We start from the raw sequence: 53,642 nt of genomic DNA on the forward strand, positions 1-53,642 counted from the left end.
GTTCTCTGTGGTGAAAACACGAAAATAAAACACTGGATTCTGACGTGACAAATCGATTCACTTTTTTTTTTTTCCTTTAATAGTTTTACTTTTCTCTTTGGTTTCTGAGGAACTGGCGGTGAGGACTCCTGTGCCTCCCGGAGGATAGTCCTTCATAGAATTATATTAATCTAATTTATTCTTGCCACGGAGTCTGGATTTGTCTTTTTTGGACTGCAGCAAGAAAGCACTGGGGCCGGAAGGAAAAAAAAAAGGCGATGGGGCGGGCACGACAACACCGCAGAACACAGTTCTGGGCTTCGTACTTTCCCAAACACCGCGAGATCTGCCCGCTGAGAAACGAGACTGCCCCCACCCCCCAAAGGACTTCCGCGCATGCGCTGCGCCTTTAGCGCGCAAAAATTTCAAAATATTCCTCCGGGTGTTGAGAGGCGGCCAAGTGTGGTCCTCAGGAAGTGTCCATTACGTTGATCCGATGTATTCGAGTACATAACCCCACATTCTTCGAGCCTTTGCCGTCGAATCTCCACATGCCTGTGTGGTGCGTCTTCCTTTCTTTCCGCTTTCGTACCTGAAGTCTGAGGCTTCAGCGAACCGAGCAAAGGAACAGCCGTGGGAGAGCCAGTCACGGTTTAAAAATCAGTGATGTGGTTTTCGTTGTTTGGAGAAATCACTCTGGGAGCGACATAAAAAGAGAAATGAGAGGGGCCAAGGAATTTTTTTTTTTCTCTTCAGGAGACAAGGAGATGTGACCTGAGGTAACTAACAGTGGGAAGAAGATAGGAAAATTTGAGGTAAATCAAAGTTGACCTTGTATATGAAAATACTTCCAAAACGGAAAATGGAAGTTTAAAGATAAATTTATTGTGGTAGCAAAAAGTTGAAATTCATGCGTATGTGGGCCCTCCAAGAAGTTTGTGGAAAATATCTATTAAAAATTATGCATGGCTTTAAAATTTTTCCCCTTGTTTTGCACAATAAGCTTTCCTTTTAGTTCTGTTTTGCATGAATTTGTCGAGGTACTGTGGTAGCTGAGAGAACTGTTGATAGTTCTTTGCGTATTTAAGAAATGTTACATTTAGCCTATGGTATATGGTATCTAGGTAGAACTGGGGAAATGAGCAAAACAAGGAAGATTCCAAAGCCATAGTCCCAAGGAAAGGCTGCTGTGGGCAGGGGAAGGCTAGACAAAACAGCAGAAGTCAGGAATTTGAGATGAGTCTTGAGGGAATCTGACTAACTTGACATCTTTTTCTCCCAGGACCCATAGGACGCCTGTGCAAGCACTGGATTTTGCTCTGCAACGTCATTAAGGTACCATTTAGCACCAGAAATGTCCTCCTTGCAATGGACTCTGTCGGGCCTCTACTACTGCTAATGTACCTCAGCCAGTGGGAAATGTGGATTTCATGGAATAAGATATGACATTTTAGCTACTAAGACTCAGATGTATTCCTGTCACATTATAAAAACAGCTACTTCCATGGATGGGAGACGTGGAGCAGGTAAAGCCACTGCTTAGGATGCCTCTGTGGCATCGTGGAGTATTGGTTCAGGTTCTGGCCTCTCCACTTCTTCTTTTTACAGATTTACTTATTTGTACTTGACAGAGTTACAGAGAGAGGGGATAGGGAGAGAGAGAGAGATCTTGCATCTGCTGGTTCACTCCCCAAAATGGCTGCAATGGCCAGAGCTGAGCCAATCCAAAGCTAGGATCCAGGAACTTATTCCGGGTCACCCAGGTGGATACAGGGGCCCAAGGCTTTGGGTCATCCTCTGCTGCTTTCGCAGGCTATAAGCAGGGAGCTGGATTGGGAAGTGCAGCGGCCCGGACTAGAACCGGCACCCATAGGGGTTGTTGGTGCCACAGGCAGAGGGTTAACTTGTTATACTACTGCATGGGCTCCACAGCCTTTCCACTTGGAATTCGTGTTCCTGCTAATGCATCTGGGAAGCAGGGGTGATGGATCACATGACTCATGTGAGTCTCTGTTACTCACTTGGAAGACTTGCATGGAGTTCCTGACTTGATTTCAGCCTGTCCCCAGTCCCAGCTGTTAGGGGCATGGAGAATCAGAGAGTGCGTTGGGGTGGAAGCTCCCTCTCTGCTTTTTCTGTCACTCTGCCTTTAAATTAAATCTTTTCTTTAAAGTACATAATTCTAGACTCTAGCTTTCTAGTTCATTAGCTGTTAGAATCTATCTTGACACTGGCAGCAATCCTTTGCAAATTAGTCAGTATAATTTGATTCTTTGCATGCTCTCTGGAGTATAAAGCAGAGGAATGCTGATGGTATGTAATTTTAGTAAGCCCAGCAAAGGAATGGCCAATAGGTAAGCAATATAGTTGTGTTTGTAATAAAAACTAAATATGGAAAGGCGCAGGGTTGATGTTAGCAGTGACGGAGAAGGATCCAGGTATTAGTATATAGAAAAGAAGTACTTTGGCAAGGAGCCAGACATGACAGATACCCTATCAAGTTCTCCCTATACAACTTGACATCTTTTTGGCAGCCTAGAGTATATCCTGTCAGATGGACTACATGTGTGGAATTCAAGAGAAAATGCTTTAGGGAAAATCCATGAATGCAATAGAATAGGATTTCTGGGTTGAAACTTGGGTGTCTTGTAGGGGGTGAGATCATCATCCAACTGTATGAGGCGTGACAGCTCAAAATGAGGCCATAGAAAGTGTGCAGAACTGGAACTGGGACGCAGCGTCTGGCTCTGGGTTTGCTAGTCACTCTGTGTAACTGCTGAGAACCTCTCTTTCCCAACTCTACATAAATATAATAGTGTCTATTTTGTACGATTATTTTAACGACAACGTGATGTACATGTTGAAAAGAGCATGTGAGTTGCCAGCGTAGAATTTGGTATACAGAACATGAGCAATCAGCTTTTTGCTTGAGCCTCCCACTGCATTTATGCTTGTCACCTAGCAGCTGGATTGTGGGTGCTCCTGAAGCAGAGGTCCATCTGTGTATACAGAACCTTAAGATAGATTCTCTACCTTAGAACCACCTGGGCAGCCTTTAAAAATGCTAATGGTCAAACTTCAGTCTAGACCCATTAAATCAGAATCTCTGGAATTAGGACCCAGAACTCAATATTTTTTAAAGCTCTCCATTGAACCCTGCTAAGATGGGTAGTTGTGTACCTGAAAATGTTTTAAAGGGATAAAGGCTGGAGTTTGACATGAACAAAGGGCATCATAAGCTTTACTCAGGAGGGAGGCCACTGTGACGTGAAGTAAACGCATTGGTTTGAGAAAAATCAGTGTGAAATCACTAATTTGGATGCCAGAAATAAACAGAATTTGCTAGAGTTGGCAGACAACCTCCCAGGTTGTTCCTTTGATATAGCACAGACAGCACACAGATGATGGTGTCTGTCGATTTTCCATTTGGTGAATCGTGGACCATCAGCAGGTGTGATGGTGGTAGTGGAATGGGATGAACTTTTGCCACTGCTGTGCTGTATCGGTTGGAGAAAGGCATCAAGACATGCCTTTTAAGGGTATGCGTGTGGGTGTTTTCCTCCAGCAGGTCAGTACTTCTTCCCATAGCCTGTCAGGGTTGATGTGGCTACTTTGACCACATACATGGTTTTTTGGTACTGACAGATAAAATGGTGTCAAATCCTATCATTATTGCCTTTTGGTGACTAAACAATTCCTTAGAATAGGAGAGTTATCATATCTGGGTCAGAAACACACGCTTCTAAGAAATAAGGTGCTTTCTAGTAAGACAACTGTGGTTCCTTTTTTAAAATTTAATTTTAGTTTAAATGTTGTTTACATAGTTAAGAATGTGCACCCATATGGGCTACCGATTAGGGTGGGACGGGTCGAGAAATGGGAAGATGGGACAAATGTTTCCATTTTTTTCCTTTTTCTTCTGTATCTACAGTACTGGGGGAAGGTTAGGGGACTGCTCTTTTGCTGCCAAACTGGATCAGCATCCAGGGTAATTTGATGAAATTATAAAGACCCTGATGTGGGGAAGAATGTTCCAGGGGTGTTATTTGAGTGGTTTTGGAGGTTCTGATACATTGTTGATTTCATCGCTCCTGGGTGGAGAAAAAATTTTTTTTTTTAAGATTTATTTATTTTTATTGGAAAGGCAGATATACATAGAGGAGGAGAAACAGAGAGGATGATGTTCCATCTGATGGTTCACTCCCAATCAGCCACAGTGGCTGGAGCTGAGTCAATCCGAAGCCAGGAGCCAGGAGCTTCTTTCAGGTCTCCAACGTGGGTGCAGAGTCCCAAAGCTTTGGACCGTCCTTGACTGCATTCCCAGGCCACAGGCAGGGAGCTGGATGGGAAGCAGGGCTGCTAGGGTTAGAACCGGTGACCATATGGGATTCCATGCATTCAAGGCGAGGCCTTTAACCACTAGGCTATCGCGCCAGGCCCGAGAAAACCTTTCTAAGGTCTGTTGGTTGACACAGTCCACCTTAGTGCATCCGTTTACCCATATACTTGCTGCCAAAACTTTCCCAAAGAGTTGTTCAACTTGTTCTGTTTTCCTTCATCTGTTGCAGCACTCGAATTCCTCTGCTGGCCTAGATGATCTGGTTGTCATGTCCCCTGTGTGCATCTGGAAATGCTGTCCACTACACAGGCATCAGCAGCTGAGGAGGCTCAGTCCCAGTACGTACAGTTCAAGGTTGGATCACATTTCCTGTGATTCTTCCTGTGGCCAGAGTTTGAGTCCAGCAGTCTGGTTGGGGTGTTCCCTAAGAAACCCCACCTGGGTGAGCCCATACCTGACTCTGTGTGCACAGGCCAGTTCAGTGTCCAGTTCAGTCCATCACCAGCATCAGCCCATGCACATACTGGTGAGTGCAGTAGCCTGGTCAGTTAGTTTTCCTTTCTTTCTCCCTTCCTCCTTCCCTCTCTCCCTCCCTCCCTCCCTTCCTTCCTTTCTTCCTTTCTTTCTTTTAAGATGTATTTATTATTTTTATTGGAAAGTCAGATTTACAGAGAGAAGAGACTGAGAGAAAGATCTTCTGTCTGCTGGTTCACTCTCCAAATAGCTACAGCGGAGTTGAGCTGATCTGAAACCAGGAACCAGGAGCTTCTTCAGAGTCTCTCATGCGGGTGCAGAATCCCAAGGATTTGGGCCATCCTCAGCTGCTTTCCCGGATCACAAGCAGAGAGCTGGAAGAGATGTGGAGCAGCTGGGATACGAACCAGCACCCATATGGGATCCTGGAACATGCAAGGTGAGGACTTAAGTCACTAGGCTACTGTGCTGGGCACATGCTTGGTCAGTTTCAACCCCAGCTCCATCTCCCATGCAAAACAAGAATACTGCAGACTACCTCAGTCCAGTCTGTCACAAATCTAGCCCTTACTCATTCCATTAGGAACTGCAGCCTAGTTGGGGCAACGCCCAATAACTTCCACCAGACTCGTCCTCAGCCACGGTTCCTGTACGTGATGGCATGTGCAGCATCTAGTCCAGCTTGTCCCACTTCCCATCTAGTCCTCATACATACCCATGAGTGCTGTGACTTAGCTTAGCTCAACCCACCTGCAGACCCAGTTCACACGTATGCCAACAGGTGCTGTTGCCTTATCCAGCCTTGCCTAAGGCCTGGTTCTCATGTTCACCAGTGGGAGCTGCAGCCTAGCAGAGGAGTGGCCACAGTTCGTCTACAAAGCCCACTCCTAGCCCCAGATCCTTTGCTTGCTGTGATATACTGTTGTCCAGCTTGACATGATTTGCACCCAGTTCTGGCATTTGCCAGCGGATGCTGGAGCAAAGCCTATCTGACCTGCACTTACTCTAGCTCTTGCATGTGCCAATGGATGTGGTGACCTAGCCCAACTTGGCATTGTCCCCTAACCAACTTACATGCAGAACGGCCCAGCCTGGTCCATCTCCTGTCTTGGCTCTCATGCTCACTAGTGGGAACAGATCCTAGCAGGGAAGTTCCTGAAGTTCCTCTTCCAAATTCATCTCCAGTCCTAGGTTTTGTGCATGCTGGTGTGTGTTGCAGCCTAGTCTAGCATGTCTCACCTCACCTTGGCTTTTGCTGGTGGTTGCTGCAGCCCGGCAATGCTCAGCCTGCCACCAATCCCAGCTTATGCCGGGGTGCACAGGACCCAGTGGAAGTATAAACAAAGTGATGGCAGCTCAGGATACCGCCAGCAATGATGTGTTGTTATGCTACTCTGTAACCCTGAAGAGGTCAGAAACAGGAATAGGCAAAGAGGTTTACAAATAGGTCAGGGAAAGGGAAAAGTAACCACATCCCAAATCCGAGCTTCCCTGTCTCTACAGCAGGCACAAACTGGGAGAAGGAAGAGAGCAGAATGCCTTTTTAGAGAGTTCTGAGAGGTTATGTAGGACTTGTCTGTGTCCCAGTGCCTGCTGCTGGCTGGTCCTGGCTCTGAATCTGACTTAGGCCCAGCTGGACAGACTGTGCCTCCAAAGAATTTAGTTAGTTATGAAATATTTGCATAAGAAAGAGCGAACTCCAAACTGCTGGTCCACTCTCCAAACACCTGCAGCAGTGGGAGGTGGGTGTGAAACTGAGGGCTGGGAACTCAGTCAAGGTATCCCGAGTCAGTGTCAGGAACCCAGTTACTTGAGCATCACCACTGCCTCCCAGAATCTGCATTAGCAGGAAGCTGAAGTCAGAAATAGGGTCCAGGAATTGAATCCAGGTAAACTGATGTTGGGATGCAGGTGCCTTAACCAGAAACTTTAATTTTTTTTTTTAAGATTGATTTTTTTTTTTTTTTAAGATTTATTCATTTTATTACAGCCAGATATATACAGAGGAGAGACAGAGAGGAAGATCTTCCGTCCGATGATTCACTCCCCAAGTGAGCCGCAACGGGCCGATGCGCGCCGATCCGATGCCGGGAACCTGGAACCTCTTCCGGGTCTCCCACGCGGGTGCAGTGTCCCAATGTATTGGGCCGTCCTCAACTGCTTTCCCAGGCCACAAGCAGGGAGCTGGATGGGAAGTGGAGCTGCCGGGACTAGAACCGGCGCCCATATGGGATCCCGGGGCTTTCAAGGCGAGGACTTTAGCCGCTAGGCCACGCCGCCGGGCCCAAGATTGATTTATTTTTATTAGAAAGGCAGATCAGATTTATGGAGAGGAGTGAGAGATCTTCCATTCATTGGTTTACTCTTCAAGTGGCTGCAACGGCTGGAGCTGAGCTGATGCAAAGCCAGGATCCAGGATCCTCCTATCTAGGCCTTCCATGCAGGTGCAGGATCCCAAAGCTTTAGGCCATCCTTGACTGCTTTCCCAGGCCACAACCAGGGAGCTGGATGGGAGGTGGAGCAGCCAGGACACGAACTAGTACTTGCTAGGTGAGGATTTAGCCATTGAGCCATAGGGCTGGGCCCAGCAACTTTAACGTTTAGGATAAATGCCTCCTCTTTTCTAAGAATTTATAACAAGAACATTTAGAGACTGGGTCATCTTGGTAGAACCCTTGGGTTTATAAGGACCTGGTAAACTTCAGACCCAAGATTGTCACTTGGGGCAGCCAAATAGGTTGCCAGTTTTTGCTCTCAGGTTCCCTGAGGATCCTCTGGCTCCATCTGATCTATCCATTTCCGCTTATGTGGCTTTCTTTTCTTTTTTCTCTTAGACAACTCTCTTAATGTAATGTGTCTAATGGTGTTCCCTTAATGTTCTTGTCCTATTAAAGCCACATGCCTTCTCCATCAGGGACACACAGATAACCAGGACACTTATTTAACTCATGGAAAGAATATAGTTCTGTTCTTTTGGGCGGCCAGTGCTAAAGTATAGTGGGTAAAGGTGCCACGCGCATAGCATGTGGCACCAGCATCCCATATGGGTACTGGTTTGAGTTCCTGCTGCTCCACTCCCAATCCAGGGCCTTGCTAGTTTGCCTGGGAAGGCAGTGGAGGATAACTCATATACATGAGGTCTGCACGAAAGTGGGAGGTCCAGAACAAGCTCCTGATTCCTGGCTTTGGACTGCCTAGCAGCAGCCATTATAGTCATTCGAGGAATAAGCCAGCGAATGGAGAATCCATCTCGGCACCCCACCAACTCTGCCTTTCAAACAAACAAGTAAATCTCTCTCTCTCTCTCTCTCTCTATATATATATATATATGTATATGTTTGTTCAGTTCTTTTAGGTATCACATGGCTTTTACTATGCCAGCCCCACTGACTGTTAATTCAGTATCTGTGCTCCAGGAGAATCAGAAAGGTTTGGGGCAATTGCTCTGTTTTTAACCATGCTTTTGTGGACTTGCAGTTGGTCCACACAGCCATAGAAAATATAGAGCCTTAGTTTCCTTAGTCTAACAGAAATGGCAATACCAACACTTGTCTCATCGGGTTGAAACTCGGATTAAATAGCCCTGTAGCAGAACAGTTTATCCAAAGCCAGTTTGAAGTGTTGCTATGGAATCCACAAACCTGGGTCCACTTGTGTGTCACAGTGAAAGCCAATCAGTGACGCTGAGGTGATGGTAGAAAGTAGATATTTGCAAAGTGCAGAGCAACAAGCTTGGCAGCTGTTGCTTAATTCCTGGGCTCCCAGAAGCATTTAGAGGATTGGTTCTTGCTCATCGAAGTTGGAACTGAGAGGTGGACGTTCAGTTTGTGTTCAAGTTCCAGGTTGGTCATTGCTGCTTGTGATGTTCTCTTGATGGATCAGTGATGCTGTGCTCTTTAGGAAATTTTGTGTTGGCCAGGTAGAGTTCAGCAAGCCCAGGGTGCCAGTTGTATCACTCTTTCAATTCATTGAATTCCTTTTATTTATTTATTTTGAATATTTATTTATTTTTGTTTGAAAAGCGGATTTTGCGAAGAGTAGAAACTAAGAGAGCACTTCCATCCTCTGTTTTATTTCCCAGGTGTCCTCAGTGACTGGAGCTGAGCACATCCAAAGCAGGAGCTTCCAGTCTCCCACGTGAGCTCACGGGCCCAAGGACTTGGGCCATCCTCCTTTGCTTCCCCAGGCCGTAAGCAGGGAACTGGATTGAAATGGAGACGCCAACACTTGAACTGGCACCCATATGGGATTGCAGGCAGATTAACCTGCTTTGCCAGTCAGCCCTGCGTTGGTCCTTAAGGATAGGCAAGGACCGCTGGGGCTAAAGCTGAGACCCAGTGATGTCATCTGCCTGTGTTTTTAGAGCTATTTGCGTAAGGTTCAATATCATGTATGTACATACTTGGTATGAATTAAATATCACTTGTTCTTGTTAGTAGTACTAATGGTAGTAGCAGTAGCAGTAATATTGACTTAGATGAGAAATCAAAGCCAAGTCTTTACCTGATGATTTTCTAAGAGTTTCTTCAAACACCTGTTCAGCTTTCTTGATCAATGGATTTGCTGCAGGTGCAAATGTTAGAATTAAGAATTGAATTTCTCTTTTTCTCATATGGAAAAATGGAATGAATCTGACTCTTCTCCTACAGTACTAATAAGAAATGGAAGAAGTCAAAGCTGTGGCCGTTAAGCCAGAAAGGAACTTTAGTTTTGGAAATTACACTTCTACATCCTTGTGCTACCTCTTCTTTTACAAATAATGTGTTTCTGCACATTGAAAGTCAGTATTTTTCCTCCAAAAAGTATTTATTCAGAATTGCCTTGAAGCTGGCATTATCAGGTGGGCTAGGCCATGTTCTGTGATACCGGCATCCCATGTGGACTGCTCTACTTCTAATCCAGCTCCCTGCTAGTGTACCTGAGAAAGCAGCAGAAGATGGCCCAAGTACTTGGGCCCTGCTACCACTGTGAAAAATCCAGACGGAGGTTCAAGCTCCTGGATTCAGCCTGGCTTAGCCCCAGCCGTTGCAGCCGTTTGGGGAATGAACGAGTGAATACAAAATCTGTCTTTCTCTCTCTTTCTCTCTCTTTAGCTCAGCCTTTCAAAGAGATCTTTTTAAATAAAAGAATAGCCTTGCTTAGGATTCTAAGAAATAATTACATGTTAGTCTTATTAGACAAGTAGCTAAGTTTAAATTCCTGATTTGGAGTAATCCAAATGCCATCCAAGTATGTATTTAGCAATTTAAATTCAAAAATTTTGATCTTTTCTCCCATACAATTGTAAAATGTGTTCACAAACTGTTGCTTGTGTTCACCCTAAGGCTGTAATGCATTTTCCAGTTAAGGGCTTCCCAAAAGTCAGAAGTCCTACCCCCAGGAGAGGTAGCGTTCTCTTGTTCTCCCTGTCCGGCTGTGAACTCGTTACAGGATCCTTGGAGTGGTTGACCTGATGGTGGAAGGAGAGGGAGTCACTGGTCTAGCCTGATTCCTAGAACCATTTCAGCATTTAAGATCAGCCATAATTCTGGGAAAAAAGAAAAGTCTATTAGGTGAATTCACCTCGGAGAAATGCTGATTCTCAGCGGCTCTCAGCAGTTCAGACCTTATCCCCCTGCCTTTCTTTAGTCAGCAGGGTCCCATGGCGACCGGTTTTGAAAGAAATCATCCCCTTCAGCGGTTACCCAGCACCATGGCAACCAGAACGTCAGCAGGCAGGATACAGACCCGTGCTAAACAGCTCCTCCCAGGGCCAGCCTCGCCTCTCTCAACCCTGCCTGAGGCCTGGTATTGGAACTGATAACCTCTGGATTTGTTCTCCCAAGAATTCCTGTGCATTTCTGTGGTTTTTTTTTTCCTACAAATATAGAAATGAGCATATAGTAAACTGTTATGAAAACCTTGTCCCACCACTCCCAAAACGTAGAGTTTATTTAAGCTTTGAGATGGGTGGTTAGGTGGAGACAGTGAGATAGATACAAGAGAGACTTTGGATGAATAAAAATAAAAATTTTATCATGTTTCTATATTTATTTATTTATTTATTTATTTTTATTGGAGAGTCAGATATACAGAGAGGAAGAACTTCCATCCATTGATTCATTCCCTAAGCGGCTGCAATAGCCAGTGCTGCACCAATCTGAAGCCAGGAGCTGGGAGCCTCTTCCAAGTCTCCCACGTGGGTGCAGGGTCCCAAGGCCTTGGACCGTCCACTGCTTTCCCAGGCTACAAGCAGGGAGCTGGATGGGAAGTGGGGCCACCAGGATTAGAACTGGCACCCAAATGGGATCCTGGCGCGTGCTAGGTAAGGACTTTAGCCACTAGGCTACCGCGCAGAGCCCTGTGTCTATATTTATAAGATAACGGCTTATAGTACAGAAAATTTAAGCCTTAAGAATATGGTGTTATTTCTAATTGCACACAATGCTTTAGGAAGATATCTTTAAGATACTTTATTTACCCGAGAGTGAAATAGACAAATGGCTCTAAGGAACCTTGCTGGGGGTGCAATGCTGTCCGTGGTGCTGAACATGCGATTGTCCCAGATGCACTGAGGGGGCTCTGCAGCAAGGCTGGGCAACACCATGCTGTGTCAGGATGTCGGTGGTGAGAAAGCAAGAGAAGGCTTAGACAGAAGATTTTTCTCTAAAGGTTTTTCTCATTTTCCTTCCTTACCGAGCCACTCTAAGAGCTCAGGATAAAATCTTCAGATTGAAGTGGGGGGTGGGCAGGGAGAAAGTGGAGGAGGCTGGAGGTTGGAGCCTTGAATCTTCCCCTTTTCATATGGAGATTTTTGGTCAGAGCCAATCAGGTCAGAGATTTCTGCAGCTTTGCTCCTGAAAGGGAAAGTGGGGGAAGGGAGAGAGAGAACATGGCCACATTCTCCCCTTGAGCCACATGATCCATTTCCCATGTGACACATTCCAAAGCCTTGAAGAGGAGAAGGGAGGGGCACCCAGCATGGGGCTGGGGGCGGGAAGATGCTTTAGCAGTCAACCCTGTACAGCGTCATCTTGTCTCCCTACCAGGAAGCCGGTTGTGAGCCAAGGGGAAGGCAGAAAGCAGCTGTGAATATGTTTCCAAGCTTTCGTGGCGGTTTATGGCATTCTCCAAACTCCTATGCAAGGACTGTGGCTCATCGAGAAGACCCAAGAAGGCTGTTCGTGAGATCAAGTCTGGATGAAGGTATGTGATGGAGATCCCCGGGTACTGCCGCTGAATATTGGCTCAGATGACAGAATACCTTCTTTCCCTTCCCCAGGCAGTTTGGAGATTTTTGCCCTGGCTTAAATGCTTGGTAGGTGCTTTGGATCTGTTTCAAAAGAAAAGATATCTAGGTAGATCTGTAAAATAAATAATTGGCCAGAGTAAGTGCCTGCTGAAGAGAAATTAGATGGAAACCGTATATAATGAGAAGAGGATAAAACACCATTGATGAAAAGGCTTTTTTTCCCTCTGAATCCTGCAAAGGGAGGAATGACATTACTGAAACCAACTAGATTTCATTGTCACTGTCATAAAATCCAGTTTCATTCCTTTTCAGCTGCTTCTTCTATGCCCACGTTCTCAGAGGTCATTGGCAGTGGCTTAGGGAGCTTGAGTGGACAGCGGGTTGTTCCTTTGATGGTACCAGGAACACTTGTGATTGTCCACTGTTCTGGTTTAAGACAGCAGACTGCCGTAGGTTTCAACATCTTTAGAGCATTACTGCTGGGAAGTTCTCAAAGGAATGTTCTGAAGTTATAGCCTAGACTAGCCTGTCGTGCACCTAAATGTTGGCATCTCTCGCTATCTCTACCCAGCACAAAGACAAGTTCACAAATTAAATTTTTGTTTTCTCTTTCTTTAACAAATACTTAAAAATTCTGCTATTTATGAGTCACCGTTCTAAGCACAAATAATTAGACACTTAATCCTTAACACCACACTTTGAAGGGATTATCATTACTCATTCTTTAGAAATGAAGAAACTGAGGCCCAGAGAAGTTAGGAAACTTTAAACAGCTAGCAAATAGTAGAACCAGAATTTGAACCAAGAAACTTGACCCAAAGCCAGTGCTGGTAACCCCAGAGCTGTGCTGCTCACCTGCTTCTGTTACTCCAAATGATGTCAACAATCATTTTGGCTACAAATTCTGTCCAACTGACTAGAAGATTTAATCAGCTTGCCTGGCTAAATCGGAACCTCAGTGAAATCTGTATTAATCTTAAATTGGCCCAGTCATTATGTTCTGTACCCCCAAATAACCCAGTAAGTAATTGCTTGTTCTTTTTCCTTCTGCTGTATAGATATCTGGTAGTAAAACAGTAGGTTTCTATGGTGACCAAATGATGTCTAAAGGAAATCTAAAATTACATCATGGTTGGATTTTTTTTTTAATGCAACCTAGAAATACTCTTCTGTTCTCAGAACCCAGTATGAAGAGCAGCCTAAATGTATTATCTTTTAAAATATCTTACCTGGTTCTCAAAATAAATAAATAAAAATCTAAAAAAAATTTTTTTTTACACAAACTGTATTTTACACAACTGGATTTGTTAATTTAAAATAATATTGCCATACCTTATACTAAAAGACTAGATTTCCCTTTGCAGGTAATTTACTGATCTTGTTCTTACAAGATGTGAATAAACTAAGAGAAATTGCCAAGTCCAAGATATAAAGAGAAAGAAAAGGGACAGGAATCTCAAATTCGTGAAGTTCTTTGCTAAGTGAGGGTTTCATTACAGGATATTTTGAAGAGTCATTGTACCCCTGTGATATTGAACCTCAGTCATGTAACTTCAGTCTTTGATCCCTGCTGAAATCTGCATTTCCCTGGAAAGAGTAATGCTTTATTCTGTGACAGTCACCTGAAGGAAGCTGCTTGTGAGAGGGGTGGCACTTCCTTCTGTCTCCGGATGTCTAGTGCTCAGCTCCAGGCTTGGCATGCGGTGAGCGGGCTGTGTGCATTTGTAAATACAGAACTGGAAGACTTAAGACTGACAACACTCTACTGGCACCAGTTTGGGGCCTGTGTCTGTCTTGTTTTGTGTTTGCTTAATGGAGCGCATTGAAGAGGAAAATGTATGGTAAGAGTGAATTTGGTTGAAATAAGTCAAAATTATACTTAAAGTTTATAAATGTAGTTAGGCTGGCCCCGGAGCAGTAGCAAACTAGAGTTGAGGGTGCATCCATAAACTCTTTCCTGGGGATCGGTAATCCCTCTGACATTTATATTTAGAAGTCCCCCTGATATTTTTTTATTTTTATATAAATGTAATCTGCCAAAATGTCTTGCCTAGTATCATTTCCCAACATCGTAGCTGTTCACCTCTGGTTAAGGATGAATTTTTATTTTTTTAAAAAAAAGATTTATTTGCTTTTATTGGAAAGGTAGATTTACAGAGAAGAGACAGAGAGAAAGATCTTACATCCATTGGTTTACTCCCCAAGTGGCTGCAACAGCTGGAGCTGAGTTGAGCTGATTGGAAGCCAGGAGCCAGAAGCTTCTTCATGGTCTCCCACATGGGTGCAGGGTCCCAAGGCTTTCAGCCATCCTCAACTGTTTTCCCAGGCCACAGGCAGGGAGCTGCAGGATGAATGTTTTGAGAAGACCAGTCTCGTCCTATCCATCTGGCTCTTAATCCCCAGAATTCTGCACAGGAGACCCAGCACTACAGGACTCCTCCCTAGGGAATTTTAGAGCAACAGCTTGTGAGAGAGAAAGTAAGAGATCTCCCATATGCTGGTTTATTTCCCAAATGCCCATAGCAACCAGATCTGGGCCAGGATGAATCTCAGAGCCAGGAATTCAACCTGGATGCTCAGTGTAAGTGGCAGCATCCATTACCACTGCCTCTTAGGGTCTCCATTAACAGGAAAATGATATTAGGAGTAGAACTGGGTACTATCCCAAGTGCTCAAACATGGGATGCAGGCATCTTCACCTCTGGACCAGAAGTCTGCCCCAGACCTTGGATAGTAACTATCAGACTGCCTTACCCAAACCTTGGCAAGTTAGGATCTGAATGTAAAAGATTCTTTCAGGACGTTTTGAAAAGTTGCTTACGATTTGAATTCAAATTAGCAGGCCAACTAGGCTTATAATAGCCCTTTTGATCATATATTCAAACAAAATCCACTCTGCTGTTTTTCAACCTAATTAAATCATTAAAGAAGAAAATTGGGGGTTGTAGATGAATTGTGAGTCCTAAGATCGTACCACTCATCATTCTTACCTCCAGTGTGACCTGTGAATGTGGCTGCACAAGAGAAACAGCAGCTCTGCTCGAAGTGCAGACTGGCCAGGCAGGTGCCACACGCCTGCCGTGCACTCAGGACTGCGTGGACAGGCGGGGCCAGGGTACAGGGCGGCCTGGAAGCCTGCTTGGGCTTTGGACTCAAAACCTCTGCAGTCTAAAAAGGGACAATGTACCCAGCTGCTTCACTTCTGATCCGCTAATGTGACTAGGAAAGTGGTGAAAAATGACCCAGCTCTGTGGACCCTTGCTGCCACGTAGGAATGCAGATGAAGGTCCACTCTTCAGGCTTCAGTCTGGCCCAGCTCTTGCACTGCAGCCATTGGAGGAGTAAGATGGCACTCTCTCTCTCTCTTTTGCTCTCTCCTTCACTCTGTGTGTATGTATGTGTATGTCGCCTTCTCTGTAACTGCATTTCAAACACACACACACACAAATGTTTAATAAAAAAAGTTAAAGGAGATTATATATTCAGCTAGCTACATAGGAGACCTTAGAACACAGAGAGAAAGTAGAGTACCCGCGTGGGAGACCCAGAAGAGCTCCTGGCTCCTGGGTTTGGATTGGCGCAGTACCAGCCATTGCGGTCACTTGGGGAGTGAATCATTGGACAGAAGATCTTTCTCTCTGTCTCTCCTCCTCTCTGTACATCTGACTTTGTAATAAAAATAAATCTGGGCCTGGTGTGGTGGCCTAGCGGCTAATGTCCTCGCCTTGAATGCGCCCGGGATCCCATATGGGTGCCGGTTCTGATCCTGGCAGCCCCGCTTCCCATCCAGCTCCCTGCTTGTGGCTTGGAGAGGCAGTTGAGGACAGCCCAGGCCCTGGGACCCTGCACCCACGTGGGAGACCTGGAGGAGGTTCCTGACTCCTGGCTTCGGATTGGTGCAGCACTGGCTGTTGCGGTCACTTGGGGAGTGAATCATCGGATGGAAGATCTTCCTCTCTGTTTCTCTTCCTCTCTGTATATCTGACTTTGCAATAAAAATAAATAAATCTTTAAAATAAATAAATGAATATTTAAAAAAATACAGAATGCTTAATGCTTGTTAGTAGACTCAGAGAGCTGGTGTATGTCACTCCAGAATTGCCTGGGGAGAGAGTAACTGGGCACTTGCCTCTTACCATTGTTTCCAGATTCTCTGCTGCAAGCACACTAGCCTTCAAGAATTCCAGTTTTAGGTGTACAATTTGATATAGCATGGCGGTGCTTACCAGCCAATTTTTCAAAATACATTATTAGTCCCAGACAGAGAATATCTATTGCCAAATATTTGCTTGCTAATAAATGGAATGCTAGATTCACTGGTTATGGTGCTGCTGGCCATGCCTGCATCTCATGTTGATGTTCTGAGGTTTGAGACCCTGCTCCACTCTCAATTTCAACTTGCTACTATACTCCTGATAATGTAGAAAATGATGCTCAAATAGCTGGCTGCTTGCCAGGCCAGGGAGATCTGGAGTGAGTTCCAAGATGCTGGCTCCTCTCCTAGCTCCAGTCATTGCTTTCATTTGAGGGCTAGACTAGCAGGTGGAAGATTTCTTTCTCTATCTCGTTCTGCCTTTCAAATAAATAAAATTTTGAAGACTTGAAATCAAGCTTCTAGAGTTACAAATAATTTTGGAGTTAGAAAGGTACTTCACAAAGTTTGTGGGGAATGGAATTAAAATATAGTGTACATTTTTCATGAATTTTTCCAAGATTCCTGTTATCTGGAGTATGGCACACATAGTGGGGTATTTTGAGAAGTTAAAAATGGTATATATTTTTCACAAACTTTGAAGTACCCTGTGGATACATTTGTCACGTGTGGCTCTGAAGAGGGCAAGTTGAAAATAGCTGATGTAGGTGATTCGGGTCAATTATTGCCAATATGCAGAGAGGATCTAAATAAGAAATGATGACAGTAACATATTAATTTCCAAAATATGTGCAAATGAATAGCACTAAAATACATAGTGATTTCATAAACCAGATGAATACACACCCAGTGGTATTTTTCTTTTTCTAATTTTGCATTTGTCATTTAAGAAAGAGACATACAAAGAACAACAGTCATCTGGTTCATTCTCCACTGCCCAGAACAGCTGGGAGCTGGAAGCACAGCCGAGGACTCGCACGTGGGTGGCAGGGATCTACTTCATTTGAACCGACTGTCTCTGGGGATGTGCATTAGCAGGAAACTGGAAGTAAGAGTGGAGCTGGGGCTTGAACCCAAGAATTCAATATAAGATATGCGTATCCCAAGTACCATCTTAACTGCCATGCCAAATACCCATGCCCCATCATATTTTCAGTGATATCTGATTACCTAATAGTATAATTTGTTGAAGAAGAACACATGTTAGTGCAAAATGAAATCCAACTTCTGCTTTATCCATCCTTTGGACACCTGAACTGCTGATTCTGGATGCCAAAGCTTCCATTGCTGGGTCCCACAGTCCTAGATAAATTCAGAGTGTACCCTCAGGGTGAGCTGTCTGCTAAATCAGAGTGGTGACCAAAGGAGTGACTATACATTGTGGATTCCAGGTCACAAGGTCCACCTCTCAGTTTCAGTTTGTGGAGCTAAAACGAGTTCAGAAATCTAGGCTGACTCATGCATAATGCAGGCATGAAAATGGATTCAGGAGAGACTGATTTATTTAGGGTCTTTATGCTGATACAAAAATAAGACCAGAGTCTCTCAACTTGGGTAGTATATATCATGAGAGCTGGATTCTAGGTTTCTTTCTTTCTTTCTCTTTTATTTTTTTTTTTAACACTTACTTGGCAGGTGCCTTTTTAAAATTTTTTTTTTTTATTTTTTAATTGGAAAGTCAGATTTACAGAGAAAAGGAAAGAGAACGATCTTTCATCCACTGGGTCATTCCCAAAGTAGCCACAACAGCTGGAGCTGAGCTGATCCGAAGCCCAGGAGCTTCTCGGTCTCCCACGCAGGTGCAGGGTCCCAAGGCTTTGAGCCATACTCTACTGCTTTTCCAAGGCACAAGCAGGGAGTTGGATGGGAAGTGGGATAACCAGGACATAAACCGGCACTCTTACAGGATCCCGGCGCGTACAAGGCAAGAACTTTAGCTGCTAGGTTAAAGTGCCAGGCCCCAGATTCTAGGTTCTTATCCCCGAATCAACATATAAGGTGATTCACAAAGCATTATATCCTATATTAAACCTTCTAGGGCTTCTAATTCCATCCCAGATGCTAGTAGGAGAGTGATAGAATGGCTATTATGAATTTTAGTCTTTACACTCAAGTGTAGAAGAAGCGCTCTGTTTAATCTGTTTTTGTTTTCTGCTATAATGAATTGAATACACATCTAGTGGCTTAAGATAGCACTGATCTCACAGCTGTGTAGGCAGAAGTCTGGGTGGGCTTGGCTGGATTCTCTGCTGAGTACGTCGTGGTGCTCAAGATGTTGACAAGCACTGTGATCTTCTTCAAGGATCCAGGGATGAGCTCCCCTTCCAGGCAGAACCCAGTGCCTTGCAGTTTTAAGATGATGGTCCTATTTCTTTGAGGACTGTAAGTCTGGAGCTGCCCGGAGCTTTCTTTGCTCCTGGAGGCCTCTCCCTTGTCTTTATGTAGGGGCCCCAACATCTCAGAGCCAGCACAGCCTGTCAGCTCCTCCTCGTGCCTTCTGCTGCTGTACCCCCTCTGCCTCTAGTCAAAGATGTTCTCTGCATTTAGGTCTGATGTGATTACATTAGGCCTGCCTGCATAATCCAGAATAATCTCCCCATTTTTAAGTTCATAGCCTTAATTATATACACAGAGCTTCTTTTGCTCTATGATGTATCAGATTTGTAGATCCAGGGATTAGGCTATGGATTTCTTGGGAGCCATTCTATCCATTGCTTGCAATATTTCCTTTAAATAAGGGTAAAACTTGACCCTACCCAGCTAATGGTGCTGTCGGTGGCAAAAATTCCTGGGACTCCCTTCCTCTTCCTTGGTCCTGGGATTCTTAATACAGAATAAAATATACTGGGCAATCGCTTTGGTCCCTTCTAATTATAACAGAGAAGACTGTGATGTGAGCTAGGGCAGGTCCTCGCAGGCCGGAAGATCTGCAGCTGCTTGACTTCCCTGGCAGCAGTGGAACCCTCCTCAGGTGGAGGCACATATGTGTATATATAATCAGCCTCTGAGCTCCCTCATTTTGTCTTCATCACCTCCTGTCACCAGCCTGGAGCATAGCAAAGGTGAGGACAAGATCCCAGGCTTCCTTGTTTATTTATTCTTTTTTTTTTTTTTTTTTTTAAAGATTTATTCATTTTATTACAGCCAGATATACAGAGAGGAGGAGAGACAGAGAGGAAGATCTTCCATCCGATGATTCACTCCCCAAGTGAGCCGCAACGGACCGATGCGCGCCGATCCGAAGCCGGGAACCTGGAACCTCTTCCGGGTCTCCCACGTGGGTGCAGTGACCCAATGCAATGGGCCGTCCTCAACTGCTTTCCCAGGCCACAAGCAGGGAGCTGGATGGGAAGTGGAGCTGCCGGGATTAGAACCGGCACCCATATGGGATCCCGGGGCTTTCAAGGCGAGGACTTTAGCCGCTAGGCCACGCCGCCGGGCCCTATTTATTCATTTTTTAATGGAGGTATTATCTATAGGCCGTAAATGTTACGCCAGTGATTTTTATGAACCACCCAGAAATACATCACGGTCATCCACTTCCAGAGCATTTTCATCACCCCCCCTAGGATCCATTGTGTTTGTCTGGGTCTACCTTGTGCATTGGCCAAGGGCACAGCCACCATCCTGGTTCAGAGGTCCTCATTTCATTCTGTACCCCTCTAGAAAGCCCTTCAGACAACTCAACTTCCAGAAAACAAGGCAGGGAAACAGGTTTGTCTCAGGCTCAGTGAGGCAACTCTCCTCTAAGGCGAGTCAGCACTAAAGTCTCAGTGTATTCTCAGAAAGGGACAGGAAAAAAAAAAAAAAATAGCAAGGAGGACAGCTCCTGTCAGTATCACGGTGAGGGAGTGGAGTCCTCAGATGGCACCTGGTTGGCATTGAGCAAGGCTCTATAAGTGAGGGAATTAGACTTTTCCCCTTCCCCTGTGGCTTAACTCCTCTAAGCAAAAACTAGGGTATTGTTTCCTCCTACTGCAAGGGCCTAGGGGGAACATAATGTGACATGGGATGGGATATTGGGCCAGCAGTTAGAGTGTGGAGTGAGAGTCCTATCTTTTCCCTGCTGTCCATGTGATATTTAGGTTCTTTTGCTGCAAAAAAGTTTTGAGTTGTCTCAAGGACAAAAAAGCTTGAGGCCAGGGCTCAACGATCTGGAAACATTGAGGGTATGGATGGTGGCGAGGGGGTCGCTGCAGCCTGCAGCTGGATTATGTTGTCATCTGTCATCCACAGGAGTCCTGGGAAAATCTACCAGAGATGAATATGTCCTGCTTGCTTGCTTCTACTGCTTTCCTTGCTTCTTTGACCACCAGCCTAGTGGAAGGACCCCCTACCATGCCTTCTTATATATAATAGCTCATTCTTTTCATAGAACTTTTTTTTTTAAAGATTTATTCATTTTTATTGGAAAGCCGGATATAGAGAGAGGAGGAGAGACAGAGAGGAAGATCTTCCATCCGATGATTCACTCCCCAAGTGAGCTGCAACAGCCGGTGCTGCGCACCGATCTGAAACCGGGAACCAGGAACCTCTTCCGGGTCTCCCACGCAGGTGCAGGGTCCCAAGGCTTTGGGCCGTCCTTGACTGCTTTCCCAGGCCATAAGCGTGGAGCTGCCAGGATCAGAACCGGCGTCCATATGGGATCCCGGCACGTTGAAGGTGAGGACTTTAGCCGCTAGGCCACGTCGCCGGGCCCTTTTCATAGAACCTATTACAATTTACTGTATCACTGTTCTGTGTGTTCTTTATTTCTGTTTTCTCCACCTCACCACAACTAAGTAGGTGGTTTTGCTTGCCATCGTGGATCTGATTGTTAATACAGTGCATTATACCCTGTAATACAACTTTAGGTGTGTATGGGATGATGAATGATGATGATGATGAATGTGGGGAAAGGCTCTGAAGAGATAGTTTCCAGAACTCAATATCCAGTAGCCAACTAGTGTCTGTGCTTGGGTATCAGGAGTTTAATTTGTCTAAAATAAGAGTTACTGATATCCAGCTCCTCAAGCTTCTTCTTTTCTGCTCTTAGGCTCTCACACCTAGGACTCATCCTTTTCTAACTCCATCAAACATCCACAGTCTTGTTGGCTCCATCTTCAGAATATTTCCAGTGTCTCTCTACTTTGCTCTATCTATATACTGTTAGTACCCTAGTCTAACCCACTGTCAGTGCTTAACTTAGATTATTATAGTAGCCTCTTAATTAGTCTTCAGCTACTTGCGTGGAACCTAAAGTTGATTTAATTTGTTTGTTTTATTGGAGAGCAGGAGATTGAGAGAGTGCTCCCCTATTCACTGGTCTACTTCCCCACAATAGGTGCATGCCTGCAATGGCTGTACCTGGGTCTGGGCCATAGCAGGGAGTCAGGACTGCCATCCCGGTCTCCCGTGGAGGTGGCAGCAGGGTGGGAGAGGGGCCAGACCAGGCACTGCCATGTCAGATGTGGGCATCTTAGCCAGCGTGCTAAGTTAAATATCTACCCCTAAAACTGTGGTTTTTTAAACATAATTCATTTTCATTTTGCCCCTATGCTTAAACCTGTGGTGGATTTCACTTCTATAAAGATAAAATCTGTGCTATTTTATGTGAACTTTTCACTGCCTGCTTTACTATATCAGGCACAGTGTTCATCCCCATTTATCTGTCTTTAATTTTAAATTTATTTTCATTTGCACTTGAAAGGCAGAGAGATAGAATGGGTGTGAAACCCCAAGCATCAGGGCAGAGGAGAGAGAGAGAGTAGTCTTCCTTCAGGTGACTCATTTCCCCCAATTGCCTGCAACAGCCAGATGAGGGCCAGGTCAAAACTGGGAGTCGGGAACTCCATCAGGGTCTGCTTGGGTGACAAGGGCCAAGTCCTTGGGCCTTTGCAGATATATTAATAAGGAACCGGATTAGAAGTGGAGTACTTGGGACTCAAGCCAGCACTTGGATAAGGAATGCTAGCATCATAAGGGATGGCTTACCAGTGCTGGCCTGGGCACAGTGACTGTACAACTTGTACAGCCATATCCCATGTCAGAGTGCCTGGGATTGAGCCCCACGCCTGCTTTGCATGCAGTTTGTGCTAATGCACACCTTGGGAGGCAGTAGGTGATAGCCAGGTACTTGGGTTCCTGCCCCCTACCCCCACCCCATGGGAGACGTCAGTGGAGATCCTGGCTCTGGTGTTGCAGGCACTTGAAGAATAAACCAGCAAGTGGAAGATCTGTTTCTCTCTCTTTCAAACAAATCAGTGTTGTGTGTTTGTTTTGTTTTTTTTTAGCAAAAAGAGAGAGATACACATAGAAACAGAAATCTTCCTTCCCCTGATCCACTCCAAGATACAGCAGCTGGGGTTGGGCCAGTCTGAAGCCAGGAGCCTGGAGTTTGCTGCTACCTTGGGGTGCACATCAGCTGAAGCTGGAATCTGAAATGGAGTTGGAACTTGAGCTTAGGCACGCTGATGGAGATGTAGGCTTCCCAGGCGGTGCCTGCCCCTTTGTCCATACTTAGGAAAAGCTCATTCCTGCAGCAGGATCTTTGCCTTCACTGTTCTTTCTGCAGAGGATGCTATGGCTGGCCCCCTTCCCTCTTCAGAGAACTCTTCTCTGATCACTCTCTAAAATAAAACCCTTTCAGGGTGCTTTCAGAGGCAGGACAACTCAGACTGGCTTACACTGTGGTAACATTGATTCTGTTTACTAAGAAGCCTAGAGATTTGGTGTTCTAGTTGCACCACCAGGTAAGGGCACTGCGTGGTGTCTTTGCCAGTCTTAGGACTTGCTCTGACCTCATGAAATCCGCTTGGCTCCTGCAGTCTTCACAGGGCAGTTCACAAAGGGACAGGCAGATCCATGGGCATGCCTCCTTCTGTCTACCAAGGAGAAACCTTTTGTAAGAGCCTCCTAGTTAGCATCTTGCCAGTAGACCTTCTCTTCTGTGGCCAGAGCTGGTGATGTTAATGTGACTATACTTAGCTGCAAGGGACCATGGAGAAGACATTGTCTAGCCTTTTTAGCCTCTGGAGTGAGAGACAGTTAAAGCAAGAGTTGGGAATGGCATTTTAGTAACCAATTAGTCATTCTGCTGTTTCATTTTCCATCAGTACTTGGTTCCCCATTCTGCTTTGTTTTTTTTCTCCATAGCACTAACTTCCTGAACTTACATATTTATGTGTTTAGCTGTTTATTTCCCTGCTAGAGGAAATCTCCATCAAAACATTGCAACGTGTATGCTCCATGCAATCCATAAGATGTGTGATGACATTGGAAACAAAGTGGCTGCAGATGGAGCCTATGGTTGTGGAGTGTGCTTACATCAGAATGGCAATGTGAGGAGCAGGACCGTGTGTCAGATGCAACATGGATGATGACGCACCGGAAATGTTTAACAGGAATGTGAGAAGTCTGAATTAACATGTTGGCGCGGTCCACGTGTTATGTGTGCACATTATTTAACAAAATGTGTAAATCATTTGATACAATAATTATAAATTCTCCCTTCACGATCAAAAAAAATTTTTTAAGGAGGACAGATATGGCTTTTCTAAAGACTGATTTGGAAAGAGTAAGAGCAGCAATATCCTTTTAAAACAAAATCTCAGCTAGATATCAGGTTAGAAAAAAGCTGAAGATTGGAAAAATCACAGTATGTGTCATCGCAGAGCTTCCGTGTGACTGCCAGCATCCTGCCACTCCCATCAGAAGTGGCTGGTGCACGCCGAAGTGGACCCAATGGGGTCTCTCCTTTTATAAAAGCCTCCAAAGACAAAGCAGCTTAAAACCTAGGTAAGATAATAAAAAAATTCTGTCCCCAGTGGAAGCGTGCAAAATCCATTCTGCTTCAATTAATTCCTTTAGATAACTTTGAATAATTGCATAAGACCCTTAGATTGTCCATGAAAACAGCTTCTTCCCACCACCACCTAAGACTCCTCATGTCATGGGCGTACAGGTCTGGAGTTTTGGTAACGTTCCTTCCCCCTTCCCCCTCTTACGTTATTTGTGTTCATCTTCCTCCATAGGATTCCCAGCTCTGGACTTTTTAATTTGCCTCCCAACTGTGATCCAGTACCGTCTTGCATTATCTTTTTCCTTGGTTATTCTATCAAAGGGAACATGTTTGTTTTTTTTTTAACAGAGAAGGGTTTTTAATTTTCTTTTTTTTTAAGATTTATTTTATTCTTATTGCAAAGTCAGATATACAGAGAGGAGGAAAAACAGAGAGGAAGATCTTCTGTCCAATGACTCACTCCCCAAATGACCGCAATGGCGAATGCTGCGCCAATCTGAAGCCAGGAGCCAGGAACCTCTTCCAGGTCTCCCACGCGGGTGCAGGGTCCCAGGGCCTGGGCTGTCCTCAACTGCCTCTCCAAGCCACAAGCAGGGAGCTGGATGGGAAGTGGAGCTGCCGGGATTAGAACCAGCATGTATATGGGATCCTGGTGCATTCAAGGTGAGGACTCTAGCCGCTAGGCCACTGTGCTGGGCCCAATTTTCTGTTTTGTTTGTTTGTTTGTTTTGTTTTGTTTTAAAGAAGAGATTATTTGAAAGGCAGAGTTACAGAGAAAAGGAGAAACAGAGAGGGATCCACTAGTTCCATCCACTAGTTCTCTACCTGAATGGCTGCAATGGGCAGAACTGGGCCTATCCTGAAGCCATGGGCCCAAAAACTTGAGCCATTCTCTGCTGCTGTCCCAGGCCATAAGTGGAGAGCTGGGTTGCAAGTGACGCTTGGACATGAACTGGTGCCCTGATGGGGCACTGGCGCGTCACGCGGGGGCTGAATGTGTGCCGCAGCACCAGCCCAGAGAAGGGCTTTCACAGTGGCCCCTTTAAACTTTACAAAATAGCCTATAGTAGTCATGAAAAAATCTGGGCATGTAGGTTTTTAAAAATACTTCTGCATCGTCTTTGTTTCTTTGTCCTTCATATAAATAAATACCAGAAATCTCTAAAACATCAGAAACAAACAGGGCCAGTATGCTCGGCATGATTTCAAGAAGCCAGTGAGACTCCTGTCTCTTCAGTTTAACTCAGAACCACAGCACTGATCGTTTACATTTAAGATCCCCACTAAAATGTAAGTAGTCTTGACATGTGGTGCCGCAGGTCAAACCCGCATCCGCAGGAGTGTCTGGGATCCAACCCCACCTCTGCTTCCAATGAGCTTTCTGTGCCAGCTATGTGGGAGACCGGGATTAAATTCTAGGTTCCTGGCTTTGTCCTGGCCCGGTCCTGGCCCCAGCCCTAGCTGCTGTGGGTTATTTGGAAAGTGAAACAGAGGATGGAAAATCAGTCATTTTGTATCTCAGCGTTCTCTCTCTCTCTCTCACACACACACATCTCTCCCTCCCTGTCTCTCTTGCTCTGCCTTTCAAATAAAGTTTTTAAGACGTAAATAAATAAAAAAAAGCATTTTCACAGTTGATCACTAGCAATCTCTAGAATCCGTAATCTTAATGAAAATGAGAATAAAATATGCAAAACAAAGATATGAGGACAGTCAGTATCTGAGAGAATGAAGATGGAGTGCAATTATGGAAAGAGGTAGGTGAAGGATGGAAAACTGCAGTTGAAGAGGACGAGCTTCCCCAGCTTGAGTTTGGAACAGGGATGGCAAACCGCCGAAATAAATTCCTACCCAAAAGGATATAGTGGAAACTGAAAGTTTATGTTGACTGTGGGCCGCAGTCCTCCCAGAATTCTTTGCAAAGCTTGTTGCAGGAGTAAACATTACATCATGTTGGCACTTTTTTAGGGGTGATGATCCCCCAGTATGCGTAAATACTATCCTATACTTACTTAACTCATTGCAATTCCTATAAGATCCATAAAATAAGATAAAATGGGAAAGTAAAAGAGAAATGCACAAGAAATTTTCTCTAAGAAATGACAACTTTGTTATGAGGCTATGTGAAGAATAAACTTTAGTCAGACATGTACCCCTAACCCCGTCTTTTCTTTTTTTATACACAAGCAAGTGAAGCTTATATAACAATGAAAGAATTAAGAGAAAATACCGACCAATGAAGTGGTGTCCATTTGGCACAGCCATGAAGAGGCTGCTTGTTACCTCACATTCCATATAGATTTGAATTCTAGCATCATTTTCTATTCTAACTTCCAACTAACGTGTACTCTGGGAGGCTCAAGGCTCAAGTGTGGGACTTGGATTGTGTGCCTAGCTTCTAGCTTTGGCCTAGGCCATTCTCAGCTGTTACAAGCATGTGAACAGTGAATCAACGGATGAGAGATCCTTCCGACTCTCTTTCTCAAGGATATTATATTTATATATGACTTTCAAAGAAAAGTGAAAATAAATGAAAATTTAATATAGCACAATTAAAATTTACAAACAGAAACTTCCTCCTTGGAGAAAGATATTGACCAAACTTTTTCCTCACTTCAGTTCACATCAAAGTCTGGAGTTGCGCTTCCAGTCCATATTTAAAAGGCAACAGTTAATCATCAGTCATCATGAATTTCTAACACTCTCGTATTGCTTGTTCTGCAGAAAGGCTGTGCCTCCAGACCTGTAGGTCTACTGCACTTCTCATGCTGAGCCTCTGTGCAGTACATGGTGGGAATGATCGTGTTAGTTTTTTTTTTTTTTAAAGATTTATTTTATTTTTATTACAAAGTCAGATATACTGAGAGGAGGAAAGATAGAGAGGAAGTGGAGCTGCCGGGATTAGAACCAGCGGCCATATGGGATCAAGGCAAGGACCTTAGCCACTAGGCCACGCTGCCAAGCCCGATCGTGTTAGTGTTTAAATGCTCACTGTGTCACATGTTTGTCAGCTGGCATATTGAACAGATGTGTCTGTAGGAAGTCAGGAGCCCCTGGGAGTAACTGCCTGCCTATGCTTAGAGGAGTCAAGAAAGATCTGCCCGGAAAACATCAGCCTGACCCCCTGGTCCGGAGCATCTCTAGGTGGTCTCCCAGGGAATGAAGTTCTGAGTGTAACCAGGAGCAAGAAGTGGGGAATTCTCAGGTGACCCCTTTCCAACTGAATGACCTTGTAGAAGGAATTCAGGGTTTTTTTGTTGTTGTTGTTTGTAAAACAGGGCTGGGACCCAGCACAATAGCTCAATAGATAAATCCTCACCTTGTAAGCACCAGAATCCCATGTGCCGGTTTGTGCTGCTCCCCTTCCCATCCACCTCCCTGCTTGTGGCCTGGGAAAGCAGTCAAGGACAGCCCAAAGCCTTGGGACCCTGCATGCACATGGGAGACCTGGAAGAAGCTCCTGGCTCCTGGCTTCAGATCAGCTTAGCTCCTGCTGTTAGCAGCCATTTGAAAGGCGAACTGGTAGATGGGAGATCTTTCTCTGTCTCTCCTTCTCTCCGTGGATTTATCTTTCTAATAAAAATAAACAAAGAAGCAAAAAACAGGACTAATATTACTTACCTAGAAGGGTTCTTCATGTGAAGTACCTGAGCCCAGTGAGCACAAAGACTTTCTGTAACAGTGATTCGGCAACCACTGTCATCATTATAATGGTTCTTACTGCTCATTTGCAAATGACCTTATGCAGGTGCTTAGCTCCAAAAGATAATTCCCATCCTACAGAAAGTGTTTCTGTTGTTTTTCTCTAACCAAGTCACATAAAATTCATTATAAAAATTCCATTTGATATTAAATTTCTGAACAAATTTCATAAGTAAAAGTGATCTTCCTATATTGTGAGAATGTGGATCTTTATAAAACCAGTAGGGAAAGCGAATTAGTGGTTTGAGCTTTTTTGAATGTAAAAGAAATCAGCAGGTGTTGTGCTTGACTGGAACAGAACCTTGGCAAGGCTGAGATGCAGAGGTCTTCCTCTGTGCCCCCATTCATCATCATGGTCCCCTTTCCCTGCCAGGGATTCCAGCCAGTTATTGTCCAGGAATGATTTTCAGAAGGCTTAAACATGCCAAGGTTTGAGTAACACATAATGGATGGAACCAATAAGATAATAATATGGTTTTCAAAAGCATTTGAAGAAATTAGAATTTATGGGCATTCTTAATAAAAGAGTATCACCGTAAGACTGCTAGGTATACACAAAACTGCTTACCATCCCCCAGAATACTAAACGCTGTAACCTTTGGGATTACTTTTCCTGACAGATAAAACTATGCAAGTTAACATGTAACTTCACAGTGTCTTGGGACCTGAAAAATCAAGTGTAAATACATTTCCCCAGATAATTCAGCGGTCTTCAGAGAGGCCCACTTAAGCTATCCTGGGGACATCACTGTTTAGCCTGCTGGTTAATGTGCCTGCATCCCACACTAGGGTGCCTCGATTCAGTTGTTGGGTGCAGCTCCTGACTCCAGCTTTCTACCAGCACACACTGGGAGGCAGCAGTGATGGCTCAAGTAGTTGGATTCCTGCCATCCACACGGGAGACCTGGATTGTGTTTCTGACTCCTGCTTCTGGCCCCAGATCAGCCCTGAAATGCATTTGAGGAATGAACCAGCCGATGGGAACTCCTGCTGTCTCTGCCTCTCAAAAAACATTTTTTTAAATCAGCAAAGGACGTATCTCCTGGTTCTTAAAAATTATTGTATTGTATTTATTTATTTATTTATTTATTTATTTTTAAATATTTATTTATTTTATTACAAAGTCAGATATACAGAGAGGAGACACAGAGAGGAAGATCTTCCATCCGATGTTTCACTCCCCAAGTGAGCCGCAACGGCCGGTGTGCGCCGATCCGATGCCGGGAACCAGGAACCTCTTCCGGGTCTCCCACGTGGGTGCAGGGTCCCAAGGCTTTGGGCCGTCCTTGACTGCTTTCCCAGGCCACAAGCAGGGAGGTGGATGGGAAGTGGAGCTGCCAGGATTAGAACCGGCGCCCATATGGGATCCCGGTGCTTTCAAGGCGAGGACTTTAGCCGCTAGGCCACGCCGCTGGGCCCTATTGTATTTATTTATATTTACTTGAAAGGAAAGGTAACAGCAGGAAAGGAAGAAGCAGATCAAGAGATCATGTTCATTCACTGGTTCACTACTCAACTGTCCACAACAGCCAGAGTGTCCCATGTGGTGTCAGTGACCCTGGAAGTTGAGCCATTATCTGCTGCCTCCCAGAATATGCGTTAGTATGAAGCTAGTATCAGAAGACCTGGCACTTACGGTCAGCAACTCTAATATGTGATGTGGTTTAAGCTGTTCCGCTTGTGATTCAACTTCCTGCTAATGTGCCCAAGAAAACAATGGACGATGACCCAAGTATTGGGGCCCCAGAGAGAGAGATCTTTTGTCTGCTGGTTCACTCCCCAAATGCCCGCAACAGCCAGATCTGAGCCAAACCAAAGCCAGGAACCAGGTCTGCATTCAGTTTTCCCAGTTAGGAGGCAGAGCCCCAGGTACTTGGACCACCTTTCACTGACTTCCCAGGTACATTAACATGAAGCTGGATTGAAAGTCGGGTAGCCAGGAGTCAAACAGGCATTCTTTCATATGATGTTAGCATCACAAGCGGCATTTTAACTCATTGTACCACATTGCCTGTCCTGTTAAGTATGTTATTTGATAAAAGAATTATATCCCTTTTAGGTTATAGTATATATAGCTCCACTGGTAATATAATACAATATGTAATATATAAAGATATGTGTGTGTATATATATATATATATATATATATATCCAACAACTTAACCCTGTTGAATGTGTCATGTGTCATGTGGCAGTTTCAAAACTGATGGAGAAGAGATAGATTGAGCAAGAAAATGATGAAATCTTTTTCTTACCACTCCAAAAATGACCACATGTGGATGACTCTCAACACAATTACTAATTGATTGGCTCTGTATTTCAGAAATACTGCCTTGAAGACACATGTTTCTAAATTAATGGAGCAGAGGAGACCTTTGTGAAATCCTGTTTTGGGGCCCTGGTATTTTATCACAGTGTGGCAGGGTCTGAGGGTCCTAGGGGCCTCACTCAACCTCAGGTGAGGCGTGTCTAATATGTGGCATTTGACCTGGGTGACTTCAGTCTCACCTGTCCTTTTATCAGCAGTCATCCCCTGTCACCGTGGCTACAGATATTTTAGCTCCCTGAGAATACACACTGACTTTGCATATTTGCATATTTGCATTTGATTTTCCTAGCAGAGCCACCTAGAATAATTTATTTCAGTTCTCTTTTTTATCTGCCTGATTCAGAATATATTTAATAAGCAATTGTTACCATGAGGATTTTGAGCAGAAGCCATAGAACAGGGAGAACAGCACAACACCTCTCCCTCAGGAACCCCTGACGGAGTAGGGAACACAGAAATGTGGCTGGCGTTCTGAGGCAGTCCTTCTTAATCTTGGCACATTAGGGTTGCCTGGGGAATGGAAACATCCCAATGACTGGGCTGTACTCCAGACCAATTAAATTAGAATCCCAGTGGGTAGGACCCAGGCATCAGTATTTTTAAAAGCTCCCTGGGAAATTCCAGTGCATTGCTAAGCCAGAGCAAAACAAACTTCAAAAATGGTATAGTGGTAGACTGATGAAATACAGTTTGAACCAGGGCATAACCCTACCATTCTGTGTATGCTAATATTTTTATCCTCCGTCCAACCACATCTCACTCCATTAATACAAAAGATGCAACCACATGATGACTGTGAAACACTGTGGACAATTTGATTGAAAGGCATTTAGAAAATATGTGTGTGTGTGTATTTAGAAAGTACATACATATATGCATGCATGTGTGTATATTTATATTTAGGGTTTATTTTATTTTGTATTATTTGAAAGGCAGAGTCAAAGAGAGAAGGAGAGACAGAGATCTTCCATCTGCTGGTTCACTCCCTAAGTGGCTACAATGCCGGAGCTGAGCTAATCTGAAGCCATGAACTAGGAGCTTCCTCCAGGTCTCTTATGTGAGTTCAGGGGTCCAAGAAGTTGAGCCACTCTCCACTGCTTCCCCAAGCTATAAACAGGGAGCTGGATCTAAAGTGGAGCAGCCAGGACACAATCCAACACCCAGATGAGATACCTGCTATACCATGGCGCCAGCCCAGAAAGTGTGTGTGTGTGTGTGTGTGTATGTATAATTTATATAATTTATTTTTATTTATTTGAAATATAGAAAGATGGAAAGATCTTCCATCAGCTAGAAGATCCCCAAATACTTGCAATAGCCCAGGCTAGGCCAAGCTGAAAGCAGGAGCCTGAACGTCCACCTGGGTATCTAGAACCAGCTACTTGAGCCATCACCTGCTGTCCCCAGGATGTGCTGAAGTAGAAAGCTGAAGGCAGAAGAGGAGCTGGAACTGCAGCTCAATGAGTCTGATACAGTATGTGAGCGTCCCAAGAGGTGACTTAACTGCCATACCAGATATCTGTCCTGAGAACTATATGTTCTGGGAAGTATGGTTTGAAGGAAACCTGTCTCCAATGGGAAAGGACCCCCAAAATACTAACCCATGAGGATGAACCTCAGATTCATTCCACATGCTTGTTCTCTACCCTGGAATGAACTCTCCTATCTTTCTGCAGTCAGAAAGTGAGTCTCTAAGCTCCCAGGTCTAAACATCACCTACAGTGTGGAATCTTCTTCCACCTTTTCCAGGCAAAATTAAGCTACATTCTTTCTCTGCTACTTAGCTCTGTGTGCGTGTCTGCTTTTAGTAGTTATAAGTATTGCCAACCTTGGTTATAGTTTGGCAGACTGGTTGTGTATTTTATAAACCTCGTTGAGGTGCCTGGCACCATTTCTTGGTTTACTGAATGTTCTGACAGCACCATAGCAGTGTTAGAGTGAGAGAAGTCATACCACCAGCAGGGGGAACCTGGACTCAGGAACTCAGGCTGCCTGGGCCTGTCTCTGAGCACCAGGATCCTCTGCTTCCAGGCAGTGGGGCCAGGGAAATCAAAGGCACACTCCTCGGTGCAGAGCAGGAGGAGGCACCAGCAAAGTCACACGGGCTTCACTTGTGGTTATGAGTGACGAGAGGAAAAGACAACCAGAAAGACACTCACAGGACTGAAAGTGTAGATATGGAGCAAGGACAAGTGCCTATGCCACCAACCACAGGCCTGCCCCAAGAATGTTGAGAACAGCTTCTTCCCTGGGAAGATTGCTCATCCGGGGGCAGCTGTTGGGCACAGTGACTGTCATATCATACCTTGCCAGAGAGCTTGGTTCGGGTCTCCCAGCTCTGCCCCTACTTCCAGCTCCCTGCTAACCTGCATCCCAGGAAGCAGTGATGAGGCCTCAGTGCTGAGGTCCCTCGCCCATATGGGGGGCCGGATTGCCGCCTCTGCGGCTCTTGACCTTGACTTGGCCCAGCTCCAGCTGTTGGGGACACTCAGAAGGTACAAGCAGCACCTGTCCGTTTCTCTCTGCCTTTCAAATACAATTAAAAAAAAAATTGTTTGCTTGTTTTTAAACTTTAATTTGAAAAAAAATTCTAAGTTTTACGTTTATAGTGGTGAAACAGCTATTTCAGATTTATAGGAGTGAGGGTCATATAGTCCAGAGTTTTCTAGGAAAGGGATAATTTTGGATCCTGGGTCCTGTTTCTGAAGTTGTTACAATTGGCTATCATTTGACCAGCTTACTTGAGGATCTTTTAGTAATCAAGATGTGTAGTTATTTTATAGTTCTCTTTGAGAGCTTAAGTAGGGCTGCTTCATGGTTTTTGTTTTTATTTTTTATTAATTTTTTAGGTGCCTAAAGATATTAAGCTATTTAATACATTGTCTTGAGTGTCATACTTTGTTGCCTATGGTTTATTGGTGAAGACAGTCTATATTAATGCTCCTTTTCCTGCCATAAATTAGTGTGAAAACCCTCAAAGGGGACAATGGATTATTAAGAACTGTTCTTCATTGAAAACTGTTTTTTAATCCTGCCTCTACACAGTGTTTTTCCTTGTATGGTCACAGGAGCCCACCAAGAGGGGATGTCACACAGCCTGCTGCTAGGGTGACATCCCCCTGTGCCCCAGGCCAGATGGATGGTCAGTTATATGGGGGCTGCAGCCCCACGTGAGCGTCCTCCTTTAGATTAAAAAAAAAAAAAAAGCCAGAGGAATAGAGTCAGTGAAACACCCTCATCCACTGCTTTACTTTCTAAAATATCCTCAACTGCCATGGCTGGGTGAGACCAAAGTCAGGAGCCAAGAACTTAGTCTGAGTCTCCCTGGTACTTGAACCCTTGGCTGGTCCCTACCAGTGCACACATTATTAGCAGAAAGCTGGAACTGGAAGCGAAGGCCCAGCTTGAACAGAGGCACTCAGTATGGTGTGCTGGTAACCCGAGGACTGTCTTAGCCACTGTGCCAGATACCAGCCCACAAACATTTCAAAGTGTGCATATTTATCCTCCTTTCTTGCCTTGATAACTGTAGTTAATATGGTCATCATGGATTCACTTGCTGTGGTCTTTTTTTTTTTTTCGGTTTAATGAATTCAGAGCAAATAAAACCTTTACAATATACCTGTGACCAAAATCACCCGATTTTTAATTGAATGGCCTGCAGTCATACAATATTTTACCTGTTTAAAAGTTTAGCTTTTGGGCCCAGCGTTGTGGCCTAGCGGCTAAAGTCCTCGCCTTGCACGCACTGGCATCCCATATGTGCGCCGGTTCTAATCCCGGCAGCCCTGCTTCTCATCCAGCTCTCTGCTTGTGGCCTGGGAATGCAGTGGAGGATGGCCCAAAGCCTTGGGACCCTGCACCGCATGGGAGAACCAGAAGAGCTCCTGGCTTCGGATCGGCGCAGCACCAGCTGTGGCGCTCACTTGGAGAGTGAACCAATGAATGGAAGAGCTTCCTCTCTATCTCTCCTCCTCTCTCTATATATATCTGACTTTACAATAAAAATAACTCTTAAAAAAAAATAAAAGTTTAGCTTTTCTCACTGAATAATACCTTAAAAAGCATTAAATAGAGGCTAAACTTGATAATATTCTATGATAGCTAAGTGTCATAAGCTTTTTAAAAGTTGCTGAGTGAGAGTAACAGTTATATCTTGTTGTTGTTAACCATCTGACAGCCTTGAGGTGCCTAGTGATAATCTGTATACATTCCTGAGAGCAAACTGTTCTTTGGTCAGCATGTTATTTTATGAGGCAAGAACAACAGATGAGCATCAAGATGCATGTCACTGGTAGCGATGTTGTCAGTACGTGAGCTGCATCACCTTTTGGAGAAAGCTAGCTCTCTCCCGGCTCATGTCACAGTGTTGATTGCTCCATGTATTGCCACAAGAAAATAAAAGAAGTAATAGAAACTCTGCAGGAAGTAAGGCCAGGGCCTTCCCCAGTAGCCAGTCTATATCCACAGACTTCTCTGAGTGACTCACATGGCTGGCCTCCACGTGTCTCCATCTGCCCAGGCTTCTCCGGCAACCTCAGTGTTTCAGTTTTACTACATTTGGGAACTTCTCACGTACTTGCCCAGAATGCCAACAGCTTGTTAGCTGGTAACACCCTTACCGAGAGCCTGGATTGCACTTGCCTAACCTTCTGTGATCCTCAGTGAATGAGGCAAGGGTATGTAAAAGAGTGGGCATGGAGGGTCAGGAGAGTGAGGCCAGAGTAACTCTAACCTCATTCCAAAAGGGGGAGAAAAAAAGAATGTTTTCTGGATGGTAGTTACATTTTCTTGCCAGTGCACAAGTCCTGCTCGTTGACAAATAATAGCCAATCCAAGTGTCGGATAAGATTGTTAGCCTTAGTAATCAGTCTGTATGACACTGTTTTAACAGGAAGCCTCGTTCTTCTTTTCTTATCCAGAACTAAGAGGAAAAAAATGAATATGGTTTTTGCTCACAGAATGGATAACAGCAAGCCAGCTTTGGTTACTCCTACCCTTCTGGTGCCCCTCCACAACCACAGCTCCACCGACATCGCCACCCCTCTGCCAAGCCTCGGACTGACTCAGTTACAGGAGGAGCACAATTGGATGAGCAATGGAACAGACCTTCGATACGCACCGAAACCCGGGGAAGTGGCCACGGCCAGCGTTTTCTTTGGGACTCTGTGGTTATTTTCCATCTTTGGCAATTCTCTGGTCTGTCTGGTCATCCATAGGAGCAGAAGGACCCAGTCTACCACGAACTACTTTGTGGTCTCCATGGCCTGCGCTGATCTTCTCATCAGCGTCGCCAGCACGCCATTCATCCTGCTCCAGCTGGCCACGGGCCGGTGGACGCTGGGCAGTGCCATGTGCAAGGCCGTGCGGTATTTCCAGTACCTCACGCCAGGGGTGCAGATCTATGTGCTGCTCTCCATCTGCATAGACCGCTTTTACACCATTGTCTATCCTCTGAGCTTCAAGGTGACCAGAGAAAAAGCCAAGAAAATGATCGCAGCCTCCTGGATCTTCGAGGCAGCCTTTGTGACCCCAGTGTTCTTCCTCTACGGCTCCAACTGGGACAGCCATTGTGACTATTTCCTCCCTTCCTCTTGGGAAGGAACCGCCTATACTGTTATCCACTTCTTGGTAGGCTTTGTGATTCCATCTGTCCTCATAATCTTATTTTACCAAAAGGTCATAAAGTATATTTGGAGAATAGGCACTGATGGCCGAACAGTGAGGAGGACAATGAACATTGTCCCAAGGACAAAAGTGAAAACTATCAAGATGTTCCTCATTTTAAATCTATTGTTTTTGCTCTCCTGGCTGCCTTTTCATGTAGCTCAGCTGTGGCACCCCCACGAACAAGACTATAAGAAAAGTTCCCTTGTTTTCACAGCTGTCACATGGATATCCTTTAGTTCTTCAGCCTCCAAGCCTACTCTGTATTCGATTTATAATGCCAATTTCAGGCGAGGGATGAAAGAGACTTTTTGCATGTCCTCGATGAAATGTTACCGAAGCAATGCCTATACGATCACAACAAGTTCAAGGATAGCCAAAAAAAACTATGTCGGCATTTCAGAAATCCCTCCCATGGCTAAAACTATAACCAAAGACTCAATCTATGATCCCTTTGACAGAGAAGCCAAGGAAAAAAAGCTTGCGTGGCCCATTAACTCAAACCCACCAAATACTTTTGTCTAATTTCTCAGAATCCTTTCAATTATTGTTATGCACCAGAGATTAAAAAAGCTTTAACTATAAAAACAGAAGCTATTTACATATTTTTTTCAGTTAGCTTTCTGAGGGAAATGTCTTTGTAAAAATGCTCTTATTTATTGATTATATTTTTTTGTGGTTGTTACTGTGGTTGCTTTTTGTTTTAAGAAAAATGTCCAGTTGGATCTACAATCAACAGTCCTTCTAGTATCTTAGTTACATGCGTTTAAACAAAATGCTTTCCTAATTTTCATTTATCACTAGGTCTGAAAACGGTGAAGTGCACATATATCATCTTGGGCTAATGATCCTGCCTAGTTTTATTTTTCTTTCCCTTATTGAATCTTTGTAACCATGGGCATCTGTGCCAATGAAACCCTCTGCGTCACACATTCACTCTCGTGTTTCTTCTACTAAGCAACATGTAGGAAGAATTGTCGCCAACACTGCCCTCTGTCAAGTAGCCACTGGTCGGATCTGCTATGAAGTGCATGCGTGTCCTGGAAGGCGTTGGGGCTTGCTGGAGAGTCTCTAAATGGTTTCATTTAAGCAGCGAGCTGGATCCAAAGCAGAGGCAGCTAGGATGCAAACTGGTCCTGTGATATGGCATGCCGGCACTGCGGGCAGCTGCTTAGCTCACTGCACTGTAATGCCAGCCCTCAGCGATTACAATCCGAATTCTCAGGGAACGAATGCTTTCAGAGTAGCCTAAATTGCTCTCTCTCTCTTGAATTTTTTTTAACTGACACATAAAAATTGTGCATATACTTAGGGCACCGTGTGATAATTTTCAGCGCATGTATATGTTGTGTAATGTCTCGTCAGGGTTAACCTAGCTATGTCCCCGTATATTCAACATTTCCTTATGGTAAGAGCATCCAAAATGCTCTCCTTTTCCAGAAAAACAAAATAATTTATTCATGTCTTTGTTTTTATTTTTGATTTGAAAGACAGAGGTGTTCCATCTCGTAGGTCACTCTCCAGATGCTTGCAACATCCAAGGCTGGAGCAGGCTGGAGCCAGGCACCTGGAGTGCCATCCGGGTCCCCCAAGGACTTGAGCCATTATCTGCTGCCTCTGAGTGTTCATGAGCAGGAAGCTGTTTCAGAAGTCTAGGAGACAAGATGAGCCAAGCACACCAGTATGAGATGTAGGCCTCTCATGTGGCATCCTCACCAAGGACTAAACCAAACTGTCCCCCCAAATCCTTACTTCTAGTTTTGTGTTTGTAGAGATAAGTGCAGTACATTATTATTAGTCTCCATAATGCGCTGCAGAACTCCAGAACTTCTTATGCCGAACACTAACTACTATTAAGCAACATGCCTTTTTCTTGTTTTTATCTTTCCTTAAATTAAGGTGGTGAGATTGAGAATTTTGAAGTCAGTATATGACATCTTCCTGTCTGTATCCCATCGAGGCTGTATCCACATTGACCTCCCTTCTTCGAATTGTGTATGAGCGAATGAGCCGGTACCCTTGCTGTCGAGGCCCAAAAATGCCAAAGGGAGAAGTGACAGGTGATACTCCCTTGGGCTCTGCTATTTGAGACCTGACGCTGCACCAGGACAGAAGGGCAAAACCTACCTTTTTCTTGCTAGTAGGAACCCTGGTGGGAGGCCATTTTTTTCTATCAGAGCCTCTCCCTCATCCTTCTGCAAGACACAGTACCACACCCTGGCCATTCTGGATTCTTTTTTACCTGTGATAATTTGGAATGTCTTTCTTTTTTTTTTTTCCCCCTTTCATCCTAGATCTTCATTGTTTCAAATCTAGAACCAGTACATTTACAAATAAATAATGAATGTACTAGAGAGCTAGAGACGGAGGTTTTCCAGTTGCCTATTTGCTGTCAGTGCAATTGCCAGGGCGGGGCCAGGCTGAGGCCAAGAGCCTGAAGTCAGTCTGAGTCTCTTGAGTGGGTGGCCATCACTTGGCTCACTTGGTGTACAGAACAAGCCAGGATTCAAGCCCGGATAGGACATGCCAGCAACCCACATGGCAGCTCAGCTGCAGAAGAACCAGCATGTTTAGAAAAAGTTTTAAACAATTAGCTTTCAGGTGAAGACAAATATGCATCCATGCCCTCATTGACCAGATCTACCGCTTCAGTGATTGTACATACAGTGGCTCATTTTATCCTCTCAACAATTCTGTGATAACATTAACTTGGTCCTAGAAATGAGGAAATTGTAACTCAAAAGTTAAAGTGACTTGGGCTAGATAGAATGTGGCAGAGCCAGTGTTTGCCCTCAGATCCTCCAGCTGCAAATCTGCCATTCTTTACTCCACATTTTAGATGTCATCCCAGAGAACCTGAGTGACCAAACCCGGTCAGGCCTCCAGGGACCTGCTCACCGTTGTTAGGAAGAGCCCAGGCGGTGTTGAATGACTTCTCAGCTTTTCATGAGATCCAAGACCCATGATGCCACATGTTTGTAATGGAGGAAGGAGGCCTGTCCGTTCCCTCCTCACTGTCACAGGACAGCAAGCCAAGATGGGGTCTACATTTGCAGCAAAGAACAACAAAATGTTTATTACAACACATCTGTAGAAAACTTTGCTTCAATATTCATTTGCAGAAAAAAACATCTAGGGAGCTAATTCTATGAGATGCTTCCTTCAACTAACAAATCCAAAGGATGAGAAAGAATATTTCATGTGTTTCTTTTTCTCTTCCTCTTCACACAGTTGTCCCATCAGCCCATGGCACTCTCAAACAAAATGGGCCAGATACTTATTTTACTTGGCCTTTGAATTATTTAATTTATTTTCATTTCATTTGAAAGGCAGACACACAGAGTGCTGCAGGACTTTAACCAGGCTTTCTGACACAGAATGCCAGATGCCCACTCTGGCCCTTGAATTTTGTGATTCACACTTGTTTCGCTTGTTTGTTTTAATAAAGCTATCACCTCAGGAGTAGCTTTTTTTTTTTTTTTTGTATTTTAAAGGAATATTTTTTTACATTGGAGTGTAGATATTCATTTTGTTTCTGTTATGTATTTTATGTATGTGTGTGCTTACATACATACACATATATCCCAGTGTAAACTTAAAGCTTTCAGGTTACAACAAGTGGTTTCTGAACCCCATTCTGTCTTTGATCTTTGAGTTTATCCAAGTAGTTAGGAATGCCATGAGACAGCCTTGTACAAGCTGTTGCAGAAAACTTTAAATCCCCCAAATAGCAACAGATTAAGAGTATTAGTCATGCCACAATCTAGACAGCCCTAAAGTTTCATGACCTATGTTATAAGAGCTGAGTCTTCTCAAGGTGCTTGCTGTATTCTTGTTTAAAATTCAGGATTCCTTCGTGTGTCGCTTGACCCTAAAGTTGCAGGAAACTGGATATAAGGCACAGGTTGTTGCAGATTGGCTTTAGCAACACAAGCACCTCACTCACCACCCCTCGCATTTACTTGGCAAAGGACCAGAATGAGGCCCAGGAAGACTCCTGTCTTCTTACCAGGTGCACGCTGAGGTGCACCGGGGGTCCAGATTCACAGAACCCCTCCACAGGAAACCAGGAAGGTTGGCCAGGGGGAGCAGGATTCTGAGGGGAGGCCCTTCCACCTGGCTCGTGGCTCCCAGGAGTCATGTGGGGAACATGGTTTGAGATGGGATTTGAACTCTCCCTTCTCACGAGCCAGAGTGAATGCATCAGTCCCACCAACCCGCTGCTCACAGGCAGTGATGCGTTCTGCCCCAGTGGCATCTCCCTGTGAGCTTTCCATGCCAACCTCACCCTGGATGCTCACGAGGCCGAGTCTCGCTCGAAGAAGTAGTTTTGCTCGGGAACACTTTCACCAGCTGTGTGAGGGGCAGATAAGGTTTGGCACATTTGGCTTCCTGACTCAGCACCGTCCTTTCCATCGCTCCTCTCTCTCCACCCCACATCCCTGCTGTCATTCGCTCAAATTCACTTGAAAACCAACAGCCAAGTCGACTGGGAGTTGCTTGGCTAGGGTCAGCTTTGGGGTTAGGCTCCTCCTATGTGAGAACCGAGGTAGCAGAGACTGTTGGAGTAGTAGGCATGCTGGGAGACTCGGGCCCAGCCCTTTGCTAAACGCTTAGAAGACGCTATAAAGGCTAAAAGAGTTGAAGTTAGGGGGAAAGGAACGTGTGTTCAGCCAACCTGGTCAACCTTTTAACCTTGCCATTCTGCTTGCTATGGCATCAGTCATTTAGTGAGGAAGGAAAACCCGCACTGTGTGTGGAAGAGTGTGAAAATATTCATTTCCACATTGTTCTTTGAACCTGCTGTTTTCGTGTTGTAAAGAAACCTCAGTGGCCAGGAGGAGTGGAAACAGATTTTTCTCCCGCAGTTTTGCAGAATGACCGCTTGGTGGCACTGTGGCTAGTGGAGAGGGCCCACTCTCTTCAGGATGCCTGTCACATTGGTGAATTCGGACCAGAATTCGTCTCGTAGCAACAAGACAGTGGAAATTGCTGCGCCCTCAGAAGCAACCAAAGATTAACTAATCAGTCAGTGTGTTCAAAGCACAAAGCGTCTAAACACTGGAGGAGATTCCAAAAGAATGAATGCCCTTTAGAGACGAATCACTAATTCAAATATTATTTTCAACCCATTTTACAAATGTGATCATTTAAAAAAAATCCCACAGGACCACCAAACTCTCATTCTTGACACATTATAAATACCAGAGCTTCTCTTTTTCTTTATCATTTAAATTAGAGATTTTTATGGGCTCTTGCATAAGAATGTCTTCTAGAGGGTCCTTCCCTTGTACTGAGGGTTAAGGAGGCAGTTAAATTTAGCTTAGATTGATTTTAACTCTTCTCAGTCCTGCTTAATTTTTTTAAAGTATTTATTTTTATTGCAAAGGCAGATTTACAGAAAGAAGCAGAGACGAGAGAAAGATCTTTGATCTGCTGGTTCACTCCCCAAATAGCCACAATGGCTGGAGCTCAGCGGATCTGAAGTCAGGAGTTTCCTCTGGGTCTCCCACGAGGGTGCAGGGGCCAAAGGACTTGGGCCATCCTCCGCTGCTTTCCCAGGCCACAAGCCAGGGAGCTGGATGAGAAGTGGAGCAGCCGGGATACGAACTGGTGCCCATATGGGATCCTGGTACTTGTAGGAGGAGGATTAGCGCCATGGAGCCACAGTGCCAGCCCTGGCTCCGGTCCTGCTTAATTTTTGAGCCCTGCCAGTCTGAGCCATTCTGGACTTCACCCAACTTAACACTTTATCATTTCTGTGTATTGTTTTTTGGAAGGACCCCCCTCTTTCAAAGTGTTGCCTCATCACCTCTCCGTTGACCCCAAACGGTTTAGATCAGGCTATACAGTTTAGATTGAGCTGATGTGTGAAAGATGTATGATTTGGGTCCTGCAGAATAATGACCTCTAACAAGTGCTGGGCTCTGCCGTGGTTTCAGAGTGCTAACGCAGGTCTTGGAGGTTTTTGAATATGAATTTGATGTTCATCAGTCACTAAGGCATGTTTGAGTTACTTCACACCACATTGACTTGTGCTGCTCTGGCCAAAACAGGTGTTCAGCATCACTCCAAAGCATTGTTTCTGGTTTGGTTCTGAGTCTAAAGCCTCGAAGTAGAAGGAAACGTTGGGAACAGGAACTTGAATGGAAGGGAGGTAAGTGGTAGAGCTTTTCCTGTCTGACAATACATCAGAGTTATTTCTAAGAAGGGTCTATAGTTGGGGTGCACAAAATGCTTAAAGCATGTGAGTTTATATCAGCATTTCACTGACACCACATAGAGTACTACTGGGGGTGGGGAGAGACTGTTGTAACTGGTGACTGAGTTATTCATTCCAGTTAAGTATGAAAAACTGGTGAAATCTGAATTCTCTTGGCCATCAGTAATGGTACGAGTCAAAGTGTAATTGTACTTGGATGCCTATTATTCAAATTACCCTCCACAATATGCTAAAACATAGCAATTGTATATTTTCAGTTCAGCTGTGAGGTAAGTTATAAATGTAAACTTTTTTTTTTTTAAGATTTATTCATTTTATTACAGCCAGACATACAGAGAGGAGGAGAGACAGAGAGGAAGATCTTCTGTCCAATGATTCACTCCCCAAGTGAGCCGCAACGGGCCGGTACGCGCCGATCCGATGCCGGGACCAGGAACCTCTTCCGGGTCTCCCACGCGGGTGCAGGGTCCCAATGCATTGGGCCATCCTCGACTGCTTTCCCAGGCCACAAGCAGGGAGCTGGATGGGAAGTGGAGCTGCCGGGATTAGAACCGGCGCCCATATGGGATCCCGGGGCCCTCAAGGCGAGGACTTTAGCCGCTAGGCCACGCCGCCGGGCCCTATAAATGGAAACTTAAGTGAAATTGAAGTCAACGTGTCAAAAGAAGCTATTTGGTAATTGGAGTTGAAGGGGAAAGAAACAACGATAATGCTTAAACTTAGGGAAATAAATATTGTAATAGCTTTTTTATTTTGCCGAAAATTTTGAAACTGGTAGAAATAGTTTGTGGCTTATTATTATTATTATTATTATTAAAGACAAGACATGTGAGCCTACTGTTTGGGGGATGTAGGGAAGAAATACTACTTAGATTTAAGGAAATCATTGGTTTTGTGTTTTAAAAAAGCACTCAACAAAGCCCACACATAAAACTCACTTGCAATGAATAGAACTCTGTAGCACCTGTTCCAGGATGTTTCTTGTTTGTTTCTATTTTGCTTTTTTTAAAATTCATTTATTTTTATTGGAAAAGCAGATATCAAAAGAGAAGAAGAGACAGGAGAAAGATTTTCTGTCCAAGTTGCTGCAATGGCCGGGGCTGAGCCAATTTGTGGCCAGGAGCCAAGAGCTTCTTCTGAGTCTCCTCTGCGGGTGCAGGGTACCAAAGCTTTGGGTCGTTCTCAACTGCATTCCCAGGCCACAGGCAGGGAGCTGGATGGGAAGCAAGGCTGCCAGGATTAGAACTAGTGCCCACATGGGATCCCGGCGTGTTCAAGGCAAGGACTTTAACTGCTATGCTATCGCACCAGACCCCAAAGTATTTTGAAATACCATTTTCATTCAGGCCAGGGAAGACCCGAATAGACCATCCCTGTTTGTCGTTTGTCTGTATCTCCCCAAAACTAGACTTTTGCACATCATTCCCACAGTCTCTTTCTGAAGAATGCTGGGTCCATTCAGCCACGCTCTCCTTGGCTTTCATCTCCTATGCTCTGATCATCTCCCGTCTATTAACATTCTCCACAGACAGCATGGTGGTTTATATTTAACAAATCATATCATATTCAGGCTTGCTTCTAAAGTTACCTTGATTGGACATTAGGTATTCTCACATGTATTCACAGATGATCTTTTGGTTTATTCCACGGATGGTTAACTGCATTCATTTGGTGTGGCAGACATTGCTGATCCATTTCTTAATAACCACAACCCTCCTTCCTCTTCCCTCCTGGAACACTGATGTTTTTCTCCATAATCTGGGGGATAAACCAGACTACGTTTAGTCTGAGCCAGTCATGCTCATTCCGTTTCCTCTTGCCAGTGATTGGTTTAGTGATGTACATGGAGCCCAGCATTCTGACCAGGAAGATTTTTCTTAGTATGAAATGTGCAAGGAGTCCCTTCACCCCTTAGATCAGTTGTGAGTCATGCCTGAACCTGCAGCAGCCCTCCTCCAGCGCGGGAGGGTAAGCTGCAAGAGGTCGGTCAGCCGAGGATGGTGGGGAGGAGGAAGACTGTGTACCCTGAATGACACTGTTGAGCCCCCTGATGTCTTTAGATTCATAATGTGAGATAATGTAGGTCTTTAATTTTTGCACGTTTCTTTATTTATAGGACTTTATGGGAATTTGGGTTGGACATTCTTTAAGATTTATTTATTTTTTATTTGAAATGCAGATCAGATTTATAGAGAGAAGGAGATACAGAGGGAAAGAGCCTCCATCCACTGGTTTACTCCCCAAATGGCTGCAATGGCCAGAGTTGAACCAATCTGAAGCCTGGAGCCAGGAGCCTCCTCCAGGTCTCCCATGCAGATGCAGAGTTCCAAGGCTTTGGGCCATGCTCTACTGCTTTCCCAGGCCACAAGCAGGGAGCTGGATGGGAAGTGGGGTAGTCGGGACATGAACTGGTGCCCATGTGGGATCCCAGTGCATACAAGGCGAGGACTTGAGTCACAAGGCTATCACACCAGGCCCTGCTTTTCTCTTCTAGTTCTCTCTTCTCTATCCTTCCCACCTCTTCTCTCTCTTCCTCTCTCCCCTTTCGTATGTGGACAGCCCCTGGCTCGGGAAGTAGCAAGTTTAGAGAGACTTTGTTTATCAGCATACATCTTGCACCCTTTTTTCCTGTAGGGCTGAGAGGCAGGGTGTTCACCCCGTTGAAGTGGTAAGATGCAAAACTCGGGGTGGGCTTAGCATGGCTTTTTGGCCTATCTAATATTGGGCAGTCTAAGTCTACTGGCTGTCATGTCCAGCCTGCTGAGTCATTTCTACAGCTTGGGGCTATAAAGAGCTTAGTAGGCACTGCTTTCCTTCTTAGAGATGGGATGCTCCAGCGTGATTGGGCTGCTTTCTGTGGGATCCCAGGAACTGTTTCCTGCCTCAGTATTTCTCTTACTGTAGTCAAGATAGCCCATGGGCCTGAGAGCACTGTTGCCTACAGCCCACTCCCGTGGAGGAGTATTTGGGACAGTGTTTCACAATACAGTAAGTGAATTAGTTAGTTGTGCCAGTTTTAACCCCAAGGCTCGATTTAAGAAATCTGAATTACTTCCTACTCATTTCAAGAGTCAAAGTCTTTCTCTGTAACCATCTGTATCACAAAGATCACGTCTTGTGAACAAATCTGAACTGGTATAGACATCTCAGAACTGCCTATAGTCCCATCTGTCCCACGGTTCTATGCTTTGCCTAATACGCATGATCTGTTCAGGGCCCTGCTCGTACACACTGGGGCTTGTTCTGCAGTGTGCTGGAAACTGTCTCTCTATGCAGAAGAAATTCATGATTTGTAGCGTTAACTGATTGTTATGGTATAAATACTCCCACCATTGCTTCTTAAAAACTACTAACCTCATGTCGCTGGATACAAAGAAAGCAGAGATATATTCCACTAGCTGTCTTTTGGGGAGCCAGAAAAAGCCAGCTGCAACACACTCTTGCCATGTTTTTATAAGAGGTGCTGTCTGGGCGTAGGAACTGAGGAAGGCATCCACTTGGGACAGATTATTAAAAGCCGCCTAATCTGAGCAGAAGGAAGCCACATATGCCTTGGTGTGCAGGTGGCAGGTGCCACTCCCTCTACACATGTTGTGTGGAGGGGAATCTGAACTAAATCGCAGACCCATTCACCTCGTTAACCGGCGCCTCTGTGCAGTTCACACTCAGCAGCACCTTACATGTTAGTCCTGGCTCTTACTCATGCCACTTAAGAGTTAAGTAAAATGGATGGAATAAGGGAAAGGAGAACCAAGTTACCTGGCAACCTGAAAATCTGCTTTATGCAGATAATTATAGGATGACATTGCCAGCTGGAATATTAGTTCTTAAAATTAGCCTAATTAATAAAAGTCTATTACTGCTAAAAAGGGCCTCCAACTATCTTATTCCAAGGATACACATAATGATATGGCTGGAAAGAGCTGAGAAATGTGATGCCAAGAACAGTGTATAAATTCCATCTCATTAGATACATATTAATGATTTAGATCCCAATGACAAACGCGCGCATATGTGAATATTTAAATGCAATATGGTCTTTTACAAGCCATTTCTCATAGCTTCTGCTTAGCTTGAGAATGACTCTGCCCATTATCCTCTCTGTTTTGTGCAAATGGAGAAATAGGCCAGGAGATGATGTGACTCAGGGTGACATGTTCCCCAACCACGTCTTCTGCCTACATCTTCATGTTCGCTACTCTGCTATTGCAGATATACTTCAGTATTAGAAAACAGACAATCTGATTTGTCTCTGGTGAAGATACTTTATTTTCCATAAAAATATAATAATACAATACTCTTCAGAGAACAAAAACTTCCTTCAATGCCCCCAAATACCATTTGGTTTAATAAACATCCTCTTTTTAAAAACAAAACGTAATATACAACTGAGTTTTGTGAAATGTAGCATTTAGGCTTTGTTTGCAACATAGCTCAGCATTTATGTTTTAAATTTTTATTTGTCTTTAACGAAATATAATCTAGTTTAATTAAACCTGTAGGTTTACAAATTGCTGAATGGTAATGCTGATAAATAATCTCCATTAGCTGATAAACAGTGATATGAATTTGCCACAATAAGATAGTTCGCTTTAGATATAATGAAAGATTTGACAAAATAGAAACATTTCTTAAGAACTTCAATTATATCTTAAAACTTGAATAGGTCAAATGTATTCCATATTCAGTTGCTCTAATTTAAGGTCAGGTTGATTCTAACACAGTGACAATATGCTTGGACACAAACACATCTCTCCCGTATCTGTCTTTGGGGAAACAAGGCAGAGAGCACAGTGCTGTGGTAACGGAGTGAGGAGAGCAGCAGCTTCTCCTGCACTCACCCGTTCTTTCTGACCGCTGTCCCCACTCAGCAGTGGCTGGTGTCATCACAGGTAAGCGACAGGATTTCCAACTGGAATGGGAAGGAAATGCTCCAGCTGCTTCATCAGTGACATTTATTAACATGCTTCCAAGTGGGAAAGCACGCAGACAGCACAATAACCCAAAGCAGTCAAAGCCTTCCTTTTTTAAACACCCAGGAACTTTCTCTTGGTTTGATATACTCCAAAATACCAAAGAGTTAGGTTGAGGAACAAATTCAAATGAACGGTAATTTAGTTGCACTCAAAATTACATATCCTCTACCTGAGGATAAAACCTCTGCTCTTGTAAAGATAACAGGGGGAGGGGAGGAAGCTTAAATGATGCTGTAATTTAGAATTACAACCAGAGAAGAAATTCTTCAAGCACAATGAGGCATTCCATTGAAGAGCCACATTCATTTTGGAATGTTTGCTTTGAAACAACTCTTTTGGGAAACCTGAAAGTTACTGAACAAAGCAACATAAAATAAGTCTTGGGTTGTTTTGCAGAAAAATGTACAATTGAGTAGACCAGATGGCAAAACCACACCCATTACAATCTGAATGCCTGAACTTCAACAATCCTTCATCTGCATTTATGATCCTAAAAAGACATTAAATACTCTTAAACTCCCAATCTTCCAAAACACAGAGACCCAACAAACTGGGCTAGTGGTATATCAGTAGTCACACTTGACTAGCCTAGTGATCTGAGTTTGCAGCCTGAGAAGAGCTCTTTAGGAACCCTGTTCAAGGGGAGGTCCTTTATTCAAATGCATGGCCTTAGAGGGGTGGGGGAGTGCTTGGCCATCTCAGCTACTGCCTCTGAAGACAACCTAGGCTAAGAGGTTTCCTCTGAAACTGCCAGACTATAACAAAACTTATCTTGTTTGGAAGCCAAATACTTGTTTCATTAGAGTGAAAACCATTATAATTTAGCAGCGACAGAGAACCCAAGTCCTGATGAGAAACACAAAGGCAGAGCTAACATGTCTGCTTAAGGAAATCAAGAGAACCCTGGGTCAATCCGAGTGTATCAGAGAGCGAGCCTGATTCCTTACCTTCACTCCACTTCGCTAGTCAGGGCCAAAGTAAACAGGGTTTAACTGTGGTGGGACTGGAAATAACTCCCGTGCCCTTCCACACTTGCTGCCAGGCCCAGTAGCTGGGGGGCCATGTGCCACTCTGGCCCTGGTGTGTCACTCCACAGACGATACACAGCCAGGGCTGAGCCAGGCCCCGGCCCCAGTGTGTGCGTTCCTGGCTCAGAACATGTTTGAAAAGGAAGATAGTCAGTGTTCTGGTCATGGCTGTCACCGTTACGTCCACCTGCAATTTGTCCCTTGTTCTGTTCCAGATTGCAAGGCAGAAACTCAGTCTCAGCAGCTAGTCTCATCCTATTTTCTTCAGAAAAAAAGTCTAATTCAGTTGAATACACAAGAAACTTGTGTGAACATTCATTCTAGTCCTCTCCACGTGCACAGACAGACAGCAGAAACACACATCTACACATGTGCTGGAGTGCCAAGAAAATGTATGCTCTGAAATACCTTGAAAGGTTACTTCTTAGTTAAAAATAGAATTCTGACTAATTTATCTCCAAGTATGGATTTGGCCCTAACAAATACTTTATAAATATAGTTTGAAAAGACAGCAAAAAAGGTTTAACACAGTGGCTGTCTTAAGGATTTTCCTGATGGGCTATAACATGTGCATTATTTAAAACAGGCATATCATTGTGGATTATAAAAATAGAAATGTCTCTATATGTTAATATGTATTCACAGCTTATGCTGGAATGGCTCACAGGAGAAATCATGGTTCATGCAGAAAACAAACATTACTCAGGTAGATACAAAGAAACAAGATTAGGTCCATAAAGGCTGAGAATTTAGCAACCAGCCTATTGGGTTTCTCTTGGTAGGGCAATCAAAAACATGAAAGATGCTGACACCAAAACACATACACACATACAATTAATTACATGGAAAGAATATAAATAACCCATAAAGCAATATGGAGTTAAGGTGCAAAAATACAATCTTCACCCATTTTTCTCAACTGTGACTTCAAGCATTATTAAATGTTAAATATCATGGGTGGCAATACCAACCAAAACACATGTGAATGTACATTTTCTAAGTGTTACAAGTTGAAGCAAGGTCGTTGAGAACTGCGATCACACATTTTGGTGGCAACTGCAGATTTACAGAGATGACTACTGAGCGGCAGGTAGTAAACAGAGCCAAGAAGTACAGTCTTATCCATTCTTCCTCCATAGGAATCAGAACGCTGGCTTCAATTGCTCACTCACTGTTTTATGATCTTCACCCTGAAAAATAAATCAAAATTCACCAATGTAAGAATATTTCCTAGGTCAATGGGTTTGGTCAATTTGTTTTAAAATGTGTGACTTTTTGTTTGTTTAGTATTTACAGAAAGACCACGTTTTTAAAAATACAGACAGAAAGAAAACCAAATGAGCTGATTTGGCCTTTTTCATTAATTTAACTTAAAATAAGGTTAAATGTTGCCTCAGCTAATAAAGATTATCAAGCAACCCCCAATTCCTTCCATTTCATTTTTGGAAGTTAAAACTTTATAACAATTCCTCATAATTATTTTAACTGCTCCAAGAGTAACTGATCACAATAATGAAGAAATAAACATATGTCAACTTTATTCTGAAATCTCCAGTTTCTTCAACAGATGGTCCTGAGACAACTGGACAGTCACATATAACACATGGACACTAGCTCACACTCCAGAGGAGAAATAACTGAATAACTTAGAAAAGAACTAAAACCATAAATCCTTACAACCTTGGATTTGTTGATGGGATCAGCATGAGCAACCAAAGGAAAAAAAAAACGGATAATATCTTTTGTGTCTCAAAAGACACTATCGAGAAAATGAAAAGGCTAAAAATGCCTGCCAATCACGTGTCTGATGAAGCTTTCATATCCAGAATAAGCAAAATAACTCTTAAAACAGAAAATGGAAACCCAACTGAAACACGAGCCAGGAACTTACACATTTCTCCAAAGAAACAGACGGCCAAAAAAATAAGCTTGTAATGTGATGTTGAACATTAATTTTTTAAAAGATTTATTTATTTTTATTGCAAAGTCAGATATACAGAGAGGAGGAGAGACAGAAGATCTTCCATCTGATGGTTCACTCCCCAGTCACAACAGTCAGAGCTGCACCAATCTGAAGCCAGGAGCCAGGAACTCCCTCCAGGTCTCCCACATGGGTGCAGGGTCCCAAGGCTTTGGGCCATCCTCGACTGCCCTCCCAGGCCCAAGCAGGGAGCTGGATGGGAAGTGGAGCTGCCGGGATTAGAACCGGCGCCCATATGGGATCCCAGCACATTCAAGGCGAGGACTTTAGCCACTAGGCCACGGCTGCTGGGCTCCAGTGATGCAGGTGTTAACTCTTCCCCTGCGGCTCCAGCATTCCATGGGTGCTGCTTCCAGTCCCAGCTGCTCCACTTCCGGATGCAGCTCCCTCTCAGGCCTGGGAAGGCAGCGGGGATGCCTCAGGCTGCGTGGCCCTGTGCCCATGTGGGAGACCCAGAGGAAGTTCCTGGCTTCAGCTTTGCCCAACTCTGGCCATTGCAGCCACTTGGGGAATGAGTCAGCAGATAAAAAAAATTTCTTTCTGTTTCTCCCTCTCTTTCTCTATAATTCTGACTTTCAGGTAAAATAAATATTTTTTAAAAATTGAAAACAGGAACACAAACACTTGAACAGCAAGTTTATAGCAGTCCTGTGCACAAAGCAAGTGGATAAACCCCCGCAGCACACACACACGTGAGAATACTATCTGGCAACAACAAGGAATCAACCTTGAAAACATGTGAAGCCAGAGAAGTCAGACACCAAAACCACATGGTCCCATTTACATGAAATGTCCAGGACAGAGCCTCAGCGCCGGAAAGTAGAGTCATGCTTGCTAGTGGGCTTTGGGAGAGATAATGGGAAATGCCTAGTTGGGTTCAGGAATTTTGTGGGGAGAGTCATTATTTTGTCAGTAGGTATAGTTGCACAACACTGTGAATGGACTAAACACTTCTGAATTGTTCCTTTAAAATGGTTAATTTTATGTTATGGGAATTTTACCCCCCCAAAAATGTATCACCTTTGGCTCTCAGCTACTGCACCAGAGAGGACTTGTCTGGGTGAGGGTGGGCCCTGTCATGCCCGCTTCTGTGACGCTAGCCACCTCACCTGGGTCCTCTGCTATTTCATTAAAAAATAAGCAGCATGGGCCCTGTGCAGTAGCGTAGTGGTTAAAGTCCTTGCCTTGCATGTGCCAGGATCCCATATGGGCGCTTGTTCTAATCCAGGCGGCCCCCCCCCATCCCATCCTGCTTGTGACCTGGAAAAGCAGTCGAGGATGGCCCAAGGCCTTGGGGACCCTGCATGCGTGTGGGAGACCCAGAAGAGCTCTGGGCTCCTGGCTTCGGATTGGTTTGGCTCCGGCCTTTGCGGTCACTTGGGGAGTGAACCATCGGACAGAGAATCTTCCTCTCTGTCTCTCCTCCTCTCTGTATATCCACCTTTCCAATAAAAATAAATAAATCGTTTAAAAAAAATAAGCAGCATGACTCTGCAATATAACAACACAAGAAATATATTTAAGATAAATATGAATGAATGTACTTTCAAGCTGTAAATCAGGCTCGTTTTACAGGAATCAGATTAGAGCCGCTCCATTGACTAAGTCTATTTAATTTTCTTTTTAAAGTCCCTAAATGTATCAGCAGCTGTTCATAAACTCCACATGAAATGCACATCAGTGTCCGAAATGTAACACTCTTCCACCTCCTGCGTGCTGCCAATGCCCGGGCTGGACCCGCAGCCCTGCCCCGTGCTGTACTCACAGGTCCCGCTGTTGGCATCCGCCTTCCCAGCCTTGCTGTGCCGGCCCGAGTTCTGCTGAGATTTGCTCTGCTCTTCTCCAGTGAGGAGGGCCTTGATTTCAGAAGGGATTTTTCCTTGGTCCATTGCCATGCACCACTGCTTGTACTGAAATGACAAAGTACAATGTTACTGGTCAATATCCTGTCTCGTCAGCAGCCATCAGTAGAAATCCTAGACGGAAGAACTAGCGCGGGGGGAGGCCAGGCTGGCTGCTGGCAACCCCAGCCTCGCGGTACCCCCTCTGCAGAGCCTGCCGTGTGGGAGGCCAGGCTGGCTGCTGGCAACCCCAGCCTCGCTGTACCCCCTCTGCAGAGCCTGCCGTGTGGGAGGCCAGGCTGGCTGCTGGCAACCCCAGCCTCGCTGTACCCCCTCTGCAGAGCCTGCCGTGTGGGAGGCCAGGCTGGCTGCTGGCAACCCCAGCCTCGCTGTACCCCCTCTGCAGAGCCTGCCGTGTGGGAGGCCAGGCTGGCTGCTGGCAACCCCAGCCTCGCTGTACCCCCTCTGCAGAGCCTGCCGTGTGGGAGGCCAGGCTGGCTGCTGGCAACCCCAGCCTCGCTGTACCCCCTCTGCAGAGCCTGCCATGTGGGAGGCCAGCTGTCTCGGGACAGGGTGGGGAGACGCTGCTGACCCTTGCCATCCCTGCGCCCTTGGAAAGGCCTATCTGCCAGAGGAGCTCTCTGCAGTGCGCCATTATTTAACACTCATCTCTTGTTTCTACAATTGTCAGGATGATTTCCACTCCCCAAAGAAACAAATTTTAGCAGCTGCCTTTCTCTCTTTTGTAAACATTCAGTAAACACCTATTAATGACCAGAGTGTATGAGGGTAGTTCAGGGAGTTCCCGGAAGGGGCAGGTACTTGGCATAGCAGTTAATATGCTCGGCTGATGCCTGAGTATATTCCACCTCAGAGTCCAGATTCAACTCCCAACTCTACTTTGGGGAGGTGGCAGGGGAGGCTCCCAGGCCTGTTGTGGTTCTCTAGCAGCCAAAGTCCTCGCCTTGCATGTCCCAGGATCCCATACGGGCTCCAGTTCTAATCCCGGCAGCTCCACTTCCCATCCAGCTCCCTGCTTGTGGCCTGGGAAAGCTGTTGAGGACGGCCCAAAGCCTTGGGACCCTGCACCTGCATGGGAGACCTGGAAGAAGTTCCTGGCTCCTGGCTTTGGATCAGCTCAGTTCCGGCCATTGTGGTCATTTGGGGAGTGAATCATCGGACAGAAGATCTTCCTCTCTATATATATGCCTTTCCAATGAAAATAAATCTTTAAAAAAAAGCAGCAGCAGCAGCAGCAGCTGGCTCCCTGCTGCTCACATGGGAGACTCACATTGAGTTGCTGGCTCCTGGCTGCTTCAGCCCAGCCCCTTGCTGGCTGTCGTAGGTCTTTGGGGAGTCAACCAACAAAAGGGAGATCCCTGTCCTTTGCCTCTATCAGCTTTCAAATAAATAAAACATTTTTTAAAGAATTTAGTAAAAAAAAATTCAAAAGAAGATTCATTAAAGTTCATCCAAAAATGGACTTAAAAAATAATGAAAACTTGTGTGGAAGACTTGAATTTTTTCCCATAACACATGCCATGAACTTTGTGAAGACCCTGGTTTACTGTAGGCTTTGCAGGGTACTTCAAAATGAAGCACACCTATGCATCTCAAAGATGAAGTAGATCAAAGGTTCTGCCCCGGGGTGGCTTACACACTGCATAAAGTCACAAACAATTTACAACACTGATCATATTAAACGTACTAAGAAAAACACAGGGCCCAATGCGATAGCCTAGTGGCTAAATCCTCGCCTTGCATCTGCCAGGATCCCATATGGGCACTGGTTTATGTCCTCGCTGTCCCACTTCCCATCCAGCTCCCTGCTTGTGACCTGGAAAAGCAGTAGAGCATGGCCAAACCTTGGAACTCTGCATCTGCATGGGAGACCTGGAGGAGGCTCCTGGCTCCAGATCAGCTCAGCCCCGGCCATTGT

The 53,642-nt window shown here is 44.7% G+C and overlaps 2 protein-coding genes across 4 annotated transcripts in view; one reads left to right on the forward strand and one right to left on the reverse strand.

Moving 5' to 3' along the window:
• The first annotated feature begins 369 nt into the window (after window positions 1–369).
• Window positions 370–36,247, forward strand: GPR19 (G protein-coupled receptor 19). 3 transcript variants are annotated; one of them, XM_058655894.1, is made up of 5 exons: window positions 370–541; window positions 1,262–1,314; window positions 4,978–5,231; window positions 11,821–11,977; window positions 34,910–36,247. In XM_058655894.1, exon 5 carries the CDS (start codon window positions 34,926–34,928, stop codon window positions 36,177–36,179), a length of 1,254 nt encoding a protein of 417 aa, XP_058511877.1. In that variant the 5' UTR covers window positions 370–541; window positions 1,262–1,314; window positions 4,978–5,231; window positions 11,821–11,977; window positions 34,910–34,925; the 3' UTR covers window positions 36,180–36,247. The 3 variants fall into 3 exon arrangements, with proteins under 3 accessions (XP_058511877.1, XP_004592630.2, XP_058511876.1); XM_004592573.2 differs by lacking the exons at window positions 370–541; window positions 1,262–1,314; window positions 4,978–5,231 and adding an exon at window positions 10,438–10,579; XM_058655893.1 differs by lacking the exons at window positions 370–541; window positions 1,262–1,314; window positions 4,978–5,231 and adding an exon at window positions 10,595–10,714.
• Window positions 36,248–48,266: 12,019 nt separating this feature from the next.
• The window catches only part of CREBL2 (cAMP responsive element binding protein like 2), a 14,556-nt gene continuing 9,180 nt past the window's right edge, over window positions 48,267–53,642 (reverse strand). The window contains exons 3-4 of the mRNA XM_004592645.2: window positions 51,628–51,772; window positions 48,267–49,071 (exon numbers count right to left, since the gene is read on the reverse strand). Of these exons, the coding sequence (XP_004592702.2) occupies window positions 49,067–49,071; window positions 51,628–51,772 (150 nt within the window). The 3' untranslated portion in view covers window positions 48,267–49,066. The remainder of the gene's footprint in view (window positions 49,072–51,627; window positions 51,773–53,642) is intronic.

This window comes from Ochotona princeps, chromosome 27 (genome assembly GCF_030435755.1).
Source record: "Ochotona princeps isolate mOchPri1 chromosome 27, mOchPri1.hap1, whole genome shotgun sequence".
Lineage (NCBI taxonomy): Eukaryota > Metazoa > Chordata > Mammalia > Lagomorpha > Ochotonidae > Ochotona > Ochotona princeps.

Excerpts from the sequence above, each read along its gene's own strand:
- GPR19 (XM_058655894.1), top strand. The coding sequence starts at position 34,926 with ATGAATATGGTTTTTGCTCACAGAATGGATAACAGCAAGCCAGCTTTG.